The 68,695-nt window shown below is 42.0% G+C and overlaps 2 protein-coding genes across 2 annotated transcripts; one reads left to right on the plus strand and one right to left on the minus strand.

Moving 5' to 3' along the window:
* The first annotated feature begins 13,351 nt into the window (after positions 1-13,351).
* Positions 13,352-24,714, plus strand: LOC133022241 (coiled-coil domain-containing protein 138-like). The gene is given in 16 exon segments (XM_061089275.1): positions 13,352-13,441; positions 13,847-13,886; positions 14,573-14,687; positions 14,760-14,860; positions 15,202-15,368; positions 15,607-15,744; positions 16,138-16,176; positions 16,179-16,259; positions 16,675-16,752; positions 16,855-16,974; positions 17,479-17,622; positions 17,752-17,868; positions 19,526-19,721; positions 21,989-22,159; positions 24,179-24,317; positions 24,588-24,714. Coding segments are annotated over 16 exon segments (1,863 nt in total).
* A 10,622-nt stretch (positions 24,715-35,336) lies between these two features.
* edar (ectodysplasin A receptor) lies at positions 35,337-54,459 on the minus strand. The gene is made up of 11 exons (XM_061089141.1): positions 54,412-54,459; positions 52,909-53,028; positions 49,935-50,116; positions 47,536-47,621; positions 43,170-43,247; positions 42,904-43,029; positions 42,645-42,719; positions 39,591-39,663; positions 36,798-37,089; positions 36,620-36,683; positions 35,337-35,722 (listed from the first exon to the last, which is right to left on the minus strand). The coding sequence occupies exons 1-11, from the start codon at positions 54,457-54,459 to the stop codon at positions 35,337-35,339; spliced, it is 1,530 nt and encodes a 509-aa protein (XP_060945124.1).
* Positions 54,460-68,695: the final 14,236 nt, after the last annotated feature.

The following is a 68,695-nucleotide window of genomic DNA, read 5'->3' on the forward strand; positions in this document are numbered from 1 at the left end:
ATCATGAGGAGGAGGAGCACGGATTCAACTCTTCGGACTTTTCACACACGCGTATTCCGCTATTTCAGGAATGAAGCTAATGACAATTTTTATTGCAAAACAGTAACAGTAGAAGCGAGCCCAGTCCGAGCGAAATACTCCACAATATTTTGGCACATATTCTCATGGAAATGGTTGTGGTGATCTTTGAGAAATATCTGCAGGTTTCAACACAGGTTTCTCCGTCACACTCTGATGATCAAGCCGCTGGTCAAACAAAAAATTATATTAAACTAATAAAACATAAAGTAGTGAGGAAGGAATGTGAAAACTTTATGAGACAAACTGTTAATGTTCAACAGAGGTTTTCCATTTCCAGGTTCCTTTATTGAAGTTGACCTGGTCTTGTTTTGACGACCCGAGAAATGAAATCCATCCATTGATAATGTGCTAGACAAATTGACAATGGCCATGTGGTGCTTCACTTTAGCCTATAGAAAATTCTGTCTTTAACCAAGTGGAAGGTCCGAGGTCAGGGTCAAGAATTTGGCCGAGCTGGAGATGGTGGTGGTTCTAATGGACACTTCCGTGTGGTGGCCACCAAGCTGAGAGCTTGATTTTCTGTCATCTGATCAAAGGATAGTGCTCGAGCAATATTGGAACCATTCTTTTCCACTGATACTGTCAGTTGAATAAATATTTTAAAATGTAAGTATGTGGCACTCAATAGAGCACTTGCCTCTGTCAAGTCCCAAAAGTTCCCTTGAGTCAAGCCGCACCCAATTTCAAACACTCATAGATATCAGTCCTCTAGATGTGCCTGATTATTTGGGAAGTTTTGTGGAAATCTGTTAAGTAGTTTTTGTGAATATCCTGTTGACAATCGACCAAACGTGGCAGAGACAATAAGATACAATTGTCCTTAGAATGGTGAGAATTCTCACATAGAATCTAATACTGCAGCTATTTTGGTGCCAAATCAGTTGAAAAGGAACTGAACCACAGTTACTCAGCAGTGGGGGAACCATTGCTCTGCCACCTGCTTGTCAATCATCCTTTAGGCCGAGTTATGCGACCCTACCTGCTGCTACTGTCGCATGCTGCCCACAATGACCATACCACACATACCACAGCCACAGAGGGACATTCCTGGACCACTGACCCTCACTGTTGTTTTTGTGTTTTTTTTACTTTTTACTTCATGTGTCACTGGAACAAGCTTTCTACTGAGAATTGAAAAGACAAAGGACATTTTCCTGCAGGAAAGGGTGGAGACACAAGCTGTGCAGCATCAAAAAAACCAAATAGATGGATACAAAGATGGACCGATAGATAGATCCAGTGTACTTAACAAACATGAACAGTTATTTTAAAACGTCCTTGGAAGTTATGGCAGAGTGGTGCAAATTCATGGGGCAAAGCGAATGTAACCCAATTAAAAGGCAACAAACAAGAAGCATCCTGTTACCTTGAATAAAATTAGGGGTCTTCTCTGGGTTTGAATTGTTTTGGACACCTTTAGGATAATGTAGGTACAAGACACCAAAACAAATGGCATACCTCTCGTTGTTTTTAGACGTTTTAATATGATTATATGATTTTCTTATACGATTGCCCTGTACTGTATCCCTGCTAAATAGGCTAACAGCAGGTATTGAAAAACCAGCCCCTTAACAGTTAGTACAGGATCAAATGGATTATCTCAAATTACTGTTATTACTAATCTAAATGAGATTACACGAAATTATTGGTTTGGAAAATGAAAGTAGGCCTCTCCCACTGTGTGTGTTTGTGTGTGCGTGTGATCATGTGTGTAGACAGTGTAATCTGAGGGATAACATGGTACTTATCCAGCTGATCCCCCCACCTCCCTGGGTTCTGACAGGTTGACACCCATCATTCTGCACATTAACTTTGCCTAATTGGCAGGTAATTCCCTGCTCCCCTACCGTACTTCATTGTCCCGCTATTGTCCCTGTACTTGGCCCCCGCTGTCTGGGTCTTTGTCCCCTAATGCAGCCAGCCGGCTTGCACCCAAACAGCCGCTCGGCAGGACGTCTTGTCCAATCCCAGACACCCAGTGGGTCCTGTCACTGTAGCCTGGGGAAGTGAAGTTGGGAGCTTCCTCTGTGATGTGACCCCCATGCTGGGAAGCTCTCTACGAGGCTGACAGGCGAGCCGGCCCTAAAAGTTTCAACCTGACAGCATCAGCTGCCTGCCCACCCCTCTCCACACACACATCTCTTGAATCACAATATGCAGGTTATCAGGATTGTGTTTCAATTCGGATTTCGTGTTTTCACTTTTAATGTGATATAGTTGGTTTTCCATTTGTGATACTTCCTTTACAACTCCTTCCTCCATTATTGGACAGATCGTATGTCTTTTCAATCGTATACTTTGCTTAGAACAATGTGACATCAGCATAAATGCCAGGCTGCCGTCCTCGCTGCCACAATACACAGTTTGATTCCCATACAGCCTTCGTTCTTTTTCAATGTCTATATCTCAAACATACAAACACACACGTTCCGGCTTTACTGTAGCTCTCGTCCAACCCTGAAAGTGATTGACAGGTGTTTGCCGAGTCACTCGGCGAACTCGGACACGAGGCATATGGGAGCCCCACCCTCCTGTCACGTCCGCCCTCCCATGGGTCTTTTGTTGGCCGAGGTGGAGGTGGCAGGAGCAGTCAGGAGCTTGTCAGAGCAACAGGAAGAGGATAACACACTCCCTCTCTCTCCCTCTCTCTCCCTCTCTCTTTCTCTCTCTCTCACGCACACACACATCTACACAAACACAGAAAGATTCTCCGCTCTTTACAGCAACAACCCACATACACTTTACACTGTCAACCCCCCTGGGAGTGTGTCAGCTGTCATTAACTTCCCCAGACTTCCAGTGAGAAGAGGTGCTTCCCCTTGCTTCCCAGCCCCTCACAGGTGACTCTCACTGGGGGCTCCATGCTGGGGATGCCAGCCTCTCTGCTGGAAATCTCCATCCCATCAATACACAGGCCAGAGAGCCTTAAGTTAAAGAGAAATTCATTATGTATTCTATTGTATGTTTATGATTTAAAACAATGATGTGTGAATGTGCAAAAAATACAACATGTATATGTGTGTGTTCACATCTACAGCTTTGTGTGATTATGTTTCATATGGTTTGTTAATATTCAGAGTTAAAGTCCTCGTAGATTTATCTGTGTACGTGTGTGTGTGTGTGTGGCGGTCGGGGGGGTGGGTATCTGTGGAATTTGTGTGTGATATAAAGACTCTCTCCTCGCGCCACAATGGTGTCTTTGACAGGCGGGAGAAGGGAAGGCTTTGTTTGGTGACACCACACAGTGTTGTGAATGCCCGACATAGCTGCCATTCCTCTCTCTATGCCCTCCGCCAGGCCACAGGCTTATCAGGGATTCCTCTCCTTTTCTATCTGCCCACGCACAGCCGTTCACTCTGTGTGTGTGTGTGTGTGTGTGTGTGTGTGTGTGTGTGTGTGTGTGTGTGTGTGTGTGTGTGTGTGTGTGTGTGTGTGTGTGTGTGTGTGTGTTTGTGTGTGTGTGTGTGTGTGTGTGTAAGGGAGGGAAAGAGTTTGTGAAGCAGTGCTGTTAACACCAAGGAAAATGCAAATGAGCTGTGGGGGAGAATAGACCCTCTGTTTGATTACATATTTCTCCACAAGTGGACCAATTTGGCTGCCATATTTTTTAAACAATCTCAAGAACCATGTCTACATTGGATTGGATTTGACTTTGCACTTTAAATGAAATAACTTAAAACCATGATACATCGATCTTTATGTTATTGAACTCATAATGGCAGTGATGATTAAGAAAATAATGACAATATTTAGGTCCTCAATATCCTGAATCTAGGTAATGGAGCTCAAAGTGGTGCAAATATTAGTGCATACAAGGCCATGGAAACATGTATATGTAGAAAATGTTGTTATATATTTATATCGTCCATATACATTATGTTCAATGACTGCCAAAGATTAAGTATAATTTTTAAATGAAAGTAAAAGCACTCATGAAGAGTAAATGAATCCTGGACCATAAACTTTGATTGCGTAATTCTTTTACATTTTACATCTTTTTTATTTAGTCAACTCCAAAATTTAGGCTGGTCTTCCATGCAGAGTGACAATGCAAGCAATCCTATTATGTTTGCTCAGACTAATCTACAAGGGCACTTGGCATTTGTACCTCCATAGATGAACCCTTTTGCAAGACATGAATGGTAATATTGGATATTTGTGGTAGACATTATTTGGCAATTTGAATTTCCTGTTTAATTTATGAATCGGAGGGAGATGAAAGATCGGCTCTTTACTCATACAACCGGGTTGAACCAGTAACCTTTTGTGCAGCATGCCTGCCATCAACAGACCTGATTAACTTCAGGGACAAACCGACCACTTGGAGCCGGTGTGCAGCTGTGCCCGCTGCTGTTTGTCTGGTCCATCTAGTAATCGAGTAAATTGCATTAAAAGCAAGTCTATTATTTGAGCAGCGACTGGAGATACAGCGCTGATCGTACCAGAAAACTATCGTCCTCAGGCAGGTTGTTCCAGGGTTCATGCTTTCTTCCCCCATTTTCCATCGTCTAATCCTCCTCTCTCATCATTCTGTTTATCTCGCTGCTGCACTATGAACTATAGTGTGTTGGTGGAGAGCTCATTGTTCTCTCTGGTTTCAGTAATCATACAGCTCTCACGCTAACACTGTAGCTGCCAGGAAGCCTAAAACCCAACTTAAAGCAGTGTGAATCAGTCAAGGCAATACATGTTACCTCACAGACACACACACACGCACACACACACACATACACACACACACACACACACACACACACACACACGGCTGTTTCTTTGTGGTTTCAATGCCCGGGTGTTATTTTGTGTTTGATGTGTACATCCAAACTTTGATGAGCCTTACATAGGCTTGGCAACACAGAGTGTATATAAAGATGGGCAACATGACAGCCCCCAAAATCTGAAGCCAAACTGTTTAATTTGCCCCCTGGTGGCATGGTGCAGTATAGGACCTGAACCAAGCTAAAATCTCACTCTACTTGAATAAAAATGTCTATAAAGATGTTATTTGGACAAAGGTATTGGCAAACCTACATATAACACCTACAGGAGCGTTTATGACTTTCAATTCAAAATCAATAGGCATTAATATGGAGTTGGTCCCCTCTTTGCAGCTACAAAAGATTCCACTCTTCTGGGAAGGCTCTCTAAAAGATTCAGGGGTGCGTGGGAGTTTTTGCCCATTCATCCAAAAGAGCATTTGTGAGGTCAGACACTGACGTTGGACAAGATGGCCTGGCTCACAATCTCCATTCTAGTTCATCCCAAAGGTTCTCGATGTGGTTGAGGTTCTTCCTTACCAAGCTCACCCAACCGTGCCTCTATGGACCTTGCCATGGGAAATGAGGCGTAGTCAAGCCGGAACAGAAAAGGGTCTTCCCAAAACTGTTCCCAGGAAGTTGGAAGCATATAATTTCTCAGTAAACTGAAGCATTTGGATTTCCTTTCACTCGAACTAAGGGGTGTGTCCCAATACGTTTGTTTAAATAGTGTATGTTCAGTTGCTCATATTTCAAGATCAATGCAGCTTTCATTGAGAAGTAGACAACAATCACGCATTTGAAGAAATCGTCAGTGTAGCAAGCAGAAATGGACTAGCTGGACAAACGCTGCTTCACCAGACTCTACCATACCTAGCTGACAAATTTGCAAACAGAAAGCTGTGGTCTCTGGCAGGACGCTGCGTATTTGAGCTGTGAAATGGAAAAAGGTTGAGAAGACCACCTGGAAAAATGTGAGAACTCACATTGTGAATGTTAAAATACAGTCCTGAGAGGAAGAGGTGGGCTCGGAAGACCTCTGGAGAATGTAATCAAAGATATTTACTGATGTTGTTATATCCTTGGCACAAAATATTTCAGGAATGTATTCCACTTCTTGCCTGATGCTGAAAAGATGAGGAGGAGCAAGTCAAGCGTTTTGGGTTTGAACAGTGTTTATTTTAGATACCGCATTTCACAAAAAATGATTTTGAAGCTGACAGTTAAGAGAATAAATTACTTTTTCTTTTAAAAAAATCCTTTTCCTCAAGCGATTTCCCCATGTTTCATTGATTTCTCAAACATAAAGGAAAACAGGCTTCTTCAATCTAGTGGGTCGCTAAATGGTTGCCAGCTTCGGGTGTGGGAGGTTTGAGTTATTCTTGTCACTCTCCTAACGCTGTGCCTTTAGGGAACAGTTAGGTTCCTCTTTATGTTGTTGTTGCTTATTTCATCACACTCCTCCATCTAGTCTTTTTTCTCAGACACACACACACACTCACACACACACAAACACGATAATATGAACACACATGGCCCATTAACTCTACTAGTCTCCCAGGAGCCTCCTGCAGTTGAATCACAGCCATTCCATCAGACTCATCAGCACTTCTGTGGAAATAATATTAAGAGACAATAATTAGCCCGTCTTTTTATTTAGCACTCTCTCTCTCACACACGCACACACACACACACACACACACACACACACACACACACACACACACACACACACACACACACACACACACAAGCATCTTAATTGTGCATGTGTTGTGTGTGCCTGCTTCCATGTCTGCGTTTTTGTGTTCTTTTTTCAGATGTTGTATCTATATTTGTGTGTGGCCTGCATTTGCACGTTTTAGAGCAATGCAGTGAGCGCAGAGAGGTATTTCTGAAAGGTGTGGTTAGAAGTGGGCCGGTCTATGTTTGTGCATGCATGTGTGAGTGTGTCGCGTATAACCCGCCGCTCCCACGTCCCTGAGAATGAGGCCAATCGGACTGGACAGACAGTTTATTTCCAAACACCAGAGTCTGGCCTGCTGCCTCGCATACACACACACATACACACACATTCCAGTACTTCCAGACAGACTTTCAGAAGCGGGAATTAAAAAGGCATTGGAGTTGTTAAAACATGACATTCCCAAAAAAGGGCTGCTGGGGCCCGAGACTACTCAGAAACATCTCACATGACTCAACCCTGCAGGAATGACAGCACCGCCAGGGTCATTGATGAAGGTCCTCTCTTGGATATGTCTCTCTACGGCGTTACGCGCCTCTCCTCTCTCCTCCGTCCTTCTGGCTCTCTGTCATCCTGCACTCTCACATATTAGATAATCTTTAACTAAAAGGACTGTCTGTGTTATTGTGTCGTGCAGTCAGGTTTTAAAGCTGATGTCACCACTAGTTATGAGGGAGGAGAAGATGATGTTCTTTCACCTTCCAGTGAAGGTTTATTTGAGCAATGCCGGGAGCGCACATGACGACCATCCTGTCAACCTTTCTAACCCATGGGTGGGAATACAGGGGGAGGCCAGTGGGGCTACTGGCCCCAACCGAAATCTGATGGGCCCCTGAAGTGCCCCTGTCCTGTCAGTATTCTTTTTTCTTTTTTTATATATATATAAACCAACTTTCTTAAAACACTAATAATAAATATGACAATTTGTTATGGAACAAACTTTTCTAAGGAATATAAACAATATCCAAAGCTATCGAGCTTACAGTCAACAATGACTTAAATCTACACCTTACTGAATCAGGAACCGTGCATGGATGTTGGACATAAAATCAACTTTAAAGATATTTAATATCAGTGTAAGAAAATGATTGGTATCTGTATCAGCCTCCAAAAATCCTGGTACACAGCCACACACACACACACTTTTGGAGGAATGTTGTGTGTGTTGTGAGTGGGAGTTAAGGTCAAGCTTCACTATCAGGGACTGTTAATGTATTCAGCTCCTATAGAGGCCGGGCTCAGGCGGCTATCTTGTTTAACAGTGGGTCAATTCATCCTGCAAGCAATAGAGGGCCTTTGGGGCTTTGACGCAACTGAAGTGACCATTTCAAAGTTTTAAATGAGGGGGGGGGGGGGGGGCAATCAACTTCCTCACGAGGCTGCATGTATATCACTTCGAGGTTGGGTTCATCAAAAGTGTCATGATCAGGAAAGAAAGGCTGGTAGGCACAGACTCAGGACATTGGTCTCATCCATATGAGACCACTATATCATGAGTAGATACATATCAGCATTGAACTTCCACAGGAGAAGTTTGCAAGAGACAGAATTAAAGAGAGACGTTTGATTATCCTGGCTTTTTGTCTCTTGAGTCAAACTCTTACACATGCTGGATCCCACATTTCTCATTATTCAGCCCAAGGTTGTCATTTTGTTTGAGCGCCCTTGTGGTAAATGTTCACGTCAAACTGCGTTCCACCCTGACATCATAATTAGGGTTATACTATGATATCAGAAAGCTCACTGCAGATCCTTCAGTGGTTGTCACAGGCTAAATACTCTTGTGTGATGGTAATGTACTTATTAGGTAATTTACTGTATTAGATTGAAGTGGTGAGAAATGATGATTAACAGTAAATTAGGGTTAAGTAATAGTCATCAGTTAATACAATTTATTTTTCTCTAGAATAAAATACAATTTTCTACTTTTTTGTGTAATCTTCATCTAATGAGACCAATTTAAAAGGCCTAATGGTCTTTATCTGGATAGACCTCTTCAGCAGATTTAGGGGGGCAGGGGGTGCTTGAAAAGTTTCCATATTCAATGGATGTTTAATATCTTCTTTCACCTAACGAGGTAGAAGTGTAATAAAATAGGCATTGTCAAAATTGTCAAAAAGGACATACATGCCCTTGGAAAATGTTTTTTGTTGTAGGGGGAGAGAAGCTCTACTCTTCTCTACGACTCTGCTCTACTCATAGATATAAGAAAAATACTTCTCTTACTCCACATCCTCTCTTACTAACTTTCATTAACAATAACACAAACACACACAAACACAAACACACACACACACACACACACACACACACACACACACACACACACACACACACACACACACACACACACACACACACACACACACACACACACACACACACACAGAGGACTCATTTTGCCAAAAACATGTGAATCTCTGGAAACTAAAACAGAGAAAGGTTGTGAGACATTTGTTATGAAAAGCACATTTCACATTAAAGTTACATTAGCATCAATAAAACTGATTATATACAAACAAGATTTTCAGAGAGGATGTCTATCTCTGACATTTAGCACTGTCATGTTGACTTGTACAGAACATTGACCTGTTCCGATGAGAGCTTACCATATCTGTCAGGTCACAAGCAGTTCTGTCAGTGGTTATTTCACTTCATCCCTGAACCCGATTACAATTCTGCATTGTCTTCCGTATCGACAGCTTGTGAATCATCACATCTTCTCTTTACACTGGGTTTGTGTCCAAAGAGAGAATATTCACTCACAGACAGAACAGGGCATCAGATATTTTCAGACCAAATGTAGAAGAACAAAGGCAATCGCACTAGGACAGAATACTTTCTAATCGTTCCACCACATTTATTCAAGTGGAACTCTCACCCTCTTTATTATAATCAGTGAATCCCATTTGTGTTCCAGCAGAATAATTAGACTAATTTAAAAGTCTGATGAAACTATGGAGCCTTTGAATAATTACAACATTTTCATAGATTTCCATAAAAAAAAGAAAAGTAACTTCTAAGTGGGCTTCCCGCAAAGTGGATTTACTTTACTCCTCCTCCCAGTTTCTTGAGGCCCCAAAGGCCTTGTACAGTGTGTGAGGGGTAAACATTAAAATATTCATGCATCGATTAAATCTGTAGAAATTAATCTAATAAATATAACCTGACAAAGCAATTACTGGCTCTTAAACAGCAGAAGTTATTATGAGAATAAATCCTGCAGGGCTCTGGTGGTAATGCTGATTGCATGAATAGATCCAACTTCTAATCTACAGTGTGGATCTGGACAACCATAATGCTGGTACATTTTAAACAGATCATAAACAAGGGATACAAACAATACGTCCATTGTCTATAAAATGGAAAGGATGCAACCATAAAATCAAACTTATATATGAACACCACAATGTTATCTCTGTTACTTTTATTTGACTAAATCCCTTTCAACAGACCCATTACAAAGAGTTATAGATATTACAGTACCCTATACGTACTAATTAAATGTTTAAATTATTGAGTATACTATACAGCAGTTTAATTGCATATTTGAATATTTTTTGAGTAGATGTATCTTTTAATTGGTGGCGTAGCATTTCATTTAAATTTTTTACAGGTATTTAGTATTTACTGTGACATTGTTCAATGTATAAGCTTAACTGATGAAAGTCTAACTATCCATGGGAGATAATGTGCCAAAGTTCCTCTGATCAAACCACTGCAGTTCATCCTCCAGTCCTCAATGATTATTGCTCTTAAATGAATGAAATCTGGGAAAAACATGAATATGGATAATCACAGAGATGAAAGAGCCTCATTCCAAATGCATAATCCATGATTGCCCCCTATTGATCCAACCCTGCGTTATCTATTAGCCTTCACATTTTTACAGGCTAATCCCGAAAATGTTTCAAATATATTTTTAATATGGAAAAGCCCGTTAAAGTTCACCCCCATACTGAGGGACACAGTGTATGTCCTGGGTCTGAGACTGTGTAATTGCTCGGGGGCTCCCCCTAACCCCAGATCCATCTTTAAAGCTTGCATTAGCATACATAATACTGCTCTGTGGACTTAAAGAGTCATGCCAATTGAAAAGCAATCTTTTTTTTTCCTACTGCAGAGAACTGCCACCGCCTCTTTAATTGAGTGTGAGAGTGCATGCATTAGTACGTGCATGGTTTTGTGTCATGAAACAGGGGATAATTGCTTTTGCATTACAACATAGCAATATGCTGTTAATTCAATGATAGGGGTTGATTGCTTTTGTCTAGTTGTGGTCCCATGGGAAGGCTCACGTGTTTGACAATAAGAAAATAAACCTGGGGGGGGGGGAAGACGGTAACTGCCGGCCTCTTCCCGTTAGGGTTGTCTGTAACAGTTTCTACACAAACACTTACAGTACACAGACAGCTGCGTGTGAGATACAGCGGCCTTGGGGCTCCATAAACTCTGCTACAATAAAGAGGAGGATTATACTTGATATAAACATCCCACTGCTCAGTGGGAATCAAACCCAATTATCTTATCCGACCATTATTTGCAGTTATATTGCTTTTCATCAAATTGCAATATGTGACAACAGAGACATAGCTGCAGCGGAGAGTCAAGAATGCCATGTTTGCTCTTTAGGAATATCTCCACTGACTCTCTCCGACCCTGCGTGTTGTTTTAGTTTGGTATTTGGCTGCAGAGAAGCACCACAGTGATCACATGCAGGAGGATTTCATAATCGAAAATACAAAGGTGGCTACTGCTGTATCAGTGGGGACTTTCCATTGACTAATAAGCCTATAACTTTAATCTGGACTACGAATATAACCCCATAATCATGACCTGATCCTGATTATACTCTGACAGACGCATGCACACACTCCACCAATGTGTCCAATATTGTCTCTTTTTGGCACTAATTGATAGAACAGCACTAAATGAACAACTTGTATTAAAAATTTAGATAAAATGTGTGTTATTTCCATTCAAAGTGGACAAAGCAAATAGCTCCTGAATCAAGATCACTTGTTAATATGTTTGTCGGCTGATTTCTCTCGGCGTCAGTGATACCCTGCAGGGACACAGTGATGGAACATGAGGAAGTGTGTTAACGACGCTGGATGCTAATTAGCCAAACAGAGAGAAGGGACATTAATCGTAAAAGCCTAGTTGTAGGTCATTCAAGTCTGGCTGAAACTTGGCACCGCCTGCCCGGACGTAATGGCTAAATGCTACGCTAGCGGCTCGTGAGGGACTCGGGGTGCAGCGAGGTTAATCTACGAATACCCTAAACAAAGATGGACTCTAATGTCTTTTTCTGTGGCTCCACTGAATGGATCTTTGGTCTTTGTTTAGTGAGCAGACAGAGAGTTTGCAATACTGTATCTTATCATTTATAACTGTGTCATCAGAATATTCTAAAATCATCACTCAGAAATTAAATTATTCCCCAAAACTTTTAAAGGTATTTCTTTGAATGGATATCAGCGGTTCAAGGAGCGTAGAATATTGAGCTGTATGGTTTTTGCTGTACTGTATGAAGCACTTCACAGTATATTTTGACATAGACTGGGACTTAATTGTCCCTTGGGGGATAGTTGTTATCACAGTCATTTTAGTGCAATCCTTTTCTCTTGATATGCCTTCTAAGTGGGATCCTGTTATCTCTGATGAGGCACTGACGCCTGCTGGCTCAGTGGTGTAACTACACTGTGTCTGAGTGGGATAGACCCTCCATCCATCAGTCTCAGAAAAACACAGTTTGCCTCAGGGACATTAAAAACTGAAATTAGATCAAATGTGCACATTTATATGCTTAATAGAGCTTCTGAAAACCTTGATAGTCTCTTTCTTCTAAAATGCAATATAGCTTCTTGAGGTTAATCGTCTCACTTTTGACACTTTGACATGTTGACTGATAATATGCTGATACCTGATCATAACCTAAAAGCCTGTGTTAGAAATGTAGTGAGACCTATAGAGTTTAACTCCCAACATTTTAAAAGGATACAAATATAGTGAAATTAATGCAGCCCGACATGAGCTGGAGGTCATAAGCAAATCATATGGAAATGAAAATGAAATAGAACAAAGGGCTTACTTGACTTCACCATACAATGGAGACAATTACAAAATTAAAATAAAGTTAGAAACAAGTAGGCTATGTAATATCCCAGGGAGGAGAAAACTGAAGGAATTATTTAAATACCTTGGTAAAACAGTTATTAATTGCCCCCCCCCTATTCCTTCTTATGCATATTGACTCATTGTTGAATGGAAAAATATGAAAAACTATTAAATAATTAACTAAAAAAACGTACAGGTTTGCTTTTTGTTTCTAACCAATGATACAGAGATGGCATCTATGTCCTGCTGTCCCGCTAGATGGCGATATTCATTCTGTGAAAGATGCTTTTAGACACACACACACACACACACACACACACACACACACACACACACACACACACACACACACACACACACACGCACACGCACACGCACACACACGCACGCACGCACGCACACACACACACACGCGCACACACGCACACACACACACAAACACAGTCGCTTACAAGCCATAACGGAAATATGATGATGGGAATTTCAAAATAAATCATCTCACGTATCCGACGAATAGGCACATAACTATAAAAGACGATTTATTCTGAAAATCCCTACCGGATGTTGGCTTCGCTTTGAGGTAACTTGACAGCGCAGGCAGCTGAACGTGCAGCTAATCAGGTCTGAGGAAGTTGTAGCAGCGGTAACTATGAACCAGCAGGTTGGAGACACTGAGGCGGATGTAGCAGAAGCTGTGGAGAAGCTCAAACAGAAATATCTGGAGAAGAAGAGGAAACAGGTTTGAGCTAAACTATCATTTAGAGGAGAAACGAGACAGTGAATAAAACAACATGTCAGTGAGATGACTGTCACCTAAACAATGCTAGCGTGCTAACACTGTCGGGCTTGTGACGTTTGTTTACGTTTACGTCAGCTAACCAAGTATGAACAATAAACACCTTTAACATAGTTTACTCAACAGCTCCTGTTCTTTGATAACTGTGAACAACTATCTTATTAGTGCAAATTTTAACTGCTAGCTTAGTTGTTGTTTATGCCCTCCTGAGCCAAAACAACCTTTTTAAAAGTTGAATTTGTCTTCTTTCAGCTATGCTTATAGATATTGCTTAAAAGTCCATCCTTGATTCATGTCTATATATTGATCTGTATACATTGATATATTATTGTCTTGTTTTTGTTTCAGTTGCCACCTTCAGAAAACTTTCCCTCAGGAACCAGTGATGGTACGTGAATCACACATGACCTTTCACATGGTGCTTTGACCTGAAGGCATCTGGATTCAGTCTCCATCATTATCCACACTCATTCATATCCATAACTAAAGTGGGACCCAGTCCAGAGCATTTTCAACAGTCCCCGTATGAACCAAAACCAAACCAGTTAAATTCACTGGATTAAGATTCTTGTGTCAGGCAGTTGAAAGGTGATGACACCTCTTCTTGTTTTTCACATTCAAAAACGTGGATTAAATTCACCGTTTATTGAGGTCTTATTGGATTAATGGATGCTTTATCTGTACAATAAACACATTTAAATCAACACATTACCATCTTTGCCAATAACAAGATGATAAAAAAAAAACATTAAGTCAATATGTATCTGAAGTCTCTTTCAGGAGATCAATTTCCTCTCTGACCACTGTAAGGGACTATGAAGAACTAGTAAACCTCAATACATAAAATACAATTATGTCAAACAATAGCAAAATTGGATGAAACAAACTTACTGGTGGCTGCATGGTCTCAAACAAAGGGATTTGTCTGGATACACCCAGATGAGTCATCTTATACAAAATCTTTAATCAGATAGTTGTTTCATCTGACTCGTCGCATCACACTGGTCTTAACCCATTTGTAATTGACTGCATTATAAAAATATGTCTAACATAGCTTTGTGTTGATTCTTTTAGAAGCAGTACAAGGGCTCATCTTGTCCCACAGACCCAGACAACAAAGCAAGGAGTTGAAATGCTACAGCAAAGCTTTAAATGAGCTGTTCAAAGCAGTTACCAACCACCCTGAACAGTAAGTCATGACATAACAGTGCTATAAATCCCAACTGTACATGTTTGTGACTAGTAAGATGTCTTTTCTCAGGTTTGGTAGCGATCATAATAGTCTGCATGAGAGTAATGAGGACCTGAGTGAGGACTTTGCAGCTGACCCACTACAGGACTCTCAGCTGTTTACAGAGACAGGTGAGTGTGTTTCAGAGCAGGGTAATGGTCATGACTGTTTGTGCTTTCTTTGGTAAAATATAAATCAAAGCTGGCCACTTTTAAAGCAAACTCAAAGTAGCAGCTGATGAAATAATTTCCTGAGGGAAATCATTTAAATTAATGATTTCCCTTGACTTGATGAGGTCTTGCATATAAAAAACAAATTTGTGCTTGAATTTCCCTAGACTAGTTCTTGCAATTCATTTTCTTACTTTCCTATTATCATAGAAATTTCTAACTTTTCTTCCCAGTCCCTCTCTTTTATAAATGCAGAAGATAATTGGCAATCCTTGGACTCTACTTTACCTCTATTTGTCCAGATGTGACCCTTCCATTCTGTCTGGATAATAGCCCTGGGTCCCATGAAACTGAGCCAGACCGAGAGTTGCAGAGACCAATCAACCATTTCCCTGACTCATGCTGCTCCTCATCCTTGGTACCAGTAAAGGTTTATCAGGAAATGATGACCATCTATGAACAGCTAAAGGTGAGAGAGCGACTTGGTGTAAGTTTACTGATGTGGCACCAGATGACACCTAAAGATTATGTATCCAGCGTTACACACCAACTCAGAGGCAGAGAATGTTATGATACAAGGGTTCTTGTGTTTTTTTCCTCTCTGTTTTGTTCCCCATGCTGGTATTTAGTGATTTGTCAGGTTCAGTTTGTGTTAGAGAGGGAATGTTGTGTATAAATGATAGTTAAAAGTGCCTGTGTGTTTACAGGCAGAGCGACAAGGCCAGCAGCAGTGGGAGAGGGAGCTGCAGGAACGAGAAAGAAGGCTGAAACAACAGGAGGAGGCTTTTGGGAGGCTGGCCGGAATGGAAGAGCTGCTCCATACTCGCATACTGGCTGTAGAGGAGGTCAGACAGACTCAAAGACTCAAACCTGTCACATTTAACACAAGGGACGACTTTTTTTATTTATTTAACCACACATTGTTCCCATGTCTCCTTTGGGGAAGTAATACTATAGTCCCCAAACACAAACATCTTCTAAATACAGCTAAAAATAATGATAATTATGTCCTAACATGTTTATATTTATTTTCCCATGCGATGTGAAAAGATGACTTTGAACAACACACTGCTACAAAGACAAATCTAACCCGTAAATTGCACCGTAAATTCGGGTTGCAGGTATAGACTAACCAATGAAAGAAATAAACCATCTAGACATTGTTTAGACGTTTAATTATACTCCAGAGTTGTTTCCATGAAGACCAAACAACATAATCTAGCCTGACATGTTATCAGAAACACCAGCAAGAGCTCAGCCAGCTGCAGGATCTTCTTCGAGAGAGAGGAGCAAAGAGAACAAGAGGCTCAAATCCAGCTTTGACACCATCAAGGAGCTGAATGACAACATGAAGAAACAGGTCAGAAGTGTTGATATTGCATCTGTAATAATTGAAGATATTCATTACAATACGGATGGAGAACAAAGATCATCCCAAGCTATTCATTATGTAGACCACTAGAGGGCACTACAACATAAACCTCTTGCATTTGGATGTTGAATAGTGACAGTTATAATAATATCTTTGCTCATTGATTCTTTCTCTGAAGTGCTTCACAAATAAAAAATGTTAACATTAACATTGCATTGATTTAGGGTCAATGGGTTTGCTCTTGTTTACCTACGTTTTTGTGTCCTTTGGAACTTAGAAGTAATTTGTTGCTAATGATCAAAAGTCTCTGCTTCAAAAGCTAATTTGTAAGGAAATATAAAAATGGATCTTGTATCCCCTAATTTTGCATGACCTTTTGATATTCACTGTTTTCACTGAACAGCTGAATGAGATCAGTGAACAGAATAAGAAGTTGGAGAGCCAGTCCAAGAGGGTGCAGGCTCGACTCGAGAACCTTCAGGTAACATATCAACATATCAACCACTATATACAAACACAAATGTTTGGTTAAAAGTGAAAACACATGATTTTTCATACATTAATTGACCTATTCATTTTTCAGAGGAAATGCGAACACGGCATAGCATCTAGAGGTTGTCCGAAAGAGAGCATTCAGAGCATCGAGAGTATTAAATCATCCAAAAAGGAGAGAACTGCTGCCCCTGGAAGACCCAGCATCAAGGTATTTTATTGTGTATGTGTGTTACAGTTAAATGTTCTCAGTATCAGCAACTCTTGCCCCAGTTGTGGCTTCATTGCTTCATTTGATTGTTAATGAGTTAATTGTTAAACCACTGCACGTTCTGCGTTCTAGAGGCACTAGGACACATGTTCAGACTGGATTCTGTATCCTCAATATCTCCACACTCCACCCCCTTTAGCTGCATGATAAATCACAATTTGGGATTTTATTATAACTTGTTAATGATGATAAATATACTGCTGAATACCAATGCATTTTTAATTCAAACATTGTTTTTCCCTTCTTTCTTCAGAGAACACTGATTGAGTTAAACTTTCAATGGCCGTGGTTTTCACAGCAAGGATCACCTTTAGGCTCCAGTATGAAATATTCACATAATACGCCTGTATGTCCTATGACGGAACTATAAATAGTGAGAGAAGGTTGCAGATGACAAATTTGGCAATAATGATTTAACCCTTTATTTGATTCTCCTTCCTTTAGGGCAGCTCCAGTCCCACCTCACTAAAGCTCCTGGCACTTTTATTGGACTGGGTCCTTGACAGACAGACGTTCTCATCAGTAGCAGGAAATGGTGTCGGGCAGTGTCAGCCTCCGGAGGCTGCGCTCAATGACAGATGCCTCAAGGTGGCGCCTTCATTCCAGCTTCACACTGATCATTGAATTTTGTTACAACTCTCATCAGTCACCTATGCTGTCATGATCACAAAAAAGTTTTATTGCAGTCATGATCATAAGTTTTCTTTGTTTGCTCAGGTGCTGCCGTTATTAGCAGATCAGCTTCATCACACACCTTTGTCCGAACCTGACCTCCTCCTCAACCTTCTCCGCCTCATCCACTGGGCTTTGAGACACATGGACAACAGCACACAAGTAAAGATATTATTATTTCAGAGGGTAAAACTAGTTACAGTATGATTAAAGCAATAGTAAAACATGTGGGGATGTATGTTGTTAGCCTCGCAGCTCAGTTTTTACTCATTTCCTTTTTTAACAATGAATATCTAGAATTTAGGATCGACATGAGGGTTAAATTCGTGAATGTGTCTGATATAAGATGTTCAGGAAGTGCTCCTGATAGTTTGATGGACATTTCTTCACTGGTTGAAGTTTTCCAGTGATTCTGCAGCAGATCACTACACCAAAGTCACAGCATGTCTATCTGTATATTGTTTCATGAGACTTTACTGTAAACTATGCATAGCTAGATACTAGTGCAAAACGTGGCACCATGAGATATCCTATGTATTCTTTTCATTTTGTCATTTTTTGCCAAATACTATAAAACAAAAGCTTGTTTACATACCATTTAGGTAGCTTCCCAGTAAAATGGGTTTTTATACATTTTTAAAGGAAGTGACTTAAATTTAGTTTTATTTAGAGGGAGAATTTATTAACATATATACATTAACCACTATGTGTAAATGTGTCAGACTTATCCTAGTTTGCTTTGCTGGGGAGCAACATCCAACCTCTTTCTTAATAGATGATCCTTTCTTAGTTTTTGGTGTTTGGTCCTTGCAGCAGGTAAGTGTAACTGTACAGAAAGCTGCTGGTTCTCTTTCACAACATCCTACCACAGAAACCAGGCGTGACACAAAGTTTTCCCTCGACACAGAGAGGAGCACACATGCACTTCGAGCAGGGGATATCCACTCTATCGTCGTCTGGAGATCCTGTCGAGTCCATCTTGTGTTCGAGTCCCATCTTGTGTTCCGTCAAGAGGCGCGGTTATCTGAAGTCCCCTGCCTGTGTCTGTGCTTTGAACCAGAGTCTGCATTAGAACAGGCTGTTCCTGTGTTATGACTTTGATGAGGATGTGTGTCGTGCTCCATTATACGGCCACATGACCCCTTCCCCCCTTGCTGGTTGAAGGGGTGATGGGTGACAGGACAACATCACACTGATACTACTTAATTGGCTTGATGACTTGCTGCAATCTCCATCTTATTCAAACCAGTATAACACCCTCCAGCCCATATCCCCCATTAGCTCCCTATCTAAACTTTTAATTCCAGCTATGGGCCAGGCTCCATCCGTCAGCTCTGGACCACTTCTGCTCTCCCCTCCAGCTCCCGAGCTCCAGCCCTCTGCTGCAGGGAGGCTCGCCCCTCTGTGTTTGTTTGTCAGGCCATGTCATATCTGCTCAGTGACATGCTTGATGTTTAACCGGAATCACATGCTCCCTTATTGTTGCAACATGTGTTCACTTTTAAGACAAAAACCAACCACTATTGGGGCCACAATACATAAATGGAGGAAGGAAGATGTTATTTAAAATCTTATCCTGTTCTCCTGTTCTTTGGGAATACACAAATCTTTGATGGTAGCTGTAGCTCAATCCATTGATTTATTAGCTGCTGGCTCCCTGACAGGCAGACTTTGTATTTTTTTATCCAGACTTTGAAGAAGCCTATTATAGTCATATCCATATTTTGGATTTAAAAAACTAACTCGATGTGGGCACTGTTATATCTTATTTTGTTTGATAACCAATGTGTTTAAACCGATATATGTGTATTTCACACAGCATGTAGCCCTCTCTGCCACTCTGCGACGGATAGGAGAGGAATTGTCTAAGCCAACTGCTGTGCTGCAAGATCCAGACCTGCCCAAGTCCTGCAGTGTGACTGCTGGACCGCTCAGGAACTGTCCCCTTCACAGGAGCACCTGTAGTCACACGCATATCCTCTCCAGCCTCATTATCCTCCGCACCGTCACACAAGGTATTATTACTGAACACACATGTACATATTGTATCTGCAAGATGGTACGTTAGAAATTAAACTAATGAATCAGCTAAAGATTTAACTATTATTTTCAAGGAAATATATCACTGGCACTCTTTCATCGACATAATTGCTTGTTTTGTCCATCCAAGAGTCCAAATCCCAACGATGTTTCATTATATTGGTAATCAAAACAATAAATAATGTAAGAAGAGCAACGCATTTTTCTGTTACCATAGATTTGAGAATCTGAATTTCCACACATAATAGATTTCCATTTGGGATATGCTGAATTTGTGCCTGATGAAAAAACCAGAGCAGTGTTGGTGTCACTGACTGAATTTTAATCAAAAACCAGCAGACATTAGTCAACAGTAACAACAGTTATGAATTCTATTATAGCGCTCTAGACTTTGGTTTTAATTTAGATACTAGAAAAAAACTGAATGCGATATCCTGCTCTTGTTAATTGGAAGATGATGAAATATTATGGGTTTCAAGCTATTTATCTCTCAGCAAACGGTAAACACACATGTAGCAATAACCCAATGAGTCAAAAAGCTGATTTGAAGTAAATAAGTTGCAGGTGAAGATGTGGTTGGTTTAATTTAACTTGGACCTTGAAAATATGAGCAGTACATCTGTTAACACTTATCACACCTTACTATGTTAGCACCCCACCTGTGTAGGTGTGTAGGTGTGAAGCCACAGACAGGACCTTGTTGTTATCACACTCACTTAAAGTGCTGTGTAAACTTCTCATTTCAATTAAAATTTCCTTGGTAAAGAGGCAGCTGCAGCTGAAAAGTGCTTCACTCCACTTGTCTGTCTGCACCCAACTATTAAAGTTGATGGCACATGGCTGTGTCAATCAGTTCAGTTTATTAGATGATACACACTAGAATGTTGGTGTAATGGTGGTCCGTCCATCTCTGTAATTCAGACCCAATCTCAATAGTTATGCATAGATCCATGACTCCTGAGTAAAATGATTGTTACTCACTTTGACCAAACATGTTCAATTCAGAGATTAATGCTTAGTCAATCTTAACCATAACTCTTTTGAGAATTTGCCCAATCATCACAAACCTTGGTAGACATCTGAAGGCCTTGGCTGGGAATTGGCCAACCAAAGTATTTTCTACCCATATGGGGCGCCACAATACAAATACCCAAAATATGTACCTCAAAACACATTGGTCAATATTTCATAAATTAAGAGGGCCGGCTGTAGAAGCAAGAATTAATTAATTGAAATTAAGTGTTTCCAAATGTATTGAATGAATGAAAACGGGTATAGACATTCACATTCTCCAAAGGATAAATTATAATAACCTTCTTTATTGCTTAACGTTCAGGCACCAACTTCAGGTTAAAATGTCAATTATTTTAGTGCTTTGGTTTGTAACCACAGGGAAACAAGTGGTGGAGCTACATTGCTCAGAAAAGGCAACACATTCATGAGAGGGGCCATTGCTTAGATGATCATCTCATAACTACTTTTAAAACAGGATGAGATGTGGCATGATCTTAGTGTTTACAAGTATCGAAAGTGTGAAACTTCTCAATCGGTTGGATTGCAAAGCTCATTTTAATTAAAAAGGGATGTCGAGCTTTGAGCTGCATTTCCTCTGCCCCCTGACCTCCCACACTATAAAACTCAGGGCACACACAGTGGATGCAGCCTCCATTTCCTGATGTATTTCATGTCACCCTATAAAACGATTTTCTGTCCATCTGCTCGCCAGGTTTGCTTTCTACTTTTGTCTGGATTGATGTAAAACCAGATTAGTCAAAATAGTGAGATGATTCTTACCCTTCGTATATATGGGGGTATTACCCAATAGAAATATATTCTCTCATGTCAGGTGTTATAAATCTCACACTTCTAATTCTCAGGATTATTTGAATTGATCGCAGATCATATGTTGGATTTCAACGGGTGTGTTGGATTTTGGGCTTAAAGTGAACATCAGAAGAATGGCAGGCGTTATAACCAGAGTGTTAGTTGGGTAAAGATGTGTAAGGATCGTTGGGGGAGTAATTTCCTGTTGCTGAGCAGATACAACAATAAGAATACAGTATATAGGACCAATATAAGATTTGTCTCCCTGGAATTATTTCATCATTTATCTTACAGTCCCAATCTGTGTCCGCTGAAAAACTATATTGCCATTGCAAGAGGAAAATGACTTTTACATTTAATGTAAAACAGAATCAAGAATCTCTTCATGTGAATATGTTTCTCTTCATCTTGTCTGCAGCTGACGTGTTGGCCCAGGCTCTGGACAGCCTCCACAGCGAGCTGACAGCCGAGGAGAGCCGAGGCCTCTTCATCCACTCTGGAGGAGTGTGTGTGCTACTCATGGTGTTAAGAGCGGGCCGTGGCTCACACACACCTATAGACATCCTGATGCAGCTAACTGAACCATCTCGTAAGCATGAGCCCTGGAACTGCTGTGTAGGAACATGGACTGTATATAGAGATGGACGATGTGTCTTTAAATTAACCCTCTATCTGTAAATTAAGTCAAATATCTTCGATACGAACAATTCCATCTTTTTAGTTTAGTCCATGTCCCATCACCATATACAAGTTTAATCAAACTGTAAATTTGAACGTGACAGTTACACTCTGTGTGGTTTCCTGAGTCAGTTAGTGCTTCAATAGCACCTTACCTGTGACCTCAAGAGTCACTTTTACAATTACTTAGTGAGCTATGCCTGAAAAATCATCTGTGGTTGATGAAGCCTTGAAAGCTTCTGTAATCACTCAGATTTATAGACTGTCTTTACTATCACTATTTACTTTGATTAATACCAGCTCCTGCTGCAGTGGCTCTCCATCCCTCCTCTTCTTATAAAAACCACATGTTATATGTAAAAGTTACTGGAGTGGCATCAATCATAAGCACTGATCAGGCAGGTTTACAAGTTGAGCGCACAAAACTTGGAACGTCCATCACCTCTGGAATCTTTTTTGTTTGAAAGACGAGTTGATGTAGATGGACGTGGAGGAGAGAGCAGCTGCTGTGTGTTTGCATGGTATAGCGAGTTTGGCAGGGATATGAACCATATCATTTAAGACTGCTGTACGCTAACACACAGCAGAGCTGTTCACCAGAGGCGGCTGCGGCCAGAGCTGTGCATGTATACATAGTTGTGTATGTCAGGGGGACTGTAAGTCTAGCAGGAATTGCTAATGATTATGTTTTACAAGCAGTAATGAGGGAAGACGGTAAAGGGGTGAGGGAGAAGGGGAGAGAGGCTTACACCTGAATACTGCCAATAAAACAAAAACAAGAGGCCTAGCTCGACACAAAGCACTCGGACAGACAGGATGCCTGTGGTCATACTGCGACAACTTGACGGCTTGTATAAAGTTCAGTCACAAACTCAAAAATTTACACAACACATTGTGTGATTGGCACAAAGTGCCACTCGAACACTCTCTGGTAACAGTGTTTTACTGGCTTTGACTGATGGTAAACAGTGGCTACATTAACCAAACTTCATACGGTGGATTCAACTTCCATGGTCACATATGGACCCACTTTCTGTGTATATTTCCATTCTTTTCAAGCTGGCCACAGTGGAGAGGATGTGTTTGCCGTTGTATGTTTTGATAGTGTTGCAGTTTCACATTTCTTACTATTTGTTTATCACTGCACCTTTGTTATTAATCATGACACGCACGAGGAATGTGTGGGATGTGGCAGGCATTTAAAAGAAGATCAGAATAATCAAAATCAGAAGACCGGGCTTTTAGATAAGATGGAAAATAAGTTATTTGAGACCCAGAACTTTTACTTCAATTTTACCGTAAAAAACAAGCTGGTTTTAAACAGCTTTTGACTTTTCTGTGAAATTTTATTACATCCACTCAATGCAGTTGCAAGCTGGTGTATTGTCATTTTCTTCATCTTGAATTCCCTTATCCACATAAGTGGTTTAAAACAGGGAAGAGTTGCTTGTTTGAAGGAGCAGGAATGTGACTTTAGTAGAAACAAATGTTTGTTTATTAAGAACCGACTAATTTTAGGATTCATGAGGTTGACATTTGCTCCTATTAATGTAAAAAATGTGCAGCTTCCATCTGTGTGGATTGATGCTGATGTCCTTCTTCTGTTTCATCTCCCTGTGTGTGAGGTTTTTGTTTGATGAAGGGAAGGTCAGAGTTAACAGTGACAATATGGACGCTCTTCCAAATGCACTAATCCCAGAACCCTTCTGACCAGCATCTGTGACGCTGTCTCATTCAGTTTGATCATTTGAGTTTTCATGGTTTGTTTGCGTGTCCATGTAGTTTTCATTTCTTTGCAAATTTTAAAAGTATGATCAAATGATCGTAATCACTTCCATCTCCTCAGAAGTTTTAACATAAGTCGAAAATGTGGTGCTCATCAGCAAAATGGTTTTGTTAAAAGTTCTGTCTTCCCTTTGCTTGTGTGCAGGCTACCTGAATCCCTTCCTGGAGGCTTGTAGCTGTGAGGACTTTTTCCGAACAGCATCCCAGCTCCTGAAACACCCTCGTCTGGAGCTCCCATCACTGGAGAAGCTTTCTATCCTTCTGCAGAAACTCTCCAGCGACAGGTAGGCACAGTGAAAAACACCACTCATCGTTGTGCTGCTGTTTGCGTCTTGTCGATTTTTTTTTTGTACACGATAAAATGTTGCATAACTTTTACATTTTCGTGGAATTTTTTGTCAGTTTATTTCCACTCTTTTCTGCTACTGTCAAGTCTTGTTACTCACTCATATTTATGTAATACGCAATGTGCATAGAGATATTTTATCCGCACAGAATGAAGACACGTGAAGTCTTTTGACTGACTGTCTTTTGTATGGTTTCATTTTGTCCAGGAAGAACCGTCGTCTGTTTGAGCTGAGCTCTCTCCACCTCCAGATACAAGAGCTGCATCACAAAACCAGTCACACACACACTTTCCTCTGCCTCAACCTCAGGTCCATTCTCCACAACCTTAAATAACACACACACACACACACACACACACACACACACACACACACACACACACACACACACACACACACACACACATCTGCTGGAATGTAGAGTTTCTTGAAAAGGTCAAATTAAAGAAAATTCTATTCTCTTGAACACGTTGCTCGGCCTTTCAAGTCCACCCCAACAGTAATTGCTTTATGTCCGACTGTAAAGTTCCTCTGCGCTCCGTGCCTCTCTATAACATATGCACACCCACATTCTTTATTTATGTAGCGATGTTTTTGAAGTTCTCTTGTCTGTCAAAAGTACTTTAACGTTGTTTATGTTCTGTGCTTCGTGACTCCTCTTGTTTTCTGTGTCCCACAATGCTAATCTGATGTTTTTGTGTTTTCTGTGGTGGAAGACCTTGTATAAAATGCGTGTCATACTTCTCAGGGGCCTTAATGGGAGTCTCATGTGCTCAGAGGAAAAGAGCCTGTGACCATGAGGCTTTTTAATGGCAATAAACAAAAAAGAACTAAAGAACATTTAAGATCGGACTGCATATAAAAATGCCAAAATGCATATGTTTTGTATCAACGTCTTATTTGTTTGCATGGGTGGGTTGATGGGAGTAATGGCCTCAGTATGGGACACACTGGTTGTATTGGTTGATGGGGAAGATTGGAGGGACTGGAACAATCCCAGCTGCTATTTAAAATATATTTATAGAAAACCAATGGGAAGTGCTTGACCACTCAGGATTACAAAGGGTGAATTAACTTTTTAAGGCCCCGGAGGATCTGCATTCCGTTTACTGTAGACTATTTTATTGAGTGTACTTGTACACTGCAAAGCCCTTGAATTAAACAGGAATGCAGAATTTGAAAATATAACCCTGCAGAGTAAACAAAATCAGTAACACATAAATTCACAATTAATGAAAACGAACATTTAATGCAAGGAAGATCTTGGTTCTGGGGGGAAAAAGTTAGATTGAGTTTCAGTAGAGACTCGGGTCTAAAGCAAAGCTTTCTTTGATTTTAGTTTACACAGGGTTCATACATGCATCTGTTATTGATATCAGTACTGATAAATAAATTATGCCTAATGACTTTAGTTGCATAGATTATATGTGTTTTAAAGCATTTGTTAGTTGGCAGGATTACACAAAAACAATCCTGGCGTAGAAAAAAGATTGATCAACTACAGCTTTTCAAAAAATTTGTGAATTTCTCAAGTGCTTATATGAATGAATGAATGGGACTGTTTTGCAGATCTTGATAATAAAGAAGTATTTTTATTGGGGTGATCTTTCTTCTGCTACAAAATTCCTATGAATATTATCAGAGGGTTTCATGTAACTAGTTTGCAGACTCTGTGCACATTGTTTCCATCTCTTAGAATACATGTATATGCAGTATGGTGATAAAGTGGCCAATCAGCCGTAGAATACGCACTCCCTATTTGCCACTCTAGTTTTTATTTGTTTAAATGATGGGCATAATATTCCTGTTTAATTCAAAATTGAGAAAAAGCTGTATTTTCTCTCATGGCAGAAGTGTGACAGTCAGTGTTTAACCTGGAGGATTCAATCCGCCTCCTGGAGAAAACCTATGAGAACAAAGATGTCTGAAATGAAACATTTTGCCAAAACAAATGCAACCTGTTTTAGATGTTTGAGTTGAAGTGAATCCTCGAGTGATAGCAGACGCTTGGAAACTGTTTACATCTGCACAAAGCATTATGGTTAATATAATACAGTAGTCCCACTGGCAGAAAACGAGACGTGCGCTGGTACTGTAATAGAAACGGGCATTATTCAGGCAAATAACCATGAAAAGAATCAGAAATGGAAATCGGACAAATTTACGACATCATGCATCCATTAAACAAGCTCAGCCACTCTTGTGTTGATCTGTGTTGAAGGTTCTGGAGCTTATGGTCCGAGGTGATAAAGGTTCAAGAATGAGCTGTAGCCTATAGTTTAGCCCATTTAATAAGGAATGTTATTACCCCAAATTACTTTGGGTTTTAACCACTTCTGTATTATGTGGCAGGCACTCCAACACATGGTAAAAGAACAATGGTAGAAGTTGTTGATATGCAAGATGACTGGAAAAAGACTTATTTTTACTGCCCCTTTAAACAATTATTGTGCTGTTATCCTATAAGTGGGATCATTTTATTCTCTTCAGTGGATTTAACTAAATTACCAGGGCATGGATAGAGCAACCCCCCCCCCCCCTTTCCCACCAAGCATGTAAGCCTGATTAAGTTTTAGCCTACACTAAATTCTTTACTCTGTTACTCTTTTTTCCTGCTTCACTGACTGTAAACAGCCACAAGCAGAAGGAGATTATGTTATGAGATAAAAGAGGGTTTTGTTGGCAGCACCGTGGAGGAGGAGAGTATTTACATTTCTCCCTCATTGGGGCTGTTGTGAATTTTGGCGCATCTGGATGATATCAAATGGAAACAACAGGCTTTATGATCAACAGAAGAGCAAACTGTAGATAAAGGCCACTTAAAAAAAAACCAAACTGTAGATAAAGGCCACATAAGAAAAAAAAGTTTTCGTCAAGTCGCCCGAAACACGACATTAAACCCGACGATAGAAGGCAGCCTTCGGACAGCCTCAGATCTTGAATTGGTTGGCATTAACGTGATGTGATCCAATCACAAGGGAGCGCGTGACTCCACACGCTCGTCGTGATCGGATCTCGGATCAAACCTCACTTCACCCCCATGTGCAAATAAACACGCGAAGATGCAATGCATGGTGGGAAACAGCAGGGAGAAATCAAAATAACAAAGACAATGCGTTCAAGGCAGAGCAAATAACTTCTGTTGTTGTTGCTACAGTTTAAATGACTCCTGCACTGGTATGTGAATGTATTTCCGCTAGCACAGTGGTCAGTTGAGTAGGTGGTCCTTCAATGTGACCAGGACCATATCAGCGTTCACAATACTAAAAGAATGTGGACTCGTGAGGTTGGATCTCTATCCGATCTCAGTGCTTTCACACCTGTCTCCACACAGATTGTCCTCAGCGACTGTGTGAAACCTTCAATGTCAGTGCTCGGAAATGTGAAAACCTTCTTTGTCACTTTAAGGCAGATGCCGTGGTTTGTGCAGTCACTCTGTAAAACCCTCATAAGATTATCATCCACTTCTTCTGCCTCGGCTCTGCAGACAGAATACAAATTAATTGAAAACAGGAGTCTAGTGTGAAGCTGCTTGTCACTTACTGCCTCCATGAACTCATCTGTTGTTCTGGCAAAGCAATAACTTGGAGCCACTGAGCATAATGGTGACACATGACAGCCTATCAGATTTGGGCTGTTCATCGACTCAGAGAATGAATGTAACAATGCCAGGCTACAGATCAAGCCAGGCACAGCAAGACTTGGGCACATCTGTGTTTGTCAGACCTGGCAAAATGTCTGTCTAGTCCTTACTTTAAACATCAGTTTCTCCATCGACTGATCCCAGCCTGGCACTGATTAAAGATGACCCTGATGTGACACGCTGTCTTCTCACTTTCTGCTGGCTCCGAAGATGCTGAAACGCTTTGTAGTCACAGAGACAGACGACGGTCACAAACACTTCCACTTAGACAATTATAAACACCTCTCAGTATCATGCGGTCACCGCTAGTGACCTCACAAACTTATGCTTTTAAACTCAAAGTTTTGGACCATGTTCCACGAGCACTTTTAGTGAGGACAATGTGCTCAGACAGTTGAAGATATTGAAATATGTGGAAAAAGCTTGATACGGATCTTTTTTAAACTTTAATCACAACATTTGATTGTCATGGTCCAAACTCCAGCCCAACACCTCTTCATCCAAACATCCTACTTCCACGCAGTTGACATTTATTCTATTGAAGGGCCCAGAATTTCCTCAACCTGAAACCAGTTTTAAATAACTGATCGAAAACAACATAGCTTCACCGCAGTGTATTTGCCACAGTCATGATATTAGCTTCTTTGTGCAGATATTGCAGGAAGTGAAACGTTTTAAAAACTTGGCAATGGATGCAAAAAAATATATGTATGTTGTCTTTGAATTAAATCTGGGGTTTTTGCTAAATGTAATTGTCCCATAATGATGTTCTTGTGTGCCTATAAATTAGAATAAATATGTATATATACTGTATATAATTTACATTTCTGTAGAATGGAGAGTGTATTTTCACCAAAATACTGCAGATAAAAGACACAGAAACAGATATTTTGGTAAAAATATGACAATGAGCAAGTGGATTGACAGTTTAAAATGGGAATCTATTGTAGCCGACTTGAATTCAAGGTGAAGGAACCAAGTTCCCACAGATGCTTTTCAAGCGTAATGGGAACGAGTCTCTGACAAGGAAATACATTCTGGGTGGAGTATCACATGAACAAGGCCTTATTGCCTATATGCCTCCTTCAGGAACTGCCGACGGCTGATTTATTTACTTTCATGACTTCAGTGAGGTCTGGTCTGCAGTCAGCGCAGCGGTGTCTGGTCCGTGTTCTCTAACGCGCTTAACTCTCACCCACAGGGATTTATGTGCTGATCTTGATTTATGTTTGAGGTTTTTTTCAGTGGACCAAAATTCGGAAAATTGCTCGGCCTCCTCTGGTCTGGCTGGTAAACCTCATTAAAATGTTATTTGGTAGGTGGGAGGAGACTGGCAGGGGGAAACATTAGTGGTTCCACTTCAGCACAACCATAAAATCAAGTCAAACGGCGATTTGACGTGGCAGACCACCAAATGTATATTGTTTCCACGAGCCGCAATATGCATTTATATGCTGATTGAGTAATGCAATAAGGACGTGGAGGTTGTGGTAATATACCTGGCTGTAAATAAAGTTAGTGTTTGAAGGAGCTGAGAGTGGAAGCAGCTGTCGGGGGTTATTCTTTGCAGACGGGCTGGGATCGTACTCGCTCCTAAATTTTGTTTGGTTTTCACTTATTTTATTTGACAATTTTTTTACATTTCATTTAGCTGACGCCTTTATCCAAAGTGACTTACTATAAGTGCATTCAACCGTGAGGTTAAAAACTCAGAACAACAAGAATCAAGAAAGTAGAATTTTCTTCAAGCAAGCCAAACTGCAAAGTGCTATAAGTCAGTGCGATATAAGTGCTACTAAAGCATTTATTCAAGATATAGTCCGAAGAGGTGTGTTTTTAGTGTGCAATGGAGGATGTGTGTAGGCAGACTTTCTGCTGTCCTGATGTCATTGGGGAGCTCGCTCCACCATTTAGGAACCATGAGAGCAAACAGTCGTGATTTTGTTGAGTGATTAGCTCCCAGTGAGGGAGCAACACGCCGATTGGCAGATGCAGATTGGAGTGGACAGGCTGGGGTGTAAGGTTTGACAATGTCCTGGATGTAGACTGGACCTGCCAGTAGTGAGAGGACAGGGTTCGGACACAGATTCTCTCCAAGTTGCCCGGTAAGTGTGCTCGTTGAGGTAGGATGAGAGCAGGGAGAGAGCAGAGCCTGAGTCACCCAGATCCTGACGGGAGGAAATAAGGATCTGATTGTTCACTGTGTCAAATACAGCAGAGAGGTCTAGAAGGAGGAGGACAGAGGAAAGAGAGGCTGCTCTAGCAGTGTGAAGTTGCTCAGACACAGCAAGGAGGGCAGTCTCTGTTGAGTGTCTTGCCTTGAAGCCAGACTGGTGAGGATTGAGTAGGTTGTTATGGTGAAGACAGGAGGAGAGTTGATTAAAGATAGCTCGCTCGAGAGCTTTGCAAAGAAAGGGACGAAGAGAGACAGGTCTGTAGTTGTTTACTTCAGACGGGTTGAGGGAGGGTTTCCTCAGGAGAGGATTTACTCCCTCCTCCTTCAGAGAGTTGGGGAAACAGCCAATTGACAGGGAAGTGTAGATAAGATGGTTGAGAAAAGGAAGAAGGTCGGGAGCAATAGACTTCAAGCAGAATGTTCTTCTTCAGACTTATGTTAGGCACACAGTCACCATCTTAAATAACCAAATCCATTTTGATAAACTCAATATGAATAAAATTAGAATAAACAAGTGACCTGCGTTCAGTAGCAGCCGTGGCTGGGACTCATCAATGTTATAGACCATGACAGCAACAACTGATCCTTCAGCTCGGGGTTCTGCGTCCCGAGTCAAGCTTCACAGAAACCAGAATAAACAGGTGAACAGCTCTGTGTGCAGCAGCGGTGGCACAGCTTCAGAGGTCTGTGTATTGAGTCCTGCTGCCTGTTTTCTTTTACTTGCGGCAGCTCGATAGCCGCAGCTCATTTTTACAGTTTCAGAGTGAAAGCTGCAACCAGCATCACCACAGGCCGAACAAAACAGCCTATCTCAAACAAGTCTTTGTGGAAAGGGCTCTGCACAATATAAAGTCATCATACAGAAATAATGTCACATGAAGAGTGTCCATAAAAGGTTAAAGCTGAATAGTCTTTAGCGTCCATAGACATCTCTGTTTATTTCTAAATTGTCTAAATAGTCATAGTCAGGGTCAAGCTGTGCTATTGGAAAAAAGCAATTAGTTCTTATATGGGGGAATTATTGTGCATTAAATGATTTCAAATGATTTTTCCAAACTTGTACTGGAGTTAATGTCAGTTGAAAGAAATGCAATTACACAGAGTGCCAACAGTTCATCCTATGCTTTAGACGCTCAGTAGGAAATACACCTGACTGAGGTGTGGACACTAATACCTGGACTGTTTGATGTGTTTGCAGGTGGCTGACAGGGGATGAGTGTCTGCATGAACCTTTTGTGTTGGGGGGGTTGAATTAGTGTCATGGTTGGCACTCCCTGCCCTGAAGAGCCTGTACGGCTTCCTCCTCCTCATTGAAAGTCAAGCCAAGCCGAGCACTTATGACGCAGAAACAGACCCTGAAGACACACGCACACACACACGCACACAAAAGTGTACCCTTGTGTTATTAGAGTAAGAGGCTCTTCAAATTGGATGGATTATTTTGTGGGCAATTTTGAGAGTTTGAAACATGATGAGAGAAAGACCTCAATGCTGCCCCAATGCCCCACAGCAGCATCACTGGCATTTCCACTGCCAGACAGACCCTCAATGAAGCAGCCTTAAGATCCCCAGCCAGAGCGCGCACACACACACACACAGACACGCACACACACACACACCTAATTGTTTAGCTAAGGCCTCGGGAATCTTGGCACAAACACACAGTGAAAGCCTGATGATAGAGTTGTTCGCTGAGGTGACATCTGTAGAAGCTAATGCCACGTTGCTGGGAAAAAAAAGTCTTCAGTATAAAAAAGATAAGTGAGGGCAGAAGAGGAATTTACATTAACGTTGTCCAGGATAAAATTCCTCCCAGTTGAGAAAACGTTGTAGAGTTGATGCATCGCTTATTAATCCTGTGATAGATAAATGAAGTATCTGGAACGAGGAGTTCAGGGAAGTTCTGTTTTGTTCTTCATCATTTGGTAACAATAAATAATGACGAGTATATAAAAGCTTTTCATAAAGGAGAAATTAGTTATGTTTAATCTGGAGGGGAGAAGTAGTTTGGCTTCTTGACCTGAAGTCGAAAGCCACTGGATGAGATGAAAGTGCATTTGAAAGCCAGAACTAATCCCTGAATGCACTTATGGTCCATTAATCTTATCCTAGTGTCTTTTTTTTTTAATTAAATGAAGCATTGAGGTAATGTGCCACATTTAATGACCTATAATTAACTGTGGGACTTTTAAATGCTCTGGAAAATGTTATGATTAGGGATTTTCCACTCTGTGTCTCTAATCAATTAACCAACCTTGTCAATGTCTTCTGTAATGGTTATTGATATGTCCTCAGTCCTTCCTGGACCTTTAATGTGTTTCAATATCCTACACCTCTGACATGATGAATTTTAGAACATAGGACAAGATGGAGAATAACCCTTGTTTAACATGAATCATGATATACCTCAAGTATGTGTATCAATAAGTGCTAAGGGTTACTGTAGATTGTATAGAAAGTCATTAATTCAATTGTTCCATTGTATATGCTAAATATATTTTTAAACAATCATATTTGTCATTAAGTTTATTGCAACAACCCTCTACCATCTTTCTTAGCATCTTTATTTAAATAATTTCCATCACCCCTCCTGCGCTCAGTGACATATATAGATACTGTACGTATATTTATCCAATTTTTCATCATGATGTATGTTTCATACTATTTTTCAGAATAATAACATGATAATGACATTTCACTACCACTAATTTGTCCAAACTGAAATATCACAGCGTTAATGGGAAAGATTCATTTATGGTTTTTCATTAGAGCCATATGAGGTCTGGTGTTGTGTTATTCATGAGTGGTTCTGTGAGAATGGACGGACATGAAGTACTTCCTGTAGCGATTCCTCCATTCCTCAGCTCAGCGCAGCTCTCAGTGGGCAAATGGGCACGGAGAAGTACTGGAGTGAGTGATTTATGACTTGTTTGAAGGTTGGTTGAGTCCGTGTCCCTGTGGGAACAAATCACTGACATGAGTCACTCACTCAGTGTGAGTCTAACTTCAAGTCATTTGGTTTGCAGGAGGTTTGAAGAAGTTTGTCATTCATAGAAGGGAAATGCATCAAAGCAAGTCTATAGATAAATACTTATTGTGTAATTCGCTAACACATGTAAGTGAAAGAGCTCAACCTACTGCTTATCTCGATTAAGCAACTGTTAACATTTGAGGTACATCTGATTGGAAACCACAAGCAACATTTAACAATCAGAAGTTTCCCGAAGGTCCAGTCCACCGTCACTCGTCTCAAACAAAAGTCAGATACCGAGCCATTTTTTCATTACATCTTTATTAATGTATACACTATGTACAATAATAATTTATATATACAGTTATACTTTGGTTCTGTGATGGCTTTGCATGTGTGTTTCTACATGTTCTACTATAAGGTGTGTGCTACTGAGGTAAGAAATCCATGTTTGGTTTCTGTATATCAGCATAATATACTGTGTGTTAGACAAGATGCTGCGTGCCTGGAGTCAGGGCTTGGATCCATTTCATTTCAATTCAGTCCAGCAATTATATTATTTACAAAGCTCAACAGCATAAAACATCATAGAAATAACTAGTTAAACATGTTTCAAATTTAACTGGATCTGATGAAGACGGCCCTGCTCTGATAAAGCAGTTATATTTATCGTGAGCTTTTTCTTTGCCTGGACAAGAGATTTTTAAAGGAAATAAACTATGAATAGACGCTTGATGAACATGCACATTAATTTAAAGTACCGGGGTCCAGCCCCAGAGTTTGCAGTATTAAAAAAAGAATGAACAGAAAGCAGTCGAAAAGGAGAACTTGGCAGCAGGTGATGTGTTTGATTCTGTGCAGATCAGTCATGGGACATTATGCTGACAACATCAGGCATCAGATAAAGATCAGTCCCGTTCCCAAGAAATTAGATCAAAGTCCGCCTTGGCATTGCTGGTTCCAGCTGAGTTTTGAAGCTTCACCAGCACAGAAAGCCGGACGTTGACCAGCATCTTATCTGTCGGCTCTAATCTGTTATTAATGAAGTGCATCAAACGTGACGCTCTTCGTAAAGTTTAACCTGATGCTGTTCGGAGCCCCCCCCCCCTTCAGTCTCTGTGCATATTAACCGTAACCCGTCTTCGGCTACTTTTCAGAAGTGGACAACCCACACGCCTGCACATTGTTCTCATTTGCTATATTGGTCCCATAGGGTAGAGGAGAGCTTAAATCCTGTCTGAGCATGACTGAGCTGAGCGGGATCAGACGCTGCAGGACGAGCGTACCGTGCTTCCACCGCGGCCGGTGCTCGCAGCGCAGAACCCCCCCGGAGGCACTTAGTCATGCCTGTTGCTGTGGCATCTCTACATTTTAATGCACGTTTTTTTATAGATTTTCCACTGGGCTTTCAGTGGTTAAGTGGCCCTAAATGCTTAATTGGGTGATGGAAATCACAGGCACTTTGCACCCGCTCTGTAAACCACAACACCTCAGCCTATTAGGGGCCCGGCAAGCCACACGCCAAATAATTAGGACTGGCGGCAGCGCTAGACCGCAGCGCAGGGGTGAAAGGGGAAAGGGGGGGGGGGGGGTAGACTGGAAGAATTACTAGGGGGTGAGGGGGGTCACAGTCTGGATCACGGCTTAGGAAGTAGCTGTAGCAAGAGTGTGATTTACATACTTCGCACAAGCAGCAGAGAAATTCTGTGAATTGTACAGTATGAACTCTCAAAAGAGCAAATTTAATCAAATCTTCAGATAATTCATTCTACTCCCAGACTCCACTCTTGACTATGGTTGTGTTTCTTTTTTAATACTGCTTACGAAAAATATTGTTTAGTTTTTAGTTGCATGCATGAAAATATCTAAACAACCAAACGAGAATAATCTGAACCCGAGCAATCGTTCATATTTGTCTTTCTCGACCTCTGTAAAAGTTTAGAAAGATGGGAGTTAAGGAAACAATTTCACATTGCTAGCTTTCTTGAAAGAGAGAGAACCATGATGGGCGAAAAAAAGAAGTGTGCCTGCAAAGGTCCACGGACATTCTTCATGTGATGGGTGTAATAGGTTTGCTGTATATGTGCTGTCCTCCTAGTCTCTGTCCCTAATGAAATGTATACTGTAAGGCGTCCCAGTCTCTTAAGTCTCTGCTCCACCACACGTCTAGACACTGGCGCAGCGCTGGGAGGGTGACGGGTACTGGGACTGACACACCAGCTGGCTGTGAAAGCTGCTGATGCCTGGCCGTCCGTTGACCACCGTCATCTCGCCGCAGCCCAGCACGTCGGAGCAGAGCGACTCCACGGCGTCCAGCCTCTCGATCTGCACCAGGCGGGTCAGGAGGTCGGGGATGCTGTAGCCCGCCGTGCTGACCCTCTCGAAGAGCTGCAGGCCGTCGCTCATGCCGCCGATCTCGTCTCGCTTCAGGCCGAAGCTCTCGGCCAGGTGCCGCCACGTCTTGACCACGGCCGCCTCGCTGCTGTAGGAGGAGCTCAGCATGCGGCTGGTCTTCTCCAGGCAGTCGAAGGGAAGCTCTGTGGGGCTCAGGCCTGCAGAGGGACAGGAGGGTTAGAGCGGAAATACAGGTGCATCTCAAAAAATGTGAAAATCGTGAAAAAGCTCATCATTTTTTGACCGTTATATAAGAATATGAAAAATTCTTATATCCTAGACAAGGGGTTTTCAACTGGTTTTGTCCCAGGGACCACCCATCTGACTAGAAAGTAATCCGCGGCCCACTGATGTGCCTATGCGCGAGTGCCTATTTGTGTGTGTGTGTGTGCATGCATCTGGATAGAAGGAAGTTTTAACATTTGGTTTTCCATGTTGGTTTTATTTAAAAAACGATATATCTGCTTAAAAACCTCAAACAATACTAGAAAAATCTGTGTGAAAAACAACAAAAACGGTTGATTTTCAGTGCTTAAGAATTGAAAACAAAATTAAAATGCCTACTTAAAAAGGCCTACTTAAGTTTAACCTCATGATCACCAGCACCTTTATATTATTTTAAGCATATTTTTCTTATTTTAGATATTTTTCACGATAGTCATAAGTAATCTGGAAATGTGTTGAAATTTCAAAGCGAATTTCGCGGACCCCCTGCAATGCCGTCGCGGACCACCAGGGGGCCGCGGACCCCCGTTTGAAAACCCCTGTCCTAGACTCATTACACTTAAACTAAAATGTTTCAAGCATTTTTTTTATTTAAAATTAAGTTTCGGGTTACTTAATATTCATTCATAATAAATACCGTGTATTTCCTTATATGTAACCACAATCATGGGGAAGACTGGACCATGGCTTAATGGTCCGTAGTTCTAATATATATTATATATTATATATATGAGTGCATGAACGAACATACTTTTTTGAAAATGACACTTAAATGCAGTTCATAGAACAAGTGAAATTCCTCCACAGTATGGAGATAGATCCAGCCTTACCCTCGGTCACATTGCAGGCTCTGGCGTACAGATCCAGGATCTTTTTCCTTCGACTCTGTAGCATCTGCGAGATTAAAACAAAATCCATTTGTGATTTCCAGATGATGCTAAACTGGAGATCTGTTCATAATCATATTTTTTACAGCAGTAATTTCTTAAAAGGGTCCTTCTTCCTTACCCCTGGGGTTTTATTGTTGTTATTGATGGCATTCATGTTGCTGATGTGGTTATTGTTGGCGATGTGGTTGGGACTCAGGCCGGACGTGATGGTCGGGGACCCGTTGCAGGCGTGGTCGTTGTCATGGCGCCCCAGAGAGAGGAGGCAGAGGTCGGGCTTGTTGCCCAGGTTCACCAGGCGCTGGTTGGTGATGGTGGTGTCGGCTGATCCCAGTTTGTCGGACGCAGCCTCCTCGTCGCTGTCGATGCTGCGGCTCAGCAGCTGCTCGTTCTCTGATGATGCATCGTTTTCACTGCACAGACAAAGACACTCGTTGGAACACATGTGCAACATATTCTCTGGTATTACACAAAACTCAGAGACCAGACACGCGGTTCAAATGTGAATATGGTCTCCTGCCAGTAATTGTTTGGCGCTCCTACATTGTTACCACTATAGACAGGTAAAGATTTTTTTTTTTTTTTTACATTTAACTCTTATACAACTTACCATTAAATGCAATACATGAGTTGTATATTTTGTGTTTGAGCTTTATTAGTAGGCAACTCTGCAATTTAGGGTTCACTTTCACATTAAAAGCCCATTCATGTAATACATGCCTGCAGGTAACAAAATGTAAAAGGCCTTCTCTAGGATTCTATATTTTTAAATGACATCAGTAACAAGAGGGGAATTGGTCCACTGATCCAATCAGAGCAGTCAGGTAACATTAGACCCCGCCTCTTGCAGCCGTGACTCATGTTGCAGTTAACCTTTACAATCCAAAGTACTACCTTTTAATACTATTTAAAAACAAAGTAGTAATTAACTTTTAATCCCCGCTGTCTGTGGGAGAGGACCCACTCCCAATGTAGATATAAAATATTCATTTGAAGGTAATGAAAACACAATGAGTCTTTATTTTAGGAGATTATACACTGATGAAAAAATTTGTATTAACATTATACTCCATTTCTATCAATGGATCCCCCTGAACTCCCTGGACCTTTATACAAATCTATTTTTACAGTACTCATTATACATAAAAAAAAACGTACTGTCCGGAAAGTAACACACAAGTTATCAAACTGCACAATAAAATGTGTTGGAGCTTATTTTCATTGCAAGGACATGACGATATTTTGTCATGAATAAAAGCTTTAAGCAATAAAACAAAATTACTTTAGATAAATTGCTATTACACTCAGATGTAAGATGACTTTTTTCTGATTTGCCTCAGACATATCAATGAATATGCACTCCTTGGAGTTATTGGCAGAGTGTATAGTTGTGCTGCCCTTCTATATAATTAAAGGTGGGAGTGACAGCCAACACACACAGAATGACTCAGGATCTTTGTCCAAATTGACCAATGAAAACGTCTCGTAGAAGAATGATTCTGTTGTTGCCATAGCTGCGGATGTTTCGGAGCTGTTTCCCGTGGTTGACTGAAATAGCGCTGGGATTTAACAACATGATACCGTATAATATCATTTTATTACCCATCATCTCCCTCCCCGCGCCTGCTCTGGGTTTTTCTCGCAAAAGCACCTTGTTGACAGAGAACGCCATTGTTTCACAGTCCCATGCTCGTTTTCCTCAACACACACACACACAAAATGCCATTGTTTCCTGGAAATCTAACACCCACGCTGGCAGTTACAGCAGTGAGTTAGCACATCCTTTGGCATGATGCTACACCACACTATTAATGGAGGTGTGTGTGTGCGTGTGTGTGTGTGTGTGTGTGTGTGTGTGTGTGTGTGTGTGTGTGTGTGTGTGTGTGTGTGTGTGTGTGTGTGTGTGTGTGTGCGTGCGTGTGTGTCATCTATTCTGTGATTTAGCCCCATTCCCTTGCAAGAACTATAACATTACAGAAAATGTAGAACTACAGAAAAGCTGACTGTAGGATTGTGTGTTGTGTTGTGCTGTGTTGTGTTGTGCTGTGCTGTGCGCAATCATGCGTCTCCACACCTCTCGCATCCATCAGCTACCAGCACCCATAAAGCAGCATTGTGTGCACTTGGGGGGGGGGTGAAATATATGCAAAAAAGATGAAGGTGAGAAAAACTGTCGTCCTTTTGTTGTCTGCCAGGATGTGCTTTCACCTGCTGGTGGTTTTAGGTGAAGCCTGGAATAAATACCCCTATCGGCTCCAACAGGGTTAGGTTGGGCTTCAGGGCTCATCTATACTCCACCTCACCCCCCACCCCCCAAAACCCACGTCTCAGCTGTCTGCTTCATTAGTACAAAAGAAAACCTCAACTTCACTTGCGTTTAACATGCCTCCTACACACACACACACACACACACACACATCTTTGTGTGGATAAGACACACACAATATGCCAGCAGCAGTGATGCTACTGCTGCAGTGACTTGTTTTGTTAGGGCTTAATTACAGGCAGATGCTGCAAAAATGATGAAAGCTTCTTTCTTTTGTGTCGCGTCTCTGTGTCGCCACTTACAAACACAAAGACGCACACAAAGATAGGCACACAATGGTGTTTAAAAACCAAATCACGTACTATATACCCAGTATATTACCCATGTGTATAGTATGTATTCCATTTACATCATGTGAAAATGCTGAATTTGTTTATTTGTCAAGATAAATAAAAAAATGATATTAAAACTACATATCCCCATAGTTATCAATAAACAATCATATCTTAAATTTTTTTTAAAAGTTATTTTGTTAGAAAGAGCGTAGGTTGTTGTGATTTAACGAATAATCACTAATAACCATTTCATCAAACTCCGTACCAACTGAAGAGGAGCAGTGCTTCTAACGAATCAACAGGCGTCTCTCACCTTTTGACCGTCTTCTGCGGGGGGGCTTTCAGTTTGTCAAACTCGTCCTTTTCTGAGTAGATCACCACATTGTCTAAGAGAGAGAAAATGAGAAGACACACACGTTCACATGCGTTCATGTTTCACACAAACTTATTAACTCTGTCTCTACATGAGTGACAGACAGCTCCGGTAGAGCTTCAAGCAATGAGCTTCACTCACACACACACACACACACACACACTCACACACACACACACACACACACACACGCACCCGTCATCCCACATGTATTGACACACAGACGCACAACACTCACTCACAACTCAGATCGAATTTTTTTAGCAGCCATTAACTGAGCGAACTTGTCATAACACACAATGTGTTTGTGGCAGTGTGAGTGAGAGTGTGTGTCTGTGTGTGTGTTTTTGCAACCAGGCCACATGTATATGGTTAGTCAGTCAGTCTGCGAGTGAAATTGAACAGAGCATCATTGTCAGGAGAGACGGGGCCTAAAGCGACTCATGGCTTTAGCTCTGGAAGCTTCACATTCCACCAGGAGGTACTCATCCCACTGCAGGTCCCTCACCACACACAGACACACACACCAACACATTTGCATAAATCATGCTGAAATCATCATACGTACACACATGTACATACCAGACTGACACACGGAGACAAAACTGCATTAACATTTAAATGGGATTCAGTCAGATTGGATGAGATCTGTCCGATAACATGTTTAACGCAGATGTGATGAAAGAGGAGTTCAAATGTCCCATGATGCAACGTGCATGTACCAGAGAATAAAGAATTTTCTGCACGAATAAATGAAATATGCAGCGTCAAATAAAAGAAGAAAAAAAGAAAATCTAAGCCCACAGCGCTACAGGAAGTTGTTGGATAACACTGGAGCGACTATAAGCCTGATTACAGATGATATAAAGTGTCTGGGTTTAGCTCGTAAGCCGGTCGCAGCCACCTGAGCCGAGGGTGAAGAGGATCGAGTCAAATTATACACATGTCGCCGTAATCACTGCTGGGGGGTGCGTGTTCAGGCCTCATCTGACTGTCACGCAAATTGTGTGCTGGGTCACTGTGATTATTCTTGTCATACAGGAGTGAAAAAAAAAATTCAAATTACAGTTTGCCTTGTTGCTATAATTACGGAGCTGCGAGTGGCTCTGTGATAAATGTAGTGTATTTTTGAAGTGGCTCAAGTGTAAAGTGCATCTGCTACTGAGCGCTCGTTTCGTGGGCTCGTCGTTAAGGGACCTGAGAGGTGTGGGTGGAGTTTACGGAGACGTGGTGATGATCAGTGTCGGCCTGTTTATTATATTTACGCGGATATTAAAACACTGAGAACATTAGAGGAGACGTAAAACAGATGTTGCTAACACACAGTAGAGTACAAACACCCCCTGTCAATATATTAGTGTAATTTAACGCTTTACCCTTTTTCAGGTTTTATGACACAATTTCAATATATCAAATTGAGCAAGACAAATTACAAAATAATTATCTCACAGTCTGTCAAATCTTGGGGAAATGTACTTTGATTGGCATCCTTGGTTTACGTGTGAAAAAATGATGTGTTCAAGCTATCTAAATCAAATATAATCTGTAATTGCCACTAGGGGTCTCTCAATCAAAACAATCTCATAAGATCAGTTTGATGATGTCATGAAGCAGCGTGGGATCATGGGACTTGTTGTCGTCAACACTGTTTCTTGTCTCTTGTATGTTTGAAGCTTTGTGACAGAACGCGCAGCAGAAGGCAACGATACTCTTGATCCATAACGAGTGACCAGTACAAACGGTAGAAGCAACAAACAGCTAACTGGCCAACTGGCGAGCGGTGGGTTCTTCCTTCGTCATTCATCATTTGCTCTGGAAGTTAAACCCGATGTCGACCAAGATGAAACGTTCCACTGCTTTGAATGAAATTGTGGATTTCTCTGCGTTTGACCATTGTTGAATCACTTTGTATGTGTAAGCACAAAAGTCGCAATATAAGTCCCAAAAAAAACAAAAAAAGAATTGTAACATTTAATATCTTTAAATGTCACAATTTGTTTTCAGAACTTTGGATTAAACCACTTCTGCCTGTTCTGAGGAGCCTGTACATGCTCGATGAAACGCTGAGTTAAACGCGTGCCTGCTCTTATGCATGTGGCCAAAAATGTGGATAATATTAGGATCCTGTATACAAGGATACGAATAACAACATTACTTAAGTTTCATGTAAACATCACATCCGGATTATAATGAAAACCAGGGTGAGGCTCATAACCAGGAGATTAATGTGCATGTAAACAGATTCATTCTTCATTGTTACGGCTACAAAGTGGAACTGAGGCAGTTCTGGTTGTGAGGCTCGTCAAACAGGATTCTATGAGACGCCTAATGTCTCATTACTAATTCAGTGTGTGTGTGTTCCTGTACCTCTATCTTTGTGAGCAACATTTTAAGCATAGACCTGACACCTGGTTTTATTAGGGTTAGATTTAGGTTAAGGTTAAGGGTTAGGGTAAAGGCCGGAGCATTCTTCTGCGTTGTCAGGGGCCCGCAGGCACGCAGCTGTAACGCAGGACTCGTTCTCATTCATGGTTTTCCAACCGTTGCGCGGGTTCCCATGCAATTTGTTTTTTGTCGAAGTCGGCTCTTCTTCGTGTGTGGCAAGAAGAGGAGCGATTTATATACATCGCCACGGCGGCTCCTCAGAGCCTTTTTCTGGCGAAAAAATCCGCCGGTTAGTGACGGGTTATAGTGGACATAGTGTCGACTCCGGAAAATGATGTAGTCAGCAGACCAATCACAGCCCTCGCGGCCGGGTGACGCTTGCGGGGCTTTGCCGTCTAGTTAGAAAAATTGGCCGACCCACGTAAGGACGTACGAAGGGGCGTGAGGGGCCCGGAAGGGCTCCTGCGTCTCCGGGCCCGTGAAAACGCAGAAGCATACGCCGGCCTTAAGGCTTTTAGTTTGGATGATTAAGATTAGGGTAAGGGTCCTAGACGTAGATAGTCGTACAAACGGATGTGTGTGTGTGTGTGTGTGGCCATCCTGTCTCACCTGGAACATCTTTCTTGTCTTCCTGTTTGATGGTCTGAGCCTCCACTGCCTTCACAACTTGTCCGGAACAACACGCTGCAGACACACACAAGCACAAAGAAACACAAATCATCATTAATCACAAATGCCCACCTGTGTGTGTGTGTGTGTGTGTGTGTGTGTGTGTGTGTGTGTGTGTGTGTGTGTGTGTGTGTGTGTGTGTGTGTGTGTGTGTGTGTGTGTGTGTGTGTGTGTGTTTGTGCGTGCGTGCGCCGCTCACCCTGGCCGCTCGGCTTGGCCTTCAGGATGTAAAACATGATTATGAGGACGATGGCGATGGCCATGATGAATATGGTTGACATGGCGATGATGAGAGCTGTGGCTAGGTGACCCTGTCCATTGGTACCTGAAACATGGAGCCATGGTTATGATTGATGGTTGAAAGTTTTGTAAGAGAGTGTGTGGCTGCATGTGTGTATGAGTTAGAAGGGATGATAAAAGATGGTGGATGACTGTATATTTTCGTCTGTGTGTATTTGCATTTACCTTTATCCAGGTGAGGGAACACTGTCGTGCTGCCAGGGTCAATGGGAGGTTTCTCTTTTGGTTTACTGCTTTGCATGCCTGTAAACACACACACATAAACACACCTCAGTCCCAGTTTACTAACCCAAAACCGGTGGCAACTTTAATTAAAGTAACCGTTTCTCATTTGGGAAACATGGTTATTTACCGTCAACAGTTAGATGAACAGATTGGTATAATTATAATGTTGTTGCAGTGAGTATGAAGCGTGTGCCAGTTAGATCACCTTGGCACAAGGACTGGAAACCCATCAGTCCCCGTATCAAACTACTTTTTAAATTCACTAGATCCACATTTCCCCTGGCTAACTGGCTGTACCACATGTACTGCGCACACAGTGGAATCAATCTTCTCATTTCAATTGCAGCAGGACACAGAATAAGCATGGTGCCCTTGTTCTAACCGGATGACTACTTTCTTCCAAATCATATAAAATACAGCAGATTGTTCCACCACAAACCATTTCAATTAGTCCCTGGCAGAGTTCACATCCGATCATTAGCTGGTGCTGGTGGTGGCGTGTTAGCTTTGGCTTTGCATTTTATGGACCTTTTCGTTTTTTCCCCCAAAATGGTTTGCAGGCGTTAAAATGTCAAATTATCCACACAAACAGTTTGTCCTGAACTCAATCTTTTGACTTACTCCTGCTGTAGTGGAGGTCGGGCGCTAGAAAACAACTCGCAGTCCAGATGTCTCTATTTCTTATGCCCCCCCCGTCTCTGTCTCTGCGACTAGATTATTCATCAATTGTTTTTACTCGCTTCTAATTGAGCTATAAAACCCCTGGCAGCTCGTAAATCTGCTCTCTTAATCAGTCCTTTATTTCCCCAACTTGATATACTGTTCACCTTTTTGGCATGTGCCCTACCACTTCCCATGGTCTCTGAGACTCATGTCACACACACACACACACACACACACACAAACACACACAAACACACACACACACATCGGTGCCCTGTGGCTGCAGACATTAACTCCGGGTATGTGTTTACACTCCCTGGGACAAGGATATGAGTCTGAACTGGAATTTTGTTTAGCGTCTTGCGGTTTCATCTCCTAATCACGTCTCAAAGGCTGAATAACACATAGTGCAAAGCGGTGATACTGCAGGGCAATCTGGATGCTCGGGTCCAAACAAACTGAGAGGAGCAGAATTACAGAGCGGCGCCGACATGAAAAACGGGCACTTTGTCTGAGGTGAGAAGCGTTATACGTCTTTAAGTGGGGATGAATCGAAGGTTAACCTCCGATAAATCAAACTTTGATATAATCCAACGTGTGTCTGGTGTCTCTAGGGGGGGAAGCAAAACTCTTATTAAACTTATACACTTATCTATTTTAAGTATTTATGTGTATTGGCAGCTGATCGGGAAAAAAAAGTCAGAATGGCAGAAAAAGTCAATAAAAAAGCTAAAAGTTGATGGTGGAATTTGAGCGATGCCTACAGACTTTAGAGTCTGTCTGCCAGAGAGTAGCATCAGCGCAAGCACTAACACGTTAATCATCTTTCTTTCTCATACCCACTGAAGTTTTAATTATCACACACACACACACAGACACAGAGGTAGGCAGGAGCCGGGTAATTTACAGATTACACGGCGAGTGTCAGCCTGCCTTCAGGAGAACTCCCAGCGTTCAGCTCCTTTTCTTTCTACTGCTGCGGGTGGGCAGTTCTGATCTAAAGGCGTTTAATTAAAATGTATCACAAGCTGATTTAACAGACATAAGAGAAATAAAGGATGCTCTGTGCGATGTTATCTTCTAACAACACAAATCAAAGTTGTTTCAGATACCAGGTTGCGTTGCCGGGTTCTCATCCGTCTCATGGACGGATTCGACACAATATTGATTACATCTGTATCAGTTCATTAAAAGCCATAAATTGTCAGGTTCAGGTCAAGAGAAAAGTAGTGACGCATTTTAGGTTTCTAGAGCAGAAATCAAAAACATTCTTGAATGAATAGTTGCACATTTTGGGAAACCTGTTTGCCTTTCTTGCCAACGTTTATATGAGAATATTGATACCACACTCGTGTCTGTCGTCAGCAGCCACTTAGCTTGGATAAGCCTGAGGAGTGGAAATAGGGGAAAACAGCCAGTCTGTCTCTGTCCCATGTTTACATGGACACCTATGTTCCCATATAAACCCCATTAAGACAATAGTCTGAATAAGACACTTATTACTGACACATGTAATCACATTATAACATCCTAAAGGAGTTTTCACAGCATTTTGCAGTTACCAACTTACGCTTGCCCTGAAGACGGAAGAATAAAAAAGGAGTTGTAGCTTTTGCAAAATTAGACGGAAGTAACTATAATGGAAATAATGTCTTATTCTGAATAAGGTCACTAGTTGATATTGATGTCCATGTATAGTGAGTGGTGTGAAAATATATCTGCACCTCTGAAGATCACCAATATCCACATATTCTACACACACACACTCTGCAGCTTGTTTGTTTGGACCATACAAAAACCAAAGTGTTCAAACAACCATGTTGTAAACAGCAGCTGCATGAACAGCCAGAAATAAGAGTGATGTCAATATCCTGATCTAAATCGATATGGAAACTGTAGGAACACACGATGAATAATGAAATTATTTGTCATCATTCTTTCTATCTTATTCGCACATCTTCACACCATCGTTCAATCACTTATTTCCATGCCTGGGAGAGACAATTACAGCGCTGTTGAAAAGCAAGTGTTAAATTATCCACATGCACATGTACACACACTCACGCACGCACACGCACACACTCCTCTGTCATACCCTCTGCGCTGCAGGACAGGGCTGCTTTTTGAGGTTTTCATCTTTCCAAACGCACTCATTAAATGTGACAAAACAACAACACAATTAATTTCTGGGATATTCAATTACACTCAAAGGGGGATTTTGAGCAATTATGGGCCCATAAATAATGTTCCTGTTGTCATCTATATCTATATGGATCTATATTTATCTAAATAAAGATCTATAATACATATATGTATTCATCAGTGAGATTCAAAAACACTGTTGAGATCTGTTGACATGATCAGTGTGATCTGTTTGTTCCATGTGGACAGAGACACTTAGGGCAAAGCAGGACAACATCAATAATTGTCTCCCTCTCTGCAGAAAAACTGTTTTGACTGTTTTCTGACTGAGGAATTAGCACCTTACAGAAGATGAATGCTAAAATGAAAATCCATTAATCTCCTTGATTAAATACTGAGGCTGATTTTCAAACTAAAAGGCTTGATAACATGCACACATCTTGGCAAGTAGATAAAAACAGATGAATCCAACTACGCTGTGCATGAGAAAGATTTAAAGCTGATGAATGTTAACTAATACTATTAATGACATTTATAATCTGAAAAATGTGCAGGGGCTGTTTATGATCAATCTCCAGAGGAATCAGTGACAAATTATTTAAATTAAATTACTGGGAAATTAAAAATAATACACTACAGTTGTGAGGACTCATTTAGCAGAAATGCTCATGTGCTATAAACACTAAATCATATGGTGGCAATATCCCTATCTGCATTATCACCTCTGTCAAATGCAAATATAAAATCTGCAACATATCAAAACTTAATTTTCCCTTGACTGCCATCTGCTGGGATGGCATTTAGAAAAACCGAGGATAAAAAAAATGCCTGAAATCACAGAGGACCAATGAGTGACAATCAATTTGACGTGTCAGGCTTTGTGCCCCAAGTGTAAAGAAATGTTTATGAGCCGCTGAGGCAGATGCAAAACAGAAAGAAAAAAACCCTGGAGACAACCTCTGGGAGATATTATCGTGTGCTGATGTGGTCGCAGCAACAGCTGGCACCAAAACACACGCACACATGCACACTGTGCACACACAGTCAGGTATGAGGGGCAGTGAGGTTATGAATGATGATCATTTAGGGCAGAGGATGTCCACCAGCGAGGCCCAGTGACAGGAAGGACAGCGACCGGGCCGGGGGGACTCGGCACAACATCGGACCCCCACTTGTTTCCCTTAGACCTCGGCCAAGCTTCTGACACACAGTTACATCTGCTTTTCGCAGAAGCCTGTCTTCTTTTATTTCCTTTCATTTAGACAGAAAACTTTATTGTTTGGTGGGTTTTTTAATCTGGCGGAAACCAGATCCGTGTTTGCGTTGAGGAAGCTGTGAAGATGAGTGTTGAAAAAGAAAAACAGGGGGAATTCATGGTTGAGTAGAGAATAAATAGAGGTCGGCGGTGGAGAAGGATTGCAAGAGATGAAGAATGGAAGGAAGGAAGGAAGGGGAGAGAGGGATGGAGGGAGGAATTAAAGTGTGAAGAAGCAGCTCTTACATTCTTTGGTGTTGCGTGGTGCGTTCTGGCAGGAGTGGCACACCATCCCATAGAGGTTCCTGGGTCTGTTCTCCAGCATGTAATACCTATAGGAGACAAAAAGGCTTGTATCAGTGGGATAGATTTCCTAAAAGTTGTGCTTATTCCTAAAGGTAGGCAAACACCAGTGAGCGTGGCAGGTGTGGATAATCCGCAGCCTCCCTACCTTCTAGACATACTTAACAGGCACAGTGCTGAGGTATGGGGAAGCAGCTGAGGTGAAAAGTTTGACTCTGTGAAGAAATGTACATAATTGACGCCCCGAAGGCACTAAACACTGGCTCGGTTCAGACATCGCCCTGAGTCTCCAGCGTCTGAACGTGTATGAGAGGAGAACGGAGGGCGAGGCAACCAGGGCCTGAATGTGTGAATGAGTGGCAGTGGTGCTAAATCATTTAGGCTTGAGAGCAGAAGCATCCATGGGTATGTGCATACAGAGTTGTTGTGCAGCCTGCAGGTGCCATCAGATATCTGTACTGTATGTCACAGTGACTGGTTCGGTCTTGTGTGTAATTCCATGAGATCTCTGTGGATGTTGGTGGACGTGTGGTTGAAGGAGATGGATTTTAAATTTAAACTACAAATAACTACGCACAGTTACAAATGTTGAACAGATTTTAAAGATCAGGCTGAATGAATATCTTGCGTTTGGAATCAACAAGCTTTAGATTCTTTTCAGTAAAATTTCAATAATGCATTTAACTCAATATTTTATAATGATGGCCTCAGCCAAGACAGTTCTGCCTTTGTTTGTTTGTTTGTTAGTTAGCAGGATTACACAAAAATGAACAAAGGAAGACCCCATTAAACATTGGAACAGGGATTAGTTTTTCACCTTCTGTAACATTTTCATTTTCAACTTTCTCCTGATTTTCGTGGATCTTGTTGAAAAAAACATCTGACATGTTCAGGGTACAGATATTTATGTGTGTGTGCAATTTGGTGCTGATCCAAATAAAATAGTGTCTCTAGTGAGTTTAAATGTGTTTCAATCTGGGAGTGTTTGGCCTTGGCAGAGTTCTGCATTCCCTGAGTGCTATTCCAGTTTGTTATATGAATTCTTTTTCTTTCAGAAATGTGCTCAATGTTTACAGATTTTCTGCAAAAATCCTGAAGACAGATGCAATTTCTGCACAAGTTCCAACACTAGTATTGCACAATAAACAACAATGTCAGTGAATAACATAATCGCATTAAAGTACTTTATATTAGTCGGACCAAAATAAAAATAACAAAAGTTTTTACGTTTTTGTATATTAAGACAAAAGCTCATGAATTAATTTTTTCTCCAATGATCATTACAGATGTGACTTTATTTTTATGAGCCCTACAAAGTTTAACATGTGTCATACAGCAGCTATTTGTTTTCAAATTTTGTCCAACAATATTTTCTCACTGCCCAAATGTTTGATCTTCATCGCTTAAAAACAATTGTTATGTATTATCAAAACAGAGTAACTGTTAAGTGACTAGCTAAGTATTTATTTAGTCTTTAATTCATTATGTGAAAGTGCTGCTGAATTCGTATCGGACACTTTCTCCTGCAGCTCTTCACCTCCGCTCAGCTTCAGGCCTTTAACTTTAACAAATGTTCAGGCCTGTTCTTCTCTGCTGCGCACACACACACAGACACACACACACACACACACGACAAGACCAAACACTATGTTCCTGTGCACGCTGCTTCCTGTAACGATCACACTCATCAAAAGCAAAAAAACATCCTGTGGAAGTGGAGCGAGAGCCAAGAAAAGTAGGAGGCAGCCGGACAGCATCCAGATGAATGATGAGAGGAAACGATTTCAACACTCGCTCTCCTTATTGGAGTGGGAGGGTTCATCTAATTCCACCAAATCATCAGTCTCTCATACTTTTGCCTTCAAGACCCACCTAATTATACATTTCTCACACATAATCATACATATCGAATGAAATATGATTTGATCAAGTGCCTCAGCAACCAGATTTAAAACAACAAGCTGAGCGCTGAGACGAGAAAGGAACGGGAGGAGGGAGGAGAGGGAGGTCTGGTAACATTTAAACCCGACTTAATATTTTTAAGTGACAGGGGTTGCATCCACAGCTGTCATGTGCAAATGGAGGAGCGGAGGATTTAGTGTGTGTTTGTGCGCACAGCGAGGGGACGCATGAGACCCCCGGCAGCAGGGTGGTCTGTTCACATGTCAGCTCGGGCTACTTTAAAGCAAGTGTATGGAAACATCTACACAAAGATCTGAGCATTCATATTTTACCATGTAAATCTCTGTGTAATATATATATGTATATTCACATATAATCAATTATATGTCCTCTGTACAGTAACAAATGGGGTTTGAAGCTTGTGTTTGTGTGTGGTTTACCCCTGTAAACACGGCCCACACTCGGCATCGCTGTCCGGCGTCCCCGCCGCCCGCACCGTGGCTTTGTAGAGGGCGTCGCAGTCTTTGTGGCGTCTGCAGATCTCGTACTTCCCTTTGGAATATTTCCCATGCGGACACGACACACAGGAAAAGTCCTCGTCCTTCACACCGTAGCCGCAGGTCTGCAAAACACACACGTGCACATAGAATCATAAAGACGTGTGTATATCAGTGGTTAAAAACCTTTAGTGCAATTTTAAATGAACTCAACGCTCTTCGGATCGATGTGTGTGTGCTGCGGACACAGAGAGAAAAAAAAAAACACTCGCACACATCTGTTTCTGCCCGTATCCTGAGCAAATCTGGCATTGCTGTTGAAATGACAAAATAGACATCTGATTGGTCGCGGAGGTCCCTGTGTGTGTGTGTGTGTGTGTGTGTGTGTGTGCAGCGCTCCATGCCTGGTAGTGTTTAAAATGACCACCTCATCATTCTGTCTTCTTGCATCAATCTCCTCCCATCTCCTCGTGGTAATTCCTCACAGCGGGGAGGCTGAACAACAGGCCACACACACATACAAAAACATACTCTCTTTCTCTTTTTTTTTTTTGCTCCCTTGCTTTCATCTTTCAGTTCCCTTTTACTTTCATCCGTCTATTAAAAACAAGCCTATGCCTCTTCGCTCTGGGCTAGAGCCGATTCCTAAAGAAATCTAATATCACTTATCTTCTGTTTGACGTCCGCGAGTCTCGCTGCGATCGTTTGATATGAAACTGTGCTGAGCCACCGACAGGATCCTGTCGCTCCTGGCTTTGGATCTTTTCGTACACAGGCTCACCATGGCTCTGCTTCTGTTTGCTAAATCAAAGCTGTGCTGGACCAATCGAAAGCTTCTTTTCAAAGCAAATTCGTTGCCTCTTTGATTCTTGGATATCGAAGGTCGATAGAACCAGGAATTATAAACCAACAGGGGACTTTGGGGCACTTTCCTTGCTTTTATTTTGAAGGTTGACATCGAAGGGAGAGAGTTGACACTGTGATGACATGCAACAAATCTCCCGGGACCTATCACACCGAGGAAGTTGCGGTGCAACGTCTCAAACCTCCAGCCCATGAGGCCACCGCAGGGACCATCCGCTTAATGGCCTGCAGCTTTCACACATCAGGAAAGCTGATGTGAAAGCTCAATACCCCATTCTTTAATGTGTCTTCACCTTACAGACACTTTCTTCCTCACTCAGTGACAGTTAGGACATTTAGAAATATAAGTTTGACTCCAGCGTTTACAGCACATTGATGTACAGCACACTGGCACGGAAACGTATTCCAGCTACATCAGAAAAAAATCTGGATACAAGATGCAAGTTTAAAGCGGCCTTGAACGTCTTCATTGTGTGTCTTCAATGTACTTTCTGAAGTCTCTGTAGTGTGGAGAAAAACCCTATGGTTACTCCATGATTAAAAGAGTGTCAACACACACACACACACATGCAGGGGGAACTCAAGGGAACAGAAGAGCACATGAATTACAGACTGTGGCACCAAGAGGATCAGACGGGCAGGAGAAAGTGCAAAGGAGCTTCTCATCTCACTGATTAAACCCCTTTGTTCCTTCATGTTTCTGCCGCTCACAAACGGTTAAATTACCCTTTCATGACCGAGGCCTGAGACTGAACCTCTCGACTCCGACAGAGAGAGAGAGCGAGAGACAGAGAGAGAGAGAGGGAGACGAGTGGATCACTTGATTTTACAAGTTCAAACACAACGCATTGTTGGGATGTTTACTTTAAGCACTCGGAAGCTCAGTGAACACAAGGTCAGGAAGGTCGGAAGTGGGAACGGAAGGGAAAATTAAACCGACACGGTGGGAACGTTCATGCGATTTGTTTTGATTTTTTTTTTTAATGCTCTCCAGCTCATGGAGGTAAAGGAGACAAGGACAGAGGAAAGGAAGAACGGGCGGAAAGTTGCACAGTTTTGATATTTAAACTTGTAGCCTTCAAATTCCTTTTCGGCTACTTTTGGGGCAGCAGAAACAAACTGTGATCACTATATTTTGTTCAAATATCATCAACTTCTGGGCAAAGAGAAATGTAGAAACTGTTTATGGCCACCGAGTGACAGTTAATGAATGTTTGAACCACGTGTAAGGGGCTTTATTGAGCATACTCAGTTCTCTTCTCTAGCAAAGTTATTGTGTCGTCAAAATAAAAGCTCTGTGATTCAGCTCAATGTAAAGCACTGCAGCAAAAAACAATAGTGTGTTTACTTTGAAGACAAATTGGAAGTGATTCGATGAATGTTACTGTCAAGACTGAGATCCGTCTCTACCCCCGGACCCCAGCAACTTCTTCAGAGCACTGGTCGTCTGTTTATTCAAATTTCAATAATGTTGAATGTGAGGCCGATAAGAAGCATTCCACAGACAGACAGATGTTTGTGGTTAAAGCAGGCAGATCATTTCTGCATGTGTCTACAGGTGCAGATACAGGTACAGATGCAACTCTAATTTGTCAGTAAACAACGCAATAGAAAGGAAAGCACTAAAATCTGTGCCCAGACATAAACACTTTTGATTTTAACAAGAGTTATTTCTGTTCACATTTCAGCTCTCTCCCCTGCAGCTGCCTCTCCTGAGAGGGTGTGGCACCCCGCGGTGCCCACTGAAGCGTTTACCTGCTCGGTGTTTTCTTTGGCTGCCAGCAGACTGACTGACGGGGGCTAAATCACTATGTGACTACTGCAAGTCATTCACTCTAATGCATGCCTTCACGTGGAAGTCAATGGGAGCAATAAACCATAGGGAAATTAGAATTTAGGCACTCTTCACTGCAGCTATGTGTGATTGTGTGTGGTCTGAGCAAAAATGACATGAGGGTTCATGAAGTCACTTTTTCATGCTATTTATCAATTTCTTTTCTTTATGGGTACACATAAATGTTGGATCGTATGTGCGTGTGTGCGTTTGTCTTACCATATGTGGCTCTTGTCCCGGCTGGCACTGAGGACAGGCCTGGCAGCTGTTACTGGTCTGGTTGAAGAACTCGTACTCTCCACAGCTGGAATACTCTGCACTGGCAAACATGCAGCACACCTAGAGGGAGAGGGAGACAGAGACAGAGGGACAGACTGTCAGTCAACATGTTGTAAAATATGTCTGTTAAAACTAACAAATTCACACCAACGCAGAGATGAACAACTGCACTGGATGATGATGCTGATTCATTCAGCAGAATCAGCATCATCGTTTTTAATTTACAAAAACCAAACAGCAAAGAAAACAAACATCACAGCCCCGACTTCATCAGATTAGTGGAGATCATCTTGTGTGTGTGTTAATGAGACAGTTTCCACAACACTGGAATGAGCGTGTGTGTGTCTGTGTGTTGTGTTGGTGTCTCTGTGCACGCGTGTGTGTGTGGCATTGTGTCCTAGTGGCTCTTTGTAATAAGTTGCAGCTGGTGTTCATGGCTTTACCAGCAGACTTCGTGCTTCTCCAAACAAACTAACTGACTTTAAGAAATCATCTGCAGCCCAGAAAATGATGGAGGGAAAGCAGGCGAGTGCATGACTAATTCTCTCCATCTTCTCTCTGTTGTTTTAATAACATCTCCCTCTCTTCCTCATCCCATGACAGCAGACGCAGGACGCTGCGTGAGTGAATATACAAATCTACGTTGCATCATTTCAGGCCAAATAATCTTTTTGTGGTCTAAACCGGATTTTAAAAAATGGACTGACATTTGTCCTGTATTTACTGGTAATACGGCAAATACTCAAACAAATTTGGTGGAATGCCCCTTTAACATGTCAAGGTCCTTATTTTGCAACCAACAAGCATCTTATTTATTTAAATATGTTTAAAAATCTACAAAACATCCGCTGCCCTTCTCCTTTGTTGGCGTGTTGACACATTTAAGGGTCACTGTAAGTATTTATCGAGCAATTACCGGCAGGCGTTGTTTACAAAAACTCTCTCCATGAGCTGCACTTTGTCTTTGAAGACGCTGTAATAATAATCTTCTCCTCTTCAGTTTTCCACTGTTGGAAAAACAACTTCCTGTCATACCCGTACACCATGCTAGATCTGTGGAGACAGCTATCCCACAATGCATTGAGAGGACCAGTCAGCCTGGCCTATGTAAATTCAGCACTCATCTCTGCACATGTGCACCGCATCCGCTTATCTCCGGTTGAATGTGTATCAGGGTTTGGCAGGAAACACTGGATGAGTTTTAAACAACGTGTTGCACTGACTTAATTCAAATTTTACAGTCGAAAGTTTTAAGTGTATCATTAGTGAAGCGTGGGAGGACAAGAAATAAAGGTTGTATTGGAAAAAGATAGGATAGGAATAAACAGAGTTAAAACAAAAAGAAAGCCTGACAGCAGCTGAAGACGAGTATTAAAGCTGGAGGACAGAGGGGATTAAGGCAGTAGAGACAGGAAATGAGGAGATACAAAAACAAAAACTTACTAATAATGACAGGAAAATGGACTTCTTCTGACCTCTCCTCTCTGACATGTTTGCGTCTTCTTCCTGGGGGACATGGAGATCAAAGACAGAATTAATCCTTGTAAACATACAGCGTTAATTGTTCGCCATCCTTTCAAGCATTCCTGCTCCTGCACCGAACTCCACTTACGAAACAGTAGAGTCATGAATCTAAGCGCAGCTGCCAACAGTAGTGCTGTCAGTGTTTGTGTGTGTGAGGGTGTGTGTGTGTGTGTGTGTGTGTGTGTGTGGTCCTGATGAGTTCACTGTCCTGTTAGCATCACGTCATCGCCCATAAACATGTAACTGCAGCAGAACAGCCCATGGCATTCCTCTGGCTCATGTGTGCGAGCACAGATCACCGTTGGCTAACCTCTGCTTCAATAAAGGTTGGTGATATCACTTATAATGTTTACTTAATTGTCCAATTCTGCGCTACATCTATTTGTCACGAGGCTAAAGTTGACGTCAAAACCCCAAATGTACTCAAACAAAGCTTTTTCTGCGTGGGTCTAGTTTCACACCTGTGGGTGCTTGTAGGTAATACTTACGCTATTAAGGTGTCATGGTAGGAAAGAAAACACGATTAAACTTGATAAAACTCTTGGGAACTTATACCGAGATTACTTTTTAATCGTGTGGCATAGAGAAGCTGAATTTTCACCTTCTTCAAATACTGTGATGAAGATCTGTGCTCTGACCACTGGTCAACGTTCAATACTACAGATTTTGTATTACCAGAGATTTGTCAAGGAGGGATGAAAAATATCCAGTTCTGCTTTGAATCCTGACAAGATAAACATCATTACGAATAATGTCCAGCCTGATCTGTAGATATCTAGGGCGGTCTATGAAGGATGTGGTATGCAGCACGTTGTGTGATGTGACCTTAAGTCAAATCACTTTGATTCAACACATGAAGTGATGAAAATTAAATCCATCCTGTCGGAAGCCTCAAAGTGTGTCTGCCTGCGTGTGTGAGTTTGTGCATATGTGTTTGTTGGAGAGAGACACAGGAAGAAGCCGCCATTATCTCCTATCTGCGGTCAGAATCTGTCTGTCTGGCTCCAAACCTCTGATTTCACTCTTCCATGTCGCAGACTGGAGTGAAAAAAACCTCTGATCTTCAGTCATGGCTAATTCCCCAACCCTGAGGGTTTGATCTTGCTTAATTACAGCCTCCTCACACACACACACACACACACACACACACACACACACACACACACACACACACACACACACACACACACACACACACACACACACACACACACACACACACACACACACACACACACACACACACACACACACACGCACACATAAACGCACACACACACACACACACAATAAAAACAACACTCATCAACATTAACACATAGATATATGGACTACAAATACTCACACACAGTTGGCCTGTGAGGGCAAAATAAGCTTAATTTTGCAAGTCCTTGTGGGAAGACAGTGTGTGTAACTTAATTCATCCATAAGCGTACAGTATGTGTGTGTGTGTGTGTGTGTGTGTGTGTGTGCATGGGTGCATGGGTGTGTGGGCCTGTGTCTCGCTGTTGAAAAGATAAAAGGTTAAATAGCACTTTTTTTCTTAAATCAGGAAATGAAGAGCTGCCAAATGGTTGTGGACCCCCTCCAGGCTACTCATTATGGGGTTAAAGTGATGCACATGCACACACACACACACACACACACACACACACACACACACACACACACACACACACACACACACACACACACACACACACACACACACACACACACACTCCTCCGCTGCGGTGTTTGAAGACTCGGTATCTTCTGACACTCTGCTCTACCTCTTTCAACCCTCTCTCTGTGTCTCTCCGAGCCTCACTCTCTCTGTCGAGGCAGGTCTGAGATGAAAGTCAGCCGGAGTCTTTTCGCCCCCCCGAGGGTAATTATCTTCTAACGACCACATAATCTGATAAATAACCCTCCTGTCTTTGGATCTACCTGATGGAGTCACTGCAGTTACGTCGCCTTGCCAGCAGGGGCACGACGGCCACTTCGGTTGAGGAAAAAGCAACCTGTCAACATGTTTTTCAACTCCCCCCTCTTCCTCTCTCATTAACTCTCTTTTCATCCCTGCTTTTTATTTAGGTGCTTTTGACAGCTCTTTTTGTCAGCAAAGAAAATGCACAATAACCAAACTGTTGACCTCAAAATTTCATATAAAGCAAATCAACTAGAAAAGAGGACGTCTTCCGTCAAAGCTCATTGGCCCAAAGTGACAAGTATAATGCCTTAATATCATTAGGAATCCACGGGACGACTTCAAAGCAGTTTAATGTCTGCACTGAAATAGACTGGAGCGATATATGACAGCCCAATTTGATAGATAAACTAAAAGTCATTATGGGGATGATTAGAGTGTGTAGGTGTAAGGAGTGGCTGCCGTATGGAAATTCCCATAGACGAGCTAAAACAAACGCATATATTAAGTCGACAGAGACCTCCTCCCTCCTGTTAATTCTTTACACTCTTCCTCTGTTTTTTTGGCAGTCGGAGCAGGCTTCCTCCCATTACTGCCACTCAACCTCTGGTTATTCCTTCTTTGATGTGTTTGTATTCTTTGTGGTAATACTTTAGACCTTACTGTACAAACACAACGCACGTTCCTTTTTTCTATCAGCCGAGCGTTAAACGCAGAGGAACCGAGACTGCCAACAGTCCACTACTCGGCTGATGTTTGGTTAACTGAGAACAAGCTCTGTGATTAGTTGCTTCTTATGGGAAATGTGCTGTTCATTGTTAGTCACTGCTGGAAAATGTTGTCGTCTTTTGGCTGCTCCCGAGTCGCCACAGCAGAGCATTACCATCCGCATATTTCATGTGGCAGAGGGATGGGTTTTTTTTATTAGTTGAGGGAAACCAGGGCTTGAACTGCCAAACCAGAAAACAGCCGCAAACCAGCTCTACCACCGGAGATGGCCCTGCATATTGGTTATTACCAGAGAGTGAGTTCCGAGATGGACGATGCGTCTCCACTTCCTGACATAACAAAGCCAAGTCAGCGGAGTGATGATTGGGGGATGGGCCTGAGGTATTGAGGCCCCGCCTACTTTTCACCATGTTTTAACTTCAAATAACTGATTAAAACCAAAAAAAACACCAACAGCCACCGATACATCAACAGGCAATGACTTCAGTGGAACACACAACTGAACCAAACCAAGAGATGAACCCAACAACCTACACGGAGTTATGATAGACCCGTCCGGACGGTTTCAAAATGAAAGATAAAACCATTATATATATCAAACCTCTGTCTGGCTCTTTGGTTTATATATTTTCAAAGTGTTCATTATGATACTGAATCACATTCACCTTCGTATTCAGGTGAGACTTTCCATTGAAACAACAGACGCTAGCCTCAGATTTCCTCACACTAAATCCTCTGGCTATCACCTATGTTTGGATTCGCGACTGATGAAACGGAGTATAACTATTTATTTTTTATCGTGCAGCGGATAGAATATTTTTTCATCCAGGTGGGTTGACGAGTCTTTGAGGATTCTGGAAAATACCTTCAGAACCAGAGCTGGGTTTTGTTTTGTTAAACGACCTTCTGGGATTCTCAAGATTGCAGGGTGTTTATTTTTCCCAAAAATCGGATATCTCGCTTTGTGATTAAAATCCAGCAATAATCCCTGTCTCACTGATTTAATTCCATTTATTAATTTCCTAGGGAAATATGCCACACATCTCTTTTTCTATCTATGTGTCTCTACCCTTATTAAACACTGTAACAAATTGAGTTTGTGCGAGAAGACTTTTCCCCATCAGTGTTTGACCCCAAAATTATCATTACTGTACGCCGGCTGATAATGACTTCCTGCATGATTAAATAATGGGCCAATCAGTGGCCAAGAAATGTGGCCAAATAGCAAACAAATGAACAGGATGAACAATGATGTTGGAGGATGGTTCGTGGGCTTTTCCCCAGCACTTAATTTCTGATGACAATTAAATCAGCGGCCAGGGGGTCTCTGTCATCCTGCTCCTATTAGTAATAAATGAAAAATCTGTTTTCTCTTGAAATCTTCCACTTTTTTTTTCAAAGTATTTTCTTTGCTCTCAGGCAGCTTCCTCTCCTGCTGCCTCATCTGACGTTGAAATGATCCATAAAGAACATCTGTCATACAAATGAAATTGCACGTGTTGGGACGGGGCAGTTGATGCTGATGCCGTTTGACTCGAGATGCCAGTAGCTGATGCTTTTTGACAGTATATTATATTCCATAATATAAGTACCAGGCTGCCTCATTGCCTGACTTGACAGGTAAAACAGGAGACTAAAAACCATATTGCTCAGGTAGTATTATATACCAATGACAATAAATTACAGATGTTCAAATAACAGCATCAGAAACGCCTCTGAAACTGTGGAAGACTCTGAGTTTGGCATCAGCGAGTACGTCAATCTACGTTCCAATCCGACAGCTTTAAAGTAAATTAGCTTCACCCAGATAAAACTGTAATTTTCTATTCCCAGAAATCACGTAATCCTCGCCGCTCTAAAAAAACAAATGTGCTGCACTGCCACTGGCAAGTACAGATTTTACAAAAGAGATGAAGAAGTGATTTCCTGTGGTGTAGCTTTAGCCAGAATTTGCAAACCTGTCAAAAATGTGCTGTCTTATATCTGACTTATAGCATATCTTATACCCTGTCCCTAATCACCCCTTAGCCCACTTGGCCCTGTCCCTTCGTGTTGTGCTTGGCCGTAAAGAGGTCGTGTTTCCTATGTGACGTAGGGCAGTGGCCATCAAGCCCTTCAAACACTCCTTCAACCATGGTGTATTCAGGAAACCCTCAAAACGAAGGGGTAGACAGAAATTCCTGAATGCTTTACAAATGGACAGAGAAAATCAAGATGGCATTCGTTGCAAGTAAAATCCACATAAAGTATGAAATCTTGGAAAATAACCATGAATTTTTTTAAATCCAGTGGAATATCACTCTGACAAGCATCTCAAGAAAGCATACAGCTGTTAAAATACTTTGTATAAGTTGTACAGAATCTGTACAGTATTAAGAAGAAGGAAAATGACATTGGAACATCTCTGATTATAATATTATAACATTCTTATTAGAATAAGTTCAAGGTCTTCTAGCCCAGATCAATTTCACAGTTAATATGTGATGAATCAAATTATATCCATGATGTCCTACTCATAATAGAAATATTATTTCTGACCCATACTTAGTTTAGCGAAGCCATCAGCCCTCTGGTTCCAAGACAAAGTTCCAAACATCCAAAGTTTATTAATGAAAAAGGCCAATTATTTTATCTCTTTACGATGCAGGGCTCAACCTGCCAAATCCGAGCAAGATGTCAAACACATGTTATCCAGTGTGTGTGTGTGTGTGTGTGTGTGTGTGTGTGTGTGTGTGTGTGTGTGTGTGTGTGTGTGTGTGTTTGTGTGTGTGTGTGTGTGTGTGTGTGTGTGTGCATACATGTGCTCACAACACCTCAGACCCTGGCGTTTTGCAGCATCTTTGATCCCCTGACAGAGGACGAGATGTTTAACATTAGCATCGCTTCACATTAAACACAAGGGTGTTCTTTAAAAAAATTAAAAAATCGATCCAACTGTTGCACAACGTCGATCGTTTCCATTTGTTTTCCTGTCAAGTGAAGCTCAGTGTATATATTTAACATGTCCCCACTTCACTGGGCCTGCACATGTCAATACAGAGCAGTGGGAACCCTGGGGGCCTTCTAGGCCTTCAGAGAAAACACATCAATAACTTAAATGTTGTATTTTGAATTCCTTTCATTTAGTAATTATAATCCTTTAAATCTAATTGTAGCCTCCTTTTCTATCACATTTCCTTCAGAAGTTAAATAAAGGAATTAAATAGATGCTGGTGTATTATGAAAGTTAAGAATGAGTGATGGAGTCAGGGGATGAATCATTGAAACCTCCACCACCTCTGATAAACAGCGCACTCCATCAATTGTGTCATTAATTTTGTGTCTTTACACAGGATGCCTGTGTCTCTGCTTTCTCTCTGTTTTGTTCTGTCAGGTTCTGAGTCAGGTTTTCCTACTTCCATAAAGTCTAAAAGAAAACAGCCTCCATGTGAATGAAGTGAGTCCCGATGCTGTGATTATCAATGATGGAAGATGAGAATATTACAAAGCAGAGAGAGAATACAATGCTCTATAAATCAAACACTTACAATTAGTTTAATACCATGTCATTACAGTGGTCATAACCATCTGCATGTGCCTCTAATTATTTTACAATCGGCATTGAGAGCATCAAGCCGCAGCCCGGTTCATGTGAACACTGGGCTGCGGCTCGCGGTAATAATTCTTAGTGTGTGTTCAAGACTCCTCTGTCAATCCACCTTTAAGTAATCATAAGTGGCTTGTCCTGTCTCCTCTTTTCTTTTTCCTGAAGTGAAGTAGGAGGGAGGAATGTGCTGCTGGCGTTTTTATCTCTTTTCTGTGATTTGGAGGCAGCTGGAGAGTAAACAGGACGGTGGCGGTGGCGCAGCTGTCAGTCAAATCAGACCTGCGCCTGAACAAGGTCTCGAGAACAGACCCAGGAGCAGAGAAGTCACCGTGCACATCACTCTGACTCAGCAGGTTCTCTGCGATGCACTGCCGACGGGGCTCCTTCCCAAACTTTTTACTCATGTGGGTTTTTATCAGCGCTAAAGGAAGTCAGGCTCGCTGAACACACTCGCCACCGAGGCTCATTTATCAGGAGCCAAATGAGCCGGAAACGAATACGCCTAATTTCCAACATGATTACCGTCTCAGTTTGATGTGAAAATAAAGCCATGATTAAAGTGATTTCCAGGCCACAGCCGCCCCTCGTCTCCTAACTTAAATTTCCATCCAACTGTATCCTCACCAGAGTGTCAAAAAAACGCTCGGCGGCATCTTGAATTTCCGCCGACAGATCACACGAATTCAAATACTTCCGGAACGGGGAATCACAAATAAAGTTCACGGCTCAAATATCATCTGCAAGTAGTCCACAAGTAAGTAGTGTTGTATAAAGGGAAGTAACTTGTGAGGACATGATGTAAAGACTTAAATCCTTAAATAATTTACAGGTTGATGTTAATGCCAAGTTACATTCAAGGACTGACTGTGTGTTTGTGTGTGTGTGTGTGTGTGTCTGTATGTGTGTGTTCATCTCTCTTCAACTTTTGATTGCTTTAATTACAGACTTACTGTCAGAGCGCAGGAAAAACAAACTCTTAGGGCACATGAAAAGAAGTCTCTCTCGCTCTCTTTCTCTCTCTCTCTCTCTCTCACACACTCACACACACGCACACACTGTTCTGAAACACACACCTTTCCCAGCTCCAGTCAGTCAGTAGGCTCTTTGACTCCCTGCCTGCCGGAGATCTGTCTTTCATCGTCTCCTCTCCCTGATCCCTTGTTCCCTTCTTCAGCTCAGCTTTGGCAGAACAACCTCCCTCCCTCCCAGTCTCTGTGTCTGTCTCTGTTTATTTTGCGGTGGCTGTAGGTGGGAAGCCTAATCTGCAAGCCTGGAATTCATGGAGATGTCTCATTGCATTTCCTTCCAACCAGCACCTACAATAAAGTAATTGCCGAACAATGCGGAACTCTGCACTAAAATTATGTTTTTCTTTTGAGAGCTCCCCTTAAATGATGGCTCCAGGAAAACAACATATAATCACTGGTAATAATCACTTTAGATTAGAATTGAGAAATAACTATATAAATGACCTTATTCAAAGAGTCAACATCCATTATGAGTAAAACCAATCGGTAGTCAATCAAAATTGTTCATGTTTGCAGTTGTCAGCATCATAATAATATCCTGTAAGTGTGTGTTTTCTCCCTTCTGTGAAGATTTCTCTCTGAGACAAATCTGAACGCTCCTCGCAGGAGGATAATTCATGATGGACGGATGTGGCCGCGAAGCCGGGGGGGAAGCACGAAACCTCGTCAACCCACTGGAAAAGTCAATTGTCTGAGATTTGAAGACCAGACCAGGGGGGGGGGGGGGGTGTAATACAGATCACACCATCCATCCAGGTCCCCTGCACATCTGCACGGAAGCTCAAGCAAATAACTTGATCCCTCACCGCCCTCCCACTTGCCACCAAAGCGCCAGAAACACCAGAACTGGGGATAAAACCTGCAAAGGTGTGCAAGAATTCCTCTCCCAACACAAACACGTCTGTCCTTCATCGGGGGGGGCTCACTCTGCTGTGTCTGTGCATACGATATATAAACTATGATTTTCAAGACCTCACCCAGTATTTCAGTTTTTTTGGTCACTCCACAGACCCGGACTTGAAGGAACCAATGCCGGTAGGTTCCCCACACATGCAGGTCACTTAACTAGACAGAAATCAAAGCACAAACCCCAATCAGATTAAACTTTGCTCCCCGGGGGGGGGGCAACAAGGAGCAGTTCTACAGTTGATTCGTATTGGTCTTTGTTGAGCATGACTGCACGGTGCATGGGGGCAAATAACAGTGCTGAGAGTGAAACGTATGATTAGGAAAGTTTATTCCTTTCATGTCGCTCCGCTGGGATTATTGCACCTAAATTAAAATATAATGAAACGCAGCTACTGCCTCTCAAACCATGCGGGGACCTCCTGGAAACCCCCGAGGGGAGCGATGAAGAGTTGGCTGGCCCCTTCCTCAGCTGCTACCTTGTCATGGATGTGAGTGTGTGATGCTAACCGATTAGGAGCACACGTACTAAACTGGGTTATATTGGAAGAAAAATCCTTTTGTTTTGGTATTTTAGAGGAATGTGCATTATTTCGAGCTTCGTCAACTTCAGACTGATGCAGAACAAAGTTTTTAATTATTGTGATTTATTTTTTGTTCATTTTAGAAAAACTGTCAGGATCTAATCCATCTGACAAATGTAAAAAAAAAAAAAAATCGATATTTACATTTCTCAAGCAATCCCAATTTTGTATCTTTAGCATAGTTAACAATAAAATCATTAAAAATGCTAAATTATTTGATATATTTAATGACTCTTATCTGCACCGTCTTTTATTTCATAAATTTGCTCTTTAAAATTCATTTTAATAAAGTACTTTTCATGATTTTCAACTAAAAATGCTACATGTTTTATGAGCAGCCTTCCTGTGTTTTACAATGACAACTTTTAGAACTAGGTAGACTAAGTTTAACAAACTTAAAACCCCTAACCCTACTATCCCTGCAGGTCTGAACTTGACAATGATATTTTAGCTTCCTTAAAATCATCTTTTGGATCAACAGTGAATCCATATGAATCTAAAACTCTTACATCCCTCTGGTTAACTCGATTCTCTGCAGTACACACGATACACAGGATAACTGGAGCCAGTCCACGTGGTCCTGGTTCTGTTGGGGCACTTTGGATGAAAGCCTCGACCAAATGAGCTGAAATAACTTCACTTCCACAAGTGCACTCGGGATGACGCGTTCAGTCGAGCTCCGTCTTAGATGTGTGAAGCATTATGAAACATCGAAGCCTAACAGGCCCCCAGAGCTCGATAAATTTCTCCACGGGGGGAAAATGGATATGCTGTGCGGATTGGAATCAGCTGTGACACCGAACATAAATCTCTGCAACGACTTTCACAAGAGCCACACATGAATCCCCCCCTCCCCTTCCTTATATCGCTCCAAAATGAACAGAGTTATTGTGTGTATTCCAAATGCCGAGCAGCGTAAAGCAACAGAGAGGCGAGTAAGTAAACAAATCATCTGTTCTCTCTGGCCTAGTGTTGGATGATCTCGACTGCAGGCGCTGGCTTTGTGAGTTTTTATCTGCCTTCATCTCTTTAATCCTCAGGAACCATATTAACTTCTTTTGAAGATGAGTTACTGTTCCTCCCCTGCTTCTTCTCCATGTCTCCTTTTTTGCCTTTCTACCTGTGAACATGAAAGATGTGATGGCGGCGGAGATGGGCTGCTCTGGGGGGCTGCCGGGGGAGAGAGAGAGAAGAGAGACGCAAAGATAGAGAGAGACTAAAAAGAAAAGAGACGGATTGATTTCCACCTCCAGCAGCTACAGTTCAAAGCCAGCCAGCAGACTTCAGAGGCCCGGCAGGACCCGGCATGTCCCCCAGCCGAGCTGCCTGTCTGCGGGCAGGACTTCCCCCAGGGGCCCCGGGGCCCGGGACAGCCAGGCGGCACCAAGAAAACAATTATGCAGACCAGGGGGAGGAAGGTGTGCAAGGTCACAAACACACATCCACACACACATGACTCAGCACCCACATGCTAAAGGTAAAATGTCATACAGTAGACATACAATAAAAGCAGATATGACAAATGAAAAGCATTCCTCATTAACTCACTATGAACAAACTAATGATTCTGATTCCTCTACTGCCATGAGCAGCTGTTTCAAACAGAGCAAAATCCCCACAGCACCAGAAAGTCACCGCTTTAGTTCCTTTGTGCTTCAGAACCGAAATCACACCATTGTCATTTAGCCAATGAGGCCTTAACTACAAAGCTAGTGATGGGAGAAATTAAAAGCAATCTCAATTGACTTCCTCCTTCGGCTGAAACCTTCCAACCAACACATACAAGTACCTGCCACACACCTCACCAATGTATTTAAAGAAATGCATGTTGCACATAAACTGTTTTAAAATGCATTTGAATGTAGCCTATAGCTTGAATCTGTGCAAATACCATTTGAAACGTATTGCTCCAGCACCCATGCACTTGACAGCAAACACATCTGCATATAGAACATGAGAAGTAGATCTTTGATTTGTTGGAATCAGCAACATGAATAAGATGTCAAGCAAAAGTAAGAAGGATGTGTTCAGAGTCACTGATGCACATGTTGACACTGAACTGTTATACACTTTTAAAAAAGAGCTTTTCCATCAGTGCCTGTTTCTCTATTAAAGAACATGTATTTTCCAGAGTAAAGAAAGAGTTCACAATCCAAAATTACAGCAAAGCACATTTGTTTGCCATAATAAGTGTTGCTCAGGAATTTCCCCGGAGTCTTGCAGCAATCTGTCCTGACATTCCTGAGAGCTGGAGCTGCGTCTACTCACCTGGAGCTCAGAGGGGGGGCGCTGCTCTGCTCGCTCTCTCTTTCTCTCTCTCTCTCTCCACTGCACTGAGGGCTCAGCTGGAGGGGGGGGGGTCGGCTGTGCGGTGGTCGCTGATCAGTCTGTGGTGCGGAGTCGGGTAAGCATCGCCGAGAGGACTGAGTGGGACTGAGTGTCTGTGTGTGTGCAGCAGCTCAGGTTGTGTGTCAGCCTCCACTGTGCTGCGTGTCGGTGTGTGTCTGCAGGCTCCTCCTCGATGAGGGGGGGGGGGGGGGGGGGAGTGAGAGGTTCACTCCGCCCTGAGTCAGAAACAGATTAGTGAGTCCCAGGTAGACTCGCTGTCTGCAGGGCACGGGCACGGGCTGCAAGCTGCAGGCTGCCGCTCAACTGCGCCATCTAGTGGCCGCAAGGAGGCGGTGACTGTGCGTGAAGGTGAAGTCCGACCTCAACCACTGGGAGATATATCACCACTTCTGTTAGACTTTACATTACATTACTTTACATTAGGATGGATGGAAAGATAGATAGATAGAAATATATATGGTTGCATGGATGGATGGAAAGACAGATTAACCATGTATCTGTCGGTTAAGAAAATCCTTTATTAGTCCCTCAATGGGAACATTTATATTTGTATATATATATCATATATTTGTATATATACTGTATATTTATATGAGTCATAAATAGGCATCAGTAATTAATAAGTATCATGCAATACTTAAGCACTTGTGACGGTCTGTGCTTGTACTGCTGCTCTTTTCACTCATCTCTCATGACTCAGGCTTGGTAGAACAATTAAACTTTATTCTCTGTAACCACAAATGGAACACAATCATTCGGTGTAGTGGAAACTGCATCTCTCTGACACGTGATCGTATAGATTTGCCTTAAACTACTATAAACAAACATACCTGTAACCACAAATGGAACACAATCATCTATAAAAGAAAAGTTACAAAAAATGCATATTATTAAACACTAAATAAACCATAATCAACTAAAACACTGACAGACAGAGGGGACACAACTTACTCGGTGTAGTGGAAACTGCATCTGAAGGAAAAAAGAGGTTTTCTCCCGCTAATCCCCACTAATCCCCGGAAGTTCCTGTTGTGGCCCTTCAAAATAAAATAAACACGGCAAAATAAAAGAAATACACAAAAAACAATGACTGCAGTTCCAAGTTGAACAGGATTTTAACAATCAACATATTTACCCCGTTACATACACCCCCATAAAATTCTGTTCAACCCCAGACAAATCCCAAGCATTATCCAAACAACAATAGAAAAGAAAAAAAAATTTTGGAGCTACTTTAAGTGAAACCAAATCACTGATGTCAAATACAGTCGATACAAATCCTCCTGGAAGGAGCGTAAAAGGATAGGGAGGTACCAAGCCCAATACCTTTAACAGACTAGTAGAAGAGTGCCATTTACATCTCCTGAACATCACACTCAAGGCAATACACATTACATACTCCAAATAATACTAAAAATAAATACTAGTTGGACATTACCAACACAAAACTGGAATGAAAAAAAAATCCTTGTTTAAACCTCGTCTAAACCTCAAATAGTCTATGGAAGAATGCAAAAACAGGATTTGAAACAGGGAAGGTATTCTCAAACTTGTGTGACATCTTATGAATCAGCTTTTTAGGAGGTCTAATGTGTCTCCCATATCTGCTTGTAACTAAACCCTCAAGGCCTGTATGAACACTATCAGGTTGTGTGCAAATAGCAGGGTTCTCATCAACATCATCTGTTGGAGTTAACTGAGACACGCTAACTGAGTTTGGATCAGGTAAGTGAGCTTCACTGACGGGGTCTGGATCTGATAAGTGAGCTACACTGACAGGGTCTGGATCTGGTAAGTGATCTACACTGACGGGGTCTGAATCTGGTGAGTCAACTACACTGACAGGGTCTGGAGAGTCAACCACACTGACAGGATCTGGGTCTGGTGAGTCAACTACACTGACAGGATCTGGGTCTGGTGAGTCCATAAGCCAGTCCACAGTCCGGTTGTAGCCATCCACATTGTTCCTTTCCTCGGAGCCTTGACCAGTTCCACATGCCACATCCCCGTCATCTGAGTCGATAAGGGAAGCAGGAGTTTCAGGCACATCCAAGGTAAGAAAGTCAACTGGGAGAAGGAGGTTCCGGTGCACAACTCTCTCTTTGTTAGTTAGAGCATCTCTTATCCTGTACACGTTGATTCCTGACCTCACCGACACAACATCATATGGTGTAGAGTCCCATTTGTCAGCGAGCTTCCTCTTGCCTCTTTCACCACGGTTGGCCAGCAAAACTCGATCACCCACAGCCAGTGGAGAGCCTTTGACTTTGCGGTTATACAGCCTGGCGTGACGTGCTTGCTCATCAAAGCTGTGTTTCCGAGCCATCCGCGATGCTTCAGACAAGTCCTGCTTCAACCGAGAGACAAACTCATTCTGGCAGATCACTTTGTCATCCTGTAACACATACTGGAACATGATATCGATAGGAAGACGTGGAACCCGTCCGAATGTGAGATAAAATGGGGCAAAGCCGGTTGTCTCATGTATCGTACAGTTGTAGCAAAAAGTGAGCGTCCGCAACACCTGGGGCCATCTGGCTTTTGCTACTGGGGGAAGAGTTCTTAACATGTTCCCGAGGGTCCTGTTAAAGCGTTCTGTGACACCATTACCCATCGGGTGGTAAGGTGTGGTGTGAGACTTCCGCACCCCTGCCATCTCCAAAAGTTCCTTCAGGAGCTTACTCTCAAAGTTGGCACCTTGATCTGAGTGAATCCTCTTGGGAAAGCCATAGACACAGAAGAAGTCATCCCACAATCGGCGTGCAACGTGTTTCGCAGATTGACTTTGACAGGGGAAGGCGTGTGCCATTTTAGAGAAGTGGTCAGTGATGACCAAAACATCAACGGTTTTCTTGTCACTCAGTTCAGCGGTCCAGAAGTCAATGCACACCAGTTCCATTGGTTCAGATGTCTGAATGCTTTCAAGAGGTGCACGGCCTTCAGGTTCAAGGGTCTTGCCAACTACACATCTCTCACATCGACGTACATGGTTAATTATGTCTCTTTCCATTCCGATCCAGAAAAACCTCTCCCTGGCGAGGGAAAGGGTTCGTGCACGGCCCTGATGACCAGCATTGTCGTGGAGGCCAAGAAGAATCTGAGACTTAAGGCC

This window comes from Limanda limanda, chromosome 16 (assembly GCF_963576545.1).
Source record: "Limanda limanda chromosome 16, fLimLim1.1, whole genome shotgun sequence".
Classification (NCBI taxonomy): domain Eukaryota; kingdom Metazoa; phylum Chordata; class Actinopteri; order Pleuronectiformes; family Pleuronectidae; genus Limanda; species Limanda limanda.

Bases quoted from the DNA above. Each gene is read 5' to 3' on its own strand.
- edar (XM_061089141.1), bottom strand. From the start codon at position 54,459: ATGTCAGAGAGGAGAGGTCAGAAGAAGTCCATTTTCCTGTCATTATTA. The intron at 50,117-52,908 runs GTAAGACAAACG...TGTGTTTTGCAG, and splicing joins CGGGACAAGAGCCACATATG to ACCTGCGGCTACGGTGTGAA. The intron at 37,090-39,590 runs GTGAGAGACGCC...TTGTCTGTGCAG, and splicing joins CCGCAGAAGACGGTCAAAAG to TGAAAACGATGCATCATCAG.